The sequence below is a fragment of the Gossypium raimondii genome, chromosome 6 (assembly GCF_025698545.1).
Source record: "Gossypium raimondii isolate GPD5lz chromosome 6, ASM2569854v1, whole genome shotgun sequence".
In the NCBI taxonomy this organism is placed as follows: Eukaryota; Viridiplantae; Streptophyta; class Magnoliopsida; order Malvales; family Malvaceae; genus Gossypium; species Gossypium raimondii.
The window spans coordinates 58,783,438-58,849,340 of NC_068570.1; the positions used below are offsets into that span (position 1 = coordinate 58,783,438).

The 65,903-nt window shown below is 33.2% G+C and overlaps 8 protein-coding genes across 9 annotated transcripts in view; 3 read left to right on the forward strand and 5 right to left on the reverse strand.

Moving 5' to 3' along the window:
• LOC105773954 (protein ROOT HAIR DEFECTIVE 3) overlaps nt 1–5,678 on the reverse strand; it is an 8,526-nt gene extending 2,848 nt beyond the window's left edge. The window contains exons 1-16 of the mRNA XM_052632249.1: nt 5,503–5,678; nt 4,827–4,976; nt 4,395–4,461; nt 4,211–4,313; nt 3,427–3,497; nt 3,252–3,315; nt 3,093–3,158; nt 2,876–2,923; nt 2,729–2,791; nt 2,556–2,612; nt 2,029–2,187; nt 1,879–1,947; nt 1,661–1,752; nt 1,160–1,238; nt 909–1,074; nt 485–609 (exon numbers count right to left, since the gene is read on the reverse strand). Coding sequence (XP_052488209.1) covers nt 485–609; nt 909–1,074; nt 1,160–1,238; nt 1,661–1,752; nt 1,879–1,947; nt 2,029–2,187; nt 2,556–2,612; nt 2,729–2,791; nt 2,876–2,923; nt 3,093–3,158; nt 3,252–3,315; nt 3,427–3,497; nt 4,211–4,313; nt 4,395–4,461; nt 4,827–4,976; nt 5,503–5,506 — 1,383 coding nt within the window. The 5' untranslated portion in view covers nt 5,507–5,678. The remainder of the gene's footprint in view (nt 1–484; nt 610–908; nt 1,075–1,159; nt 1,239–1,660; nt 1,753–1,878; nt 1,948–2,028; nt 2,188–2,555; nt 2,613–2,728; nt 2,792–2,875; nt 2,924–3,092; nt 3,159–3,251; nt 3,316–3,426; nt 3,498–4,210; nt 4,314–4,394; nt 4,462–4,826; nt 4,977–5,502) is intronic.
• Nucleotides 5,679–14,713: 9,035 nt separating this feature from the next.
• Nucleotides 14,714–19,569, forward strand: LOC105774531 (uncharacterized). 2 transcript variants are annotated; one of them, XM_012597059.2, is made up of 10 exons: nt 14,714–15,187; nt 15,929–16,023; nt 16,340–16,407; nt 16,496–16,539; nt 16,735–16,812; nt 16,913–17,066; nt 17,874–18,026; nt 18,173–18,274; nt 18,877–18,942; nt 19,293–19,569. In XM_012597059.2, exons 1-10 carry the CDS (start codon nt 14,901–14,903, stop codon nt 19,293–19,295), a joined length of 1,050 nt encoding a protein of 349 aa, XP_012452513.1. In that variant the 5' UTR covers nt 14,714–14,900; the 3' UTR covers nt 19,296–19,569. The 2 variants fall into 2 exon arrangements, with proteins under 2 accessions (XP_012452513.1, XP_012452512.1); XM_012597058.2 differs by having other exon boundaries at nt 14,715–15,187; nt 19,286–19,569.
• Nucleotides 19,570–20,827: 1,258 nt separating this feature from the next.
• On the forward strand, nt 20,828–22,895 carry LOC105774108 (hypothetical protein). Its single transcript, XM_012596460.2, has 3 exons — nt 20,828–21,165; nt 21,462–21,555; nt 22,542–22,895. Exons 1-3 carry the CDS (start codon nt 20,898–20,900, stop codon nt 22,612–22,614), a joined length of 435 nt encoding a protein of 144 aa, XP_012451914.1. The 5' UTR covers nt 20,828–20,897; the 3' UTR covers nt 22,615–22,895.
• Nucleotides 22,896–23,264: 369 nt separating this feature from the next.
• LOC105774106 (mitochondrial carrier protein CoAc1) lies at nt 23,265–26,982 on the reverse strand. The gene is made up of 7 exons (XM_012596456.2): nt 26,624–26,982; nt 25,447–25,532; nt 25,105–25,312; nt 24,879–25,014; nt 24,607–24,791; nt 23,556–23,675; nt 23,265–23,473 (listed from the first exon to the last, which is right to left on the reverse strand). The coding sequence occupies exons 1-7, from the start codon at nt 26,801–26,803 to the stop codon at nt 23,402–23,404; spliced, it is 987 nt and encodes a 328-aa protein (XP_012451910.1). The 5' UTR covers nt 26,804–26,982; the 3' UTR covers nt 23,265–23,401.
• Nucleotides 26,983–27,253: 271 nt separating this feature from the next.
• LOC105774107 (coatomer subunit zeta-2) lies at nt 27,254–30,081 on the forward strand. The gene is made up of 6 exons (XM_012596458.2): nt 27,254–27,277; nt 28,175–28,334; nt 28,521–28,668; nt 28,747–28,824; nt 29,536–29,620; nt 30,022–30,081. Exons 1-6 carry the CDS (start codon nt 27,254–27,256, stop codon nt 30,079–30,081), a joined length of 555 nt encoding a protein of 184 aa, XP_012451912.1.
• A 1,274-nt stretch (nt 30,082–31,355) lies between these two features.
• LOC105774698 (boron transporter 4) lies at nt 31,356–35,473 on the reverse strand. The gene is made up of 13 exons (XM_012597259.2): nt 35,329–35,473; nt 35,155–35,237; nt 34,884–35,076; nt 34,673–34,811; nt 34,433–34,598; nt 34,173–34,339; nt 33,913–34,086; nt 33,729–33,824; nt 33,528–33,644; nt 32,614–32,933; nt 32,226–32,508; nt 32,005–32,142; nt 31,356–31,605 (listed from the first exon to the last, which is right to left on the reverse strand). Exons 1-13 carry the CDS (start codon nt 35,430–35,432, stop codon nt 31,573–31,575), a joined length of 2,013 nt encoding a protein of 670 aa, XP_012452713.1. The 5' UTR covers nt 35,433–35,473; the 3' UTR covers nt 31,356–31,572.
• A 10,196-nt stretch (nt 35,474–45,669) lies between these two features.
• On the reverse strand, nt 45,670–46,459 carry LOC105772163 (shikimate O-hydroxycinnamoyltransferase). The gene has a single exon (XM_012593475.2). It carries the CDS (start codon nt 46,312–46,314, stop codon nt 45,670–45,672), a length of 645 nt encoding a protein of 214 aa, XP_012448929.1. The 5' UTR covers nt 46,315–46,459.
• Nucleotides 46,460–54,630: 8,171 nt separating this feature from the next.
• Nucleotides 54,631–55,690, reverse strand: LOC105772999 (shikimate O-hydroxycinnamoyltransferase). The gene is made up of 3 exons (XM_012594556.2): nt 55,511–55,690; nt 54,967–55,379; nt 54,631–54,888 (listed from the first exon to the last, which is right to left on the reverse strand). Exons 2-3 carry the CDS (start codon nt 55,375–55,377, stop codon nt 54,631–54,633), a joined length of 669 nt encoding a protein of 222 aa, XP_012450010.2. The 5' UTR covers nt 55,378–55,379; nt 55,511–55,690.
• Between the last annotated feature and the right edge of the window lie 10,213 nt (nt 55,691–65,903).

Here is a 65,903-nt window from a genome sequence, read left to right on the forward strand (position 1 = left end):
AACAATCACATCAATGCCAACTTTGATAATTCATGGTCTTCAAAAGAATTACACAAGAAATTCCGGGCCTTTCTTATTCAGACCTAGATGGTAGATTGGATGCTCATATATTAAAGTTCCAATAACCCAACTGCTTAACATGATACCTTAGTTAATTTAGCTCAATTATTTCCAAGTAATTTACTTTGTATGCAACAATTCGAAATGTGAAATTTTCAAAAATTATGAACAAAATGAAGTTTAAACAGATTAACTGTTTTAACATGAAACAATTTGAAATTTTTAGAAAAAAGGTCATAACACCATAGCATCAACTTCAGTTTAACTTGCCTCCTGGCAAACCAACCCAAACAACTACAGAATGATACAAAAACTCCCACTTTAAAATTTTGTTAGGTTACAATAGGAAAACTGTTCATAATTATGACGACACATCACTTTAATACATAAATGGTCACAAGGGCAAACGGATAAGTTTCCGTACCTCGTATGATGAAGTAAGCTCTGCAAGCTTAGCAGCTTGGACAGAAGCAACATGTGCATCAATATCACGACGTAGCTTTTCCCTGACTTTAGAGGAATCCCAATTTGCTAGCTCAACAAAAGCATCTGAAAAATGATGTCAAACTCCATAAAGAAGTCACTTTACCTTAACAAGTGAAAAAAAGGCATCACTGCCTCAACTTTAGCACCACACCTATTAACAGGTGAACCCTGATTTGAAGCTTTTTCTCATAGTAAGAGTTTAAGACTCGCTATTCTTAATCCTTCTATGACTTCTTTACTGCCTGATAAACCTTTTTAATTAATATTTTTTGTTCATTTTGTAGCTCTTGAACTTGTGCTCTGTAGTTTCTTTTATAATTAGATTTATGGTAATGAGAATGATTTATAAAGGTCAACCATACCTTGATATCCCTCATCAAACAGAGCCATGTAAGATTCAGTGCAGTTACGAGCAGCCACAGAAAACTTCTCCCCTCCATTCAAAGCCTTCTCAAATGCTTCCTTAAATTTTTCAAGAGTTCCAGACCTTAAATGTCCTAGGATGGCTTGGTGGGCTGGTTGCGCAAGCTAAATCAGAAGAAAAAAGGAAAATGAGCTGACACAATTTAAATAACAACAAAAATTGGAGAAGAATAGAATTGAGTGCCATTACTTGGAGCAGTTTTTCTTCAAGCTGTTTTCGCTTTAAGGATCTCACTCCTTCATCAAAAAATGTGGCTTCTGAATCATACCTAAAATCAGATCAAAAAGAACAAATAAATCAATGTCACTGATGTAGTTGTAAAACCACAGATAATAATCACAGAAAAGCCAACAAGCTTGAATTTGATCATCGGAACTGACTCTTTTTTGGCCAAGCTATGCCTTTAGATAATTTTCATCCACCCATTCACTGAAGCAATATGCCATTAGCATCGTCATGACTTACAAGTCATGAAGTTGCCAATCAGTTATGATGCCATTCTTATTTATCCTTTAGTATCAGAGTTCTATACTGTCACTTTGATAGAATAAATCACTTATAAAGTTTCTTTAATGTTCAAATGGTTTTTGCCTAAGTCAGTGTAGCTCTTCAAAATGCTTTATAGATGCTAGCCTATTTGTAACTTGACACTGAAACAATTATCTCGAGATTTCATTAAAGTAGTCTTACTTAGTTAGAGAAGTGTGGAGAAGTGAATTCAGCTTCTTCCCAAAGCCAGAAACAAGATCAGACCTTGAGGCTTCTTCTAACTGACACCAACTCTGTTATATGAAATAATAGCTTGGTTTCAGTTTCTAAAAAAATAGCCAGCTCTCAAACAAATGTGGATCTGTGAGTGGCTGCACGCATATATTTATGAATAGAGACAAAATCACATGTCCACATACCTCACATTCAGTGAAAGAACTGTACTTTTCATTGGCAATTTCTTCGCAACGTACAGTAGCCACCATGACCTACAGGCAAATAAAACATGGATAACAGAAAAATCAACAAGATTTACAAAGTTACAGTCAAAATAATGTCCAAAAGGTTACTTTATGGGCTGGAAGGTCAAGGTCCTTATTCTCCTTAATGACTTTCCAGATCTCTTGTGCACTAAAAGAGAACCCTGAAGCAGGTACCACTCCCCTCCTATCTCCAGCAAGTCCCCCCGGCGCAATGGAGTGGAAGAACCGTTGTCTCAAATTAGAAACCTTCAGTAGTAATAATAGAATCAGATAAACTGCCATTTTCATGCCAATTAATCAAAAGTTTCAGCACCATCATCCACGATACAGACAAATTTATAAACTTTTTAAGTAGAGATCTTTTATTTTAACAATCTCCAGAAGAAGTAAACTGCACCTTACCACCAAGACAAGAGAGACAAAAAGAAATGCAACAAGATGACTGAGAAAAAAGATTAAGTCATCAAACAATCAGTAAGGTGACCTCCACAAATCTAGATGTTAAACTTCTTTCTTTCCATTTAAACAAAGTTCTAAACAGAAAATAGTGTGAAAGTCCCATTTGCATGCTATGCTGAATGTCCTTATGGGTGACTTAAACACAGACCGTGTACCTGCTCTTTAAATAGCTCTTCCTTTTCTTCATAACTAGAAAGTGCAACAACCTCAACCTGGCCAATATCAACAATTGCATCAACCATTGGAAACAATACTCATCAGAAAAGATGCCAAAGAGATGTTAACATTTAGAATATGCTGCTTGAAATAACAACCAAATTTATCATACATGGAAAAATTCACTTAATGGAGTTTCCTTATGTGCTTCGGGCTTAGGAACTGAGTCCCATATCTGCATGTCAGAAAACACCGGTCAGAAGAAAGCATAATTGAAGTTAATGAAAAAAGAAAGGAAGCATAAGCACCACATCTGTACCTTCTGAATGTCTTCTCTCAGAACAGGTTCTAAATTTTCCAGTGGTGTCTGTAAAGAAGGAATGCTTGAGTAACTATAAACTCGCTTGAATTTAGAAATCCTTAGTGAGATATAAGGACAATATAAATTTCAGATGCTAAGAAACCTTAAGGGAAAAGATGGGAAAAAAATAGCTCTCAAAACACAAAATACTCCATAATAGAAGAAAGGTACCCACCCTTGTTTTATCACGGATGACAAACATCAATGTTGTTTTGCGGGGACTAAACAATCTCATCATTACCTGCAACCCGTTGCAACAAAATTATAAAAAGAAGAAAAAGAACCACTTGAAATTCAGGGCAATGCTTAGAAAGGAAGCAAGGTCGTAAAATACCTGGAATACAGTCTTAAGAAGAGGCTTGTTTGCAGCTTGCTCACGTCCTATATCATGACACCACCTAAATGAAAGTTTCTCAAGAATATTACTTGCACTTGCACTTGCACTTGCACATACTACTGATGGAAATTAACTTAAATGAATCAAGCACCATGTAGGTGTCAAACCTTACATGTTTATGAGTACTATATCAGAAACCGCCAGTGCAAAAAGTGCACTTTGTTTCTCAAATGCTGTGTCATCCTGGAATAAGGCAAAACAATAAACAAATAAATAAGTCATATGAAAAAAATCTCTTTTTCTCACAGTTTTTCATAAAGCAAATGAAAATCAAATAAAGCTCAACAAACAAAACTAGATACGAATAATCCGCTTCTTCATCTTTTATGATCTGAATTCTAACTATTGGTTCAGTTCAGCTTGATCCGTCACTCTAGATTTCACGTTATTAAGGCAGTGAGACCTCTTCTAAGACATTCGAAAATCAGTAAGGGTTCTTTTAACTAAAAATCCCAGTGTAATTATGTGATCATGATCAGTTCTTCAGTTTCACGTACAATCTACTAAGCCATATCCCTGGCAATCTGATATTTAATAAATACCACGTTTTGTCCAACTTTTGTAACAGAAAAGTATGTAACATTCATAATTAAAAGCTTAAAATAAAAAATTAAATAATGACTGACCTTTAATTTGATTTTACTCTCCAGTAAAACAAAAAATCCATTCAAGATTATAACTATTCTTACAACAATGAAATCATTAGCATCACCAAGTCATTGGAAACTTCTAAGAATTATTTAGAGGATGTACTCGAAAAAAACTACCATCAAAGCAAGGGGAAAGGAAGGCAAACAACAGAGTGAACAAAACGAACTTTTTGGTATAAAAAACAATGTAGTTTCAATTTTTGGTCGCTATATGTCAATAAATAGAACACAAGTTAGCAATAGCACCTCCCCACGTTCTCTTCCATCAGTACCCTCCAAATCCATTACTACAGTGCAAGGCTCTATACCATTACATTTTGCCATCCATATACCTTTCGTGGTTTGAGACCTAACAGGAAGCATATCCCATTAGTTGTTTGAGCCAATTGAAACAAATGCAATGTGTCATTATTACAGAAAAATAAGTTACCTTCCCTTAAATGCATCCATTTCTCTGAAATTGGTATGAAACAAATGATTTAACAGTGTGCTTTTACCTGTCAAGATTATTTAAAACAAAGTGAAACTTTAAATGGCATTAACATAACTTACATGGCTACCAAAAATTTATAAAAACACCAAAAGGGTAGAATCTCTCATGTGTGTAATTGAATCAAAAGATTAATACAACAAAGATGGATATAAAACTAACTACAGAAGTAATCCAACAATATCGTTAATAATTATTGTGACTGAACTTCCAATTAATCATATACTCAAATTTGTAATCCACAAACCTAATTCAATATACAACTAATAAATAAAGCTGCTTAGTGCTTAGTGCGAATGGGTTAATGTACACCTTAGGAACAAAGAAAAGCACAAGTATAAAGCAGGAAGTCATGAAGATATCAAATCATACCGCTGCTCTGTGGTCCCATGATGGAAACCACAGCATAGGACAGGCCACATTCATTAAGTTTGACTTCCTTGATTAACTGTTCGATTCCAGTAACATTGAATGAGCCATCTCCATCAATAAGTTGCGTTGAAGAACACTCCACACTCGTCGCTGAGAAACGAAACGTTCACAGCAAGTGTAAGTCAAAGAAGAAGAGAAAAGCTTCCATAACAAACAGCACTAACTGCCCGATTCCATGTTAATTTTAAACCTAATTTCTCCATATCAGTTTATCAACTAAATGATATTGGAAGAATGCTTATACATTACATTCATTGATTACGATAGAGAAATTCAGTGAACAAAAAGATCCGAGTTTCTCTTCTTCTTCTTTTTTTTCCTTTTCCTTTTCATTTCCTTAGCTTTCTCAGCATCCAAACATGCAATAAACATTAAATTCATCTCCGATAGCTCTTAAAAATGTAAAATTCAAATTCAAATCCAATTTTCATTTTTCCACTTGAAAAAAACTCGATCCTCCCCCTCCTTAAAACCGTCGTTTCATGCTTTAATGCTCTCCTTTGCGTTACATTAGAAACCACAAAAATCAATGAACTAATGAAATGAAGAAACGGATCATTCAAAATTTGTTTTTTAAAAAAACCTAAAAATTATGAGAAAAATGAGATAAGTTTACCCATTGAATCTTGTTTGAAATTGATAGCTCAAAAGCTGAAGCGATCGATTTCAATGAAAGACATCTAGAGAGAATTTTGATCGATATTAATGGATCAATTTGAAGCTCCTCTTTATCTTCCATTTTTCTGAATTTCCATTTTTGTTTTTCATTTTCCTTTAAAAGTGGGTTAACAGTTGACTGCTCCCGCCTCCTGTAATAGTATTATTATTTTTTGAGGCTAATTAAGCATTAATTAACGATTAAACTTAATTTGGATCCTAATAATCTTTGGACCTGTAATTTTCCTCCGGTTTTGTATAGTGACCAATCATGTAATTAGCGGCTAAAAAATATAAAATGGAAGTAGCAGAGTCTTCATAAATCCGACCAATTGGATTATAATTAGACATTTAAAAATTGGTAAAAGTATCATGGAGGCCCCTATGTTAGAAGTTAGATTGCATTTTGTCCCTTTTACTTAAAAAATAAGCAAATTAGTCCATATACGTTAAATCAAAAAGTCAATTGGTCATTTCAGTTAAAATTTTCATCAATTTTTATTGCTAAAAACTGGTGTGGTTGATGGAATAATCAGACAGTCATACATGGCATGCCATGTTTACATCATGTCGATGTACAATACTAGTTTTTAACAGTAAAAACGAATAGAATTTTTAATAGAATGATCAGTTTACACTTTGATATAGCATATAGGGACTAATTTACTCATTTTTGAGTAGAAGGAAAAAATATAATCTAACTTCTAATACAATGGCTCTATGATACTTTTACGATGTCAAAATCTGAATAAACTTTTCGGTTTAAAAATGATAGTTTTATATTAATATTTATAATTTGTTATAATTTAATTTAAATAAAATATACTTTTGATTATTTTATTTGAAAACATTATGTTCAAGATTTTATATGCGGTTTTAATTTTAAACTTGTTGATATAAAAAGGAAGTTGTGGTGGTTTATGATGGTACACTCGAGGGATGAAGGGTTATAAGGATGATTTATTTCCAATGTTCTTTAATAAACTATCTATACTTACTGACATCGCACCTAGAAATCAATCTCTTCTTACCATTTTAATCAATTAGGGGTAACCCATTTGAAATTATTTCTCTTACTAATAAACAACCTTCAAACTTTACGTCTAAAATTTAGCTTACAGGTAGCATTGAGATTAAGAGAGACCTAGTTCTAACCAACAAGCACGCACAAAGGGTCAATTTAAGTTAGATCACACGCCCACACAACATAGAATGCATATATGCGTCATACCCACCTATAATGCTTGCCACAAATATTAGAGTCAATTAAACAATTACAGATTTAACAATTTTAATTAATTTTGAGCAAGTGAATACATGCCATAAATCCAACAAACTTGAATATTTGTAATTAAACCAAAAGGCATGAAAAATACTAAAAACCAAATAAAAGGTTAAGAACAATAGGATCTCATGAAGTTTGTAGGATCAAACTTCGAAATGACTATAAAACAGAGTTTAAAAATCCATAGAATAAGAAAAAACACAAAAGCAATAAGTTTGAAATAAGCCATAGATTCAAAAGATGAAAAGTTTTCTAACCCTCTCAAAATATCTTATTTATAAAGTTTATTTGACTTAAATAAGGGCTACAATACTTATTTAGACTTTAATTGTAACACTCCTAATCCGATCTGATGCCGGAACAAAGTTACGGAGCATTACCGGACTTACAATCAAACAAATAGACATTTCATTTTCATATCACAATCATTTTAGAAACCAATCAAATTCAATCATGTAGTCCCTAATATGAGCCCTTGAGACCCAAAATAGACATTAAAAACAATTTGGGACTAAACCGAGTACTCAAAGAATTTTTTGGAAAATATAGAAAATTTTCAAAGGTACAAGGGACACACGCCCATGTGGCTAGGCCGTGTGTCTCACACAGTCAAGAGACACGCCTATGTCTCAGGCCGTGTGGACATTCGAAATAGGGACACACGGCCGTGTCCCAGTCCATGTCCACACCCGTGTAACTCACTGACTTAGGTCACTCGGCCAAGCCACACTCCCGTGTGCTAAGCCGTGTGAGGGTACTGACTTGTGTTCTTTAAAAGTAACAGGGGACACACGACCGTGTCACCTAGTCATGTGTCATACACGGCTGAGACACATGCCCGTGTCTCTGCCCGTATGGATAAAAATAGGCTATTTTCCAAGCCATATTTCTCACCCAAATTGGTACCAACCTAAACACAACAATTTGTATATGACCAAGTCATAAATAGACATTCAAACCAACCAAAATCAAACTTAAAACATGCAATCACATACAACCATGATGTCCATAGGCACCTCAATTGACCATTTATAAACATGCCAACTAAGTATCCCAAACTTACTTAAATGGTCAAACACATATATGCATAATTGTGCCAAACTTAACATGTATGACACTTATCAATCTCAAATATTTGGTACCCAAAATACCAATTCATAAACTAGACATTCACATGACAACCATACACCATATAATATAAGGCCATTTACATATTTACATACAACAAAATATATACCCAAATACAAGCCAAATCGAAAGGCTAAAACACAACAAAACATGTGGGCTATCATTAGCCAAAATGACCTATACATGTCATTATAACCAAAATTATATAACCATAAGTACCAAAATAGCCGATAGATAGTGTGATAAGATCTTCGAGAACTTCTAACCTGAACAAGCTTTTAAACCACTATAAAACACGGAAAATGACACAGAGTAAACATTTAAGCTTAGTAAGTTCGTATAACTAAAAATATAACTTACCATTCAACCATAATTTAGGTAAGTAAATCAAGGCAAAACACAACTCAATTTGGCCCAAAAGCCTAACACATATTCATCAATCAAGTTAGCCATATATTCATATGTCATAGATAGACCATTTCCATGTAATTCACATACATACCTGTACTATTTCGTATCGAACCCATATAACCTCGTAATAGAACTGTGCACTTTGAACCACTTAGAATAATATCGGATACGCAGGAAATCTTGCACACTATGTGCCAACATGTGGCCGAAACCGCTACTATCTCATATCAATGCTTTCTCTCGAGCCATAAATGGGCTTGCTCACACAAGCTGTCAGTCAAGACGTAGCTACACGGTGCTACTCACACAAGCTGCCAAGTAACCACAACACATGGCAAAAATTTAGACATCGGTAGGACGTACGAGACTAGCACCCAAAACACGGTAACCCCTAATGACATGTCATTTGTATCCCATTTATTCCTAAGGTTCAACCGGGATCTGTAAGTCACTGAAACTTCATTGGAGATTTCCGTAGAGCCGCAATACCAATAATATGCCATAAACGCATTTAAATCAAATATAATTTAATGCTAATTAAATATACGAACTTACCTCAAACTCATACAGAGAAAAACGATCGTCTAACACTTTATCTTTTTCCCGATCTAAATCCGTACGTAGTTTTTCTTGATCTATATAATCAAATTTAAATAATTCAAACCTCATTCTATTCAATTCAATCCAAAAATTATATTTTGGAAAATTACCATTTTCCCCTATACTTTTGTTTTCTTTACAATTTAGTCCCTAGGCTCGTAAAATGAAATTCATGCAATTTCATCATTACCTAAGCCTAGCTGAATTTTATAAATGCTTATAGCAACCCATATATTTCACAATTTAACACTTTTACCATGAATATTTCACATTTTTCAATTTAACCCCTAATTGACAAATTTATCAAAAATCACTTAACAAAAGTTATTTATCTAGCAACAACTAATATTTTTCTACCATTAAACTTCAAAACCCTAACATATTCATCAATGACAGAACTCAAACAATTTAATAGTTTTTCAAATTAGTCCCCGGGCTAGCTAGGTTAAGCTACAACGATCTCGAAAACATAAAAAACATTAAAAACGGAACAAAATTGCACTTACATGCAAGGGAATAGCTTGACGAAACTTTTCTTCTCCAATGGTGAATTTTGGCTAACACAAGGAAAATGGGAGAAGATGATAGCTTTTAGGTTTTTCTTTTGTTTATTTTATCTTTAATTACCTAATTACCAAATTACCCTTACTTAACTTTAAAAATTTCACATTTGCCAAGCCATGCACATACACTATCACCTTTAATGGTCTAATTACCATATAAGGACCTCCACTTTAAAGTTCTATAGCTATTTAACACTTTTAGGTAATAGAATACAACTTTTGCACTTTATGCGATTTAGTCCTTTTTATCAATTTGAACATGTAAACGGTAAAATTTCTTAAATAAATTTTTACGCAATAATGCTATCATGTTGTAGATCATAAAATAATATTAAAATAAATTTTGTGACCTCAGATTTGTGGTATCAAAATCACTGTTCTGATTTTCACTAAAAACAGCTGTTACATTAATACTTAAACAAGAACAAAAATAGCCTTGAACTTGAAGTCAAAACGAAGAAGAAATTCCATTTCACGCAAGCTTGGTGCTGTGGCTTGACAACACGACATTGGGGCTTATAGGGTTGTCACACCAGGGCACACGGGGGCATCGCACTGGGGCAATGCATCTGGGTTGGGGCATGAGTGTCAACATACTAAGTTATTAGGGCACGAGGTTTTTTAAGCCGCAGCCCATTCGTCCTTCTTTGGCCCTCTTTGTAATTGCTTGGTCTTGCGCTTAATAATCTTTGATCTTGCACCCCAAGCTTGTATGCATTGAATTAAAGTCATAAAAATACTAAAATAGTTATTTATTACTAACTAATATAAAATCAAAGCAAAACTAAATAAAAATGCTAATGTATGTAAATGTAACATTAAATATGCAAATGAAGTTAAGACGTGATATTTTACTTGAAGATTAATAAAAAAAATAAAGCAATAAAGGCCTAAAATACATGAATTATGAACACTTATCAATGACCAGAATATGGATACTCAAAGAGGATTAGATCATGAGGGACAAGAGTAAGTTTAGAGTATTAGAGAAGAGAAAATGTCTTGGCCTTCTATCATGGTGTCCGTAGGCTTTAAAGGGAACATTCACAATGTGCCATGTGTTGCTTGTGTATCGATTTCGAACCCTCTTGAATTTAATAGACCTACTAATACCTTGTCGTTGTAGGTAGGAAAAGAATATATGTGGCGTATGAGTGACAAATATATACTCCATGTGAGGCACATGGTCCCAATATATGGGATCATGAGGCCTTGGGCTCACAAGACGATTCTTCTTGATTAATGGCATTGACTTGTGAGATCTCAAAGACACGAGACGAGCTTGCGAGGTATTGGTATAACAATATATATATATGAAAAAGTTTACCGTCATACCTTAATTCTTTATTTTTTTTAAAAATATTTATACTTAACACCCGTAAGTGACACATTTAAATACAAATATCGAAATATGACAGTTGAATATATATATATATATATTTTAAAATAAATTTTAATATTCAACATTAGTGGCAAATTTTAAAAAGTGATCGCCATTTGTCCCTATTGATGAAACACATGATTGAACAAGTTAATTAAACTAGTTGGATTGAGAACCAATTTGAAAAATCAAAGGAAAATTCAATGAGTTATAAAAACATATTGAAATTAGTTTAAAATTTTAATTTTAATTTTATAATTTTTTGCATTTATCCAAAATTTTAATTATATTTTAATATTTATAAAAAAATTTAAATTTAATTTAATTTTAAACCGATTAAACCAAAAATTCATCCTTCTTCTAAGTGTCCCACAGCCTGTAACCATTAATTACCACTAGTGTTAATCATGAGGTAATGCCTTGGTTTCTAAAACATACAAATTATCATTTAGTATAAAGTGAACAACTGGTATTATTGTTAAATAATTCCAAAATTTTAGCCATCATTATTTACCTTCCTTACTTAAATTATGAACACAAAATCAATTTATCTGATTGCATTCAAGTGCCTCCAGATTCTATAAATTTCATGGATACATTTTTAGAAAAAAAATTAGGTTAAAAGTGATAAATATATATAATGATAATTTCAGTCTTTAATATTTATTTATTTTGTCAATTCGGTCATATTTTTATCACTTTGATATTTAACCTTCAAATTTTAGTTAATTTATTTATTTTATTATGAAAAATTTGACTAAATTGTTAAACTTTAACAGTACTAATCGTCAACTTGCATGATAATTCATATGTACTTTATTATAAATATGAATATTTTATTTAATTTTTAAACTTTTAATTTTTTTATGAAATATCGTAGACTTCTAGATGAACTGCCATGTTAGTGATGTTAAAATTTTAGCAGTTCAATCAATTTTTTGTCCCCAAAAATAAAATACTACAATTTAAAGGTTAAATTTTAAAGTAATAAAAATAAGGCTAAAATAATAAAAAGAATAAACATTAGAGACTAAATTTTCATTATACCTAAAAAAGCTTTAGACTTGATTATTTTACTTAAATCAATAGGCAATTTTGTTTCATATTCTAATAAACCTTTAATATTTAATTAAATTTCAAATAAGCCCTGATCCTTAATTTAGATTTAAGTAAATCCTTCATCATAAATTAACCATTCCCTTGAAAAAATATATACTTAGGTAGAAATTAAAGATAAAAAGAATACATTTTTAGGTGTATAAAATATATAAAATTTATTTAAATAAAATACTAATTTTTTTTAGATTTACTCAAAATTTTACAATGTATTTATTTATAAATATGTTATATCCTTTCTTTATATTGCCTCGTCAAGTCATTGATAATAATACAGTCTTATACGTGACAAAGCTCGAGTCCCATATCCTCATCAGGAAGCAACATGCTTCGCTAAAACATCATGTAACAACCAAGTAGACCCACATAATCTGTAAAAAAAACATATTGCAAAACGTTCCTAACAACATTTGTCAATCCATCACTTCTAAACTTAGCAGGTGCCTCACCTAATTCTTTCAGGTTGACTCCAACAATACTTTAAGCTGACATACATCACCCTTACCATGTCATTTTTGGAATGGGAAATGAATGGTTGGGGCCTACACTCAACCATTTCCCTTTTATAGGTATCCCCGTAGCATCGAGGTAATGTAGAGGTCAGTCATATAGTGTATAATATGCATGAACTTAACTCCAAAACTCTCTTAAACCACTAGTTTAGTGGCTTTCCACACCATCCACAATGTCAAACTACCCATACTCTTAACAATTTTTCGCACCGTCCATGTTGAAGATCGCCCTCACTCTAATGGCTCTCCGCACTCTTCATGGTGGATCCATCTCGTTATACAATTAAATACCTTATATAAATTTTAGTGTCATGACAAAATGGGATCAAAATTTTGATTATTTATAAAAATATTTTTAAAGTGATCTCAATTTTTTGATTAATTCCACCAAACATCCTTAAACTATGGGCTAGATTTTAAATTGGTCCTTAGAGTTTGAAACACTATAATTGAGTCCTCAAAGTATTAACATTTTATCAACCAAGTCATTCTGTTAGCTTAATAGCTAGTTTAGAACATTTTTAGAATATCAGATCAAATTGTAAACATGTGTGTACCTACTATATAGACAACTTCGATAAGAAGTGTTAAATAAACAGATAATGTCATCGAAAATTAGGAGGACTACTTTTTTTGGCATGACAAATTTAAACTGTTCATGCGATAGATACACGTGTTTATAAATTGATTGATGTATTTTAGATATGTTTTATGCCAAATTTAAGTTGACTTTTAATACTTAAACTAACGTCAAGATTGATAAAAACACTTAATTAACGTGATATTGATACTTTAGAAATACAATAAAAACAAATTGAAGTTTAAAGATGAATTTAGAATTTAAATCACAATTCAAAGACTTTTGTAAGGTTAAATTTTGTAGAAGTTGTGAATTTAATCCATTCACTTTAATTTGATTATTTTAGTCCTTGTACTTTTCAAAATTTAAAATTTCAGTCCTCACCAAACTAAAACTGTTAAATTAATTAAGTAAAATTATGCTATTTTCAGAATCGATGTGCCAAACATATTATCATATATGTTATGCCATGTCAACTTATTATCTTCACATATTACTCACTAAACATCCAGTTAATGGTTAATAACTGTCATTTGCGTTAAGATTGAAATTTTAAAATTCAAAATGTATAGGGACTTTGAATTATTCGATTGGAGAATATGGACCAAATCTGCAATTGTACGCATAGTATATGACTAGTAATTGAATTTAATCAAACAAATTTAACCGTTATCATTTAAGTCAGGACTAAAATTTCAAAATCCAAAGGGACTAAAAGTGACCAATCCAAAAGTTTAAAACTAAAATTAATCAAATTAAAATATAAAGACTAAATCCATAAATTTCTTAAAGTATAGGGACTAATAACAAAATTTAATCCTCCTGTAAAGTTATTTAAAAAAAAAAACCTTGGTCCCAAATATAATTACAAAGTACCATGATGTCTTTTTTAGGACTCTCAAGGTAATGTCTAGTTGTAAAGTAACAGCGACAGCACTGTTCATTCTTTAAAGATGTTTATAAATCAAATCATATTCGAATTAAATTTTATTAATATATTTTATATTTATTTAAATATAATTCGACTTGAAATATGATTAATATTTTAGGTAAATTAAATCATATTTATAAATGATTAATTTAAATTTATTAGATATTAAATATTAAATGTTTTTATTTATTAAAATTTTAAATATATAAATATTTAATTTTATATAATATAATTTAAAAATATATACATAAAATTAAAATATTACATTACATCAGCTTTGAATGTTGAAGTCTAAGCCTATGTTTTTTGCCTAAACTCATTTTTAAAGGTATTGTGCTCTTATTTAAATCCTCCAATATTTTAGATAAAACTACGAGAATTCTTAAACAAATTTGCTTCATATATTTGAATTGAAGTGAGCAACCGAATATAGTATTGGTTTAAAAATGATATTAGACCGATTGAACTGATTTTATTATAACTTTTAATAGAACTGGTTAAACTGACGAACTAGTAATTTAATCAATTCGATTCTAAAAATATTGATAATATAATTAAAATCCCATTAAATCAAAAATTAAGATAAATTAAAACTCGAACCCGAAATCTCGAATATTCTTGTATTAACTTTCTTTCTTGGTCTTAAAATCCATCTTTTTCTCTGCCTTTCTCACAGTCACCCTTGAGACCCGTTCTATCCATCTTTCTCTCTTTTCTCTTTCACTTTATTTATTTATCCATATATTTATTTAATCCATCCCCCCATTTTTTTATTCAAATCTTTCTTATTTTTTTCCCCATTTAATATAATCTCTTAATTCAATCATTTTTTAATTAAGAACTGCTAAAGATGACGACTATGAAGAAGAACATGTTTCCTCCTGGTTTAGTTAACAATCTTCAAGACGTTCTTAGCAAAAAAGGAGCAAACAAAAATGAACAAAAACAACAAAAGGATGATGATTCAACTGAAACATCTACTTCTTCTTCATCAACTGCTGGTAATGAAAACGACAGCTCTAAGCCTGTCGTTTTGGTTACTAATGGTGAAGGGGTTGATTCACTTGGCCTTGTTTATCTCGTTCAAGCTTTGGTTGGTTTGGGACTCTACAATGTCAATGTCTGCGCACCTCATTCGTGGGTCACTTGAGATTTTCTCTGATTTTTCTTATCTCTTGTTTGTTTTCTCGGAATTTCTGCATTTCCTCGTCTGGGTCATCTCCAATTTTTGATTGCTTTTATGTTTTGTTTTTCGTTCATAATGAGTTCTCTTCTACTCCTTTGTTTTGTTTAATCATTAATTTCGATATGTTGTTTAAGATGATTGATTTTCTAATTAAATTGGCTACACTGCATTTGATAATTCACTCTGATTTACTTGTTTATTATTACTGATTTTCTCTGTTTTTTCTTATCTCTTGTTTGTTTCCTTGGAATTTCTGCATTTTCTCGTTGGGTCATCTCCAATATTTGATAGATTTTATGTTTTTTTTCATTGGCTATATTCTGCTCCTTTGGTTTTTTTTTAAATCATTAATTTGGACATGTTGTTTAAGATTACTGAATTTTCTAATTAAATTGGCTACATTGCATTTGATAATTTACTCTGATTTATTTGTTTATGATTACTGATTTTCTCTGTTTTCTTATCTCTTGTTTGTTTCCTCGGAATTTCTGCATTTTCTCGTTGGGTCATCTCCAATATTTGATATATTTTAATTTTTTTTTCATTGGCTATATTCTGCTCCTTTGGTTTGTTTTTTTTAAATCATTAATTTGGATATGTTGTTTTAAGATTATTGAATTTTCTAATTAAATTAGCTATACTGTGTTTGATAATTTGCTCTGATTTATAAGTTTATGAATGTATTGCTACAGGGACAAATCGGCTTCAGGTCATTCCTTGACTGTCCGAGAAACAATTACAGTTACTCAGGCCGAAATTGAAGGTGCCACCGCATACGAAGTCACAGGTTTGATCGTGTTTCGGATTTATGTTATTCGATTTTTTGATAAATTTTAAGCATGTTAGCTTTCATTAATACAAATGTGAAACTATGTCATTGTGATAAGCCAAATTTAGTGTCTTAGAACCACTATTTATATGATGAAATTTGGCTTTACCAATGAATTTTCCGGACTGTTTCCGGTACCCTTTTTTCGAAAATGATTGATACGAAGCTTGTTAAAATCGATATTGATTTGAGACTTCGAATTAACTTTGATAGTAATTGGTTTTGATGATGGTTATCGATGAAAATTGGCTTTAAGTTTGAGTTATCTGCTCAGGGACTACCGTAGATTGTGTCTCCTTAGCATTATCCGGGGCACTGTTCTCATGGACAAAGCCTCTGCTGGTTAGGCTCTCATCCTGTTATCGATGAATTGGAAAATAGCTTTGTTTTCAAAGCATTTATCAACTTCTATGTTTGATGTAATTTCCAGGTAATTAGCGGAATTAACCGAGGATCAAGCTGTGGTCATCACATGTAAGTCTTTGAAAACGCTTGCATGATAAATACTAATTGAATTTCGCTTTGATTTTAACCGGCGAGACTACCACCCTCCCGTAATAGAGCTCCACACGGCTTTACACACATGTTCTCGTTGTTTTATCCAATTAGTTTACCAATCAATAATCTTTTGTTTGTTTGCCAAGTAATTTGTAACTTGTAATATTCCAGGTTTCACTCTGGTGTCATTGCCGGAGCTAGGGAAGCATTAATTAGTGGTGTACCATCTTTGTCAATATCATTGAACTGGTGACTTACGAACCTGTTTATGTGGATTTAGTTTTGACTGTTTTCGTTTCACTTCTTTCATAATTGAGTGTTAGTTTTAATGTTGGGTAACGGACTGCAGGAAGAGGGAAGAAAGCCAAGAAAGTGATTTTAAGGATGCGGTTGCAGTTTCTTTACCTTTGATAAATGCAGCCCTCAGAGATATTGAAAAGGGTGTTTTCCCTAAAAGTTGCTTTCTAAGTATAGAAATTCCTACTTCTCCGAAGGCAAACAAGGTTCGTATTTCTTATTTTATACATAAATAGAATATGATATTTGTACGTTTATCGTGTTTAAAATGTGTATAATAGCAGTTTTTGTCTTTAAATTTTCGTATCTAATGATGAATATCCGGGAACAATTGCTTCCTTGGCATACCGTCCTCAAATCTTTGTTTCTAATTGACGAGAAAGTGTGGTTATTATACAAGGAAATTTCAGACTTTCAGGTCATGGTCCTCATCGATGAATTAGAAGCAATGTTGTTTGAATTGGACCAGACCGGCTGGTCAGACTGGTTGGATTGGGAACTGGCCGGGGTATCAGTTAGTGGCTTTGAACCATTTAGACCAGGAACCGGTATAGACAGGTTGAACCGGGTTTTCTAAATTTTTTTTGAATTTTTAATAACTTTTTAGTCGGATTGGTGACTTGACCGGTTCGACTACTGATTCGGTTTAAAAAACATTGATTAGAAGCTTTCTTGATTGGCTGAATTTGTTTTTGAAAATCAAATCCGACTTTGGAAAGGGAGCTTCATCGAACATGGGAAAGCTTTATATCACCCTGATACTGGGCTTCCTCATCATAGCTGCATGTTCTATAGAAAAGCACATTTGGACAGTCCAAGATCCAAACATGATATATGCGGTGTCCAATTACACTTTTACGTGTAGGCGATGATACAAAATCCTCCTAGAATGCTTGAAGTTTTAAATCCGCCGTTATTACATGCCAATATGTATTTCTACATTTCTTTCTTGTTGGTATGCGATTTTTTATGGTCCTGTTGTTTATATATTCTGGCTTATTCATATGCAACAGGGTTTTAAACTGACCAAGCAAAGTATGTGGAGATCTACACCATGTTGGCAAGCTGTTCCGGCTAATCGGAATCCTTCAGCTCCACATTTCATGGGTAACCAACAAAGCCTTGGACTCCAACTTGCACAACTTGGTCGAGATGCATCTGCTGCCGTAAGTTTTTACTTTTTATTCTTATTGAAAGGAATCGCTTTGTTTACTTCCCCATAGTCGACCCCACTTTTTCACGTTTTCTTTATATTGATCTTGTAAATCTTTTTAACTATTCACACTGTATAATGCATGTATGTTTTCCGTAGGGTGCTGCTCGGCGTGGAACCACACCAAGGAATAATGAGGAGGTAGAGTCCGTTGGGGCTGCTAAACCCGATACCAAAGCAAAAAAGTACTTTCGACTGGAGGTATGTTAAGTTCCAACTAAGAAATCTATAAGTTTTCACTTGTAGTTGTAAAGCCGAGAAGGGTAATGCTTTTTGTATTTTCCGGCTTTTGTAAGATGTTCGAACATTTTCTAGAACCAGAATGTCTTCCTTGAAATCTCTTAAAAACAAAAAACTGGTTATCTCATACAAGGTTGCATATCCTGATTTTGTTAATAGGTCTACGAATGGTTTTAGTCCCACTACTATACTAGAATTTGGATTTGATCCCTCTAATTTTATAACATCGTAAGTTACTATCATTAAAGTGACAACAACTTTAAACATTTAGCTGATATATAAATTTATTATGGTTGAATATAGTCGATTGGATTTTCATGTGACCTTGAATGTGTACTTGAATAACAGTAAAAAAATTCACTTCATCACTTTTAACTGCACGAACTAATGTTATCAATTTGGATCAACTAATAACATTATAAAAGTAGAGGGACTAAAACCATAATTAGACCATGTTTATTCTACTTTTCTCGTTGCTCGTTCATCGGTCCTTTTCCGTATCCATGAACGCATTTTTTGGTTATGAATAACTAGACGCGACGAGTAAACATATATATTTGCAGTTTTTGGATAAAGAGAGGGAAGCTACAGACGAGGAGTTGGATTTCAAGGCACTCGGCAATGGATTCGTAAGTTAAAAGCCTCATTCGTAAATTTTCCCCATGAAAAATTTAGTTTAAATCAATCCTTTCAAGAATTGGAGGTAAAAATATTATAGAGGCCTTTGTATTGGGAGTCAAATTGCATCTTTGCTTCCTGTACTAAAAAAAAGAGCAAAATTAGTCCTTACAGTTAAATTCAAGAGCAAGTATTAAAAATCTGGTATAACGTACAATAATTAATTTGCTTATATTTTAAGTGAAGGGAGCAAAATGCAATCTAACTTCTAATACAGGGGCTTCTATCTTACGTTTACTAGAATGGAATGATGCATTTTCATGAACTTAATATATGTATTTACAATATGGTTAGATTGCAGTGACGCCCGTGTCGGTTTCTCTGCAACTCGAGTCAGACATTCAAACGGCTGCATCGAGTTGGATCTCCGGCGTGCTTAGTGGCGGGGTGGAGGAATAGGCTTTGAGGGACCAAAGCTGAAATCTGAATCGTATTCATTTTTGTATACAAGTTGGGCTGGTTTTATTTTGTTATTAGCTTTTGATACAAGGAAAATAGTCTGGTCTGAAATTATATGACCTTTGTGCTTCCTTTAAATTATTATTATTATTATTATTATTATTATTATTATTATTATTTCTTCTGAATTTTTACCTATATGGTTGATTACTTATTGATATGTTTTTTATTTTCCATAGATTTTTTGGCACCCCAAAGAAAATGAAATGCATTTAACATACTAAGCTTAAATTTTATGATAGATTTTTATTGATGATTATCAATTGTTTGAACCGGATCGAATCAGATTGGTTGGTTGGATTAATTGGATTGGGAATTAATTAGGTGACCAGTCTAGAAAGTGGTTTTGAATTGGCTAAATTGGTACTAATCAATTGAATCAACTAAAAAACTGGTTGAATTGATTAAAAATCGATAGAATTGACGATTGAACTGAATAAATCAAGATTTTCTTCGGATTTTTAATTTTTTAAAAACCAGTAATCATTATTTTTATTTGCTTCAAAGTCAAAAGAATTCATATTTCTATTTGTGTATTCGATCTTTCACGTATGCAATATTGACCACATGGGTAATTTTTAAAATATATCACAAATTTATTTAACGAAAATGATTTGATGATGTTATTAACTGAACTTATGAAATCAAAATAAATTCAAGTATTAAATCATAATAATAGATGAAGTAAAATTTTCGTATTAAGTTTCAAAAGGAAAAAGATTATAAGTACTAAATTCTGTTTTTAGTCTTTATATTATGCATGAATTGTGAATTTAGTCTTAATATTTTAATTCAGTCAATTTCAGTCCTGACCCAAATGGTAGTAAAATCTATTTGGTTAAATTCGCTATTGGTCTTATACTATGCATAAATTTATAAATTTAGCCCACGTTCTCCGATTGGATCATTAATCTCTATACTTTTCAAAAATTGAAATTTAAATACAAACGTGAAATCTATTAACTATTTTTAAGTAATATAATTTACAACTTACGTATAATATTAAAAGCGGAGTTTAACGAAAATACAAATATTTAACTCATCGTAAGTAAAAGGCATTCATGAACCTGGCTTGGATTTATATTTTCAACCTCGGTTCTTCTAACTTGACCTAACCCATTTCATTGTTTTAAAAATAATATAAAATATTATTATATTTAAAATTAAATTTAAATTAAAAATATTTTTTAAAAAATAAAATGAGTCTTTTGAGCTGGGCTAGGTCTATCGAGTTTGGGCTTGAATTTTTAAAAAAAATATAGATATTGACTGGACTCGATCCATGGACAGGGTGATCCTAAATTAAAAACCGATTAATTGGGTTTGAGCGTTAACGGGTTGGCCCATTAACAAACTCGCCTTCTTCTTTTTCCATTCAGTCTTTAGTAACTAGGGTTTTAGCAAAAAAAAAAAGAAAAACCGTTCTTCAACAGAGAAAAAAGAAAAAATGGCGACTAAATCCCTAATTAGAAACGGAGCTATGCTGATGAATCGAGTGTTAGTGAAACAAGCTCTCAACCCGAACCCGATCACTAACAATCGAGTCTTGAATCAAGGCATTCAAATCACTCCTCAGCTGTTCCCATCTCTCTCGAAGCCAAAACTTGAAATTCCCCATTTGCCTCGAAACGACGTCGATTCTCTCTCTGAAGTCTCCTCTACGGGGTTTCTTTATCCATTTGGTCTCCCTTCTCTTCGTTTCTTCCTTCCCGACGGTACTCACTTATCTCTTTGTTTGATTGATTTCAACAATGGGTTTTAATTTTTCTTTATAAAATTTTACTTCTTTTTTTTAGTATTAAGCTGATTTTTTAGTTGATGTTGGATTCAAGAAGATGTTATTTCCATTAATTGTTTTAGAATGGAACATCTGCATCAAGGTTTTCTTGAAAATTCCATTAAAGTTTGAATGTCATTTTTTTTTGATAATTTGTTAACTGATTTAATTTTGATTCCTTTTTTGTGGTTTTTTTTCCTTGTGTTGCTGTATGCATTTCTTATTGTTGTTTAGGAGATTCATCAAGTGAGCCAATGCTATTATTCCCCAAAAGAACATATCAGCCTAGTACCATCAGGCGCAAGAGAAATCATGGATTTTTTGCCCGGTAATGTTTCGCTTCCTCTTTTAACGTGGATCATTAACTTTTTTGGCATGTCAAAATTCGTAGTATCTATATAGTAGTTGATGATTTCATTTGAACTATAGTTTGATTCGTAAAAGCTGAACAATGTATACACGAATTATTAAATTTTGGCATTCCGAAATTCATAGTATTGGTATAGTAGTTGATGATTTCATTTGAACTATAGTTTGGTTCGTAAAACCTCGATCATGGATATTTTGCTTGGTAACTTTTCCTCCTATTAAGGCAAACTACAATATTGGTTTAGTAGTAGATGATTTGGTTTCAACTGTAGTTTGATTCGTAAAACCTGAATCATGGATACACGAATCATTAAATTTTGGCATGTTGAAATTCATAGTATTGGTATAGTAGTTGATGATTTCATTTGAACTATATTTTGGTACGTAAAACCTCAATCATGGATATTTTTCTCGGTAACTATTCCTCCTATTACACAAATTACAGTATTGGTTTAGTAGTTGGTGATTTGGTTTGAACTGTAGTTTGATTCGTAAAACCTGAATCATGGATACATGAATTACTAAATTTTGGCATTTCGAAATTTATAGCATTGGTATAGTAGTTGATGATTTCATTTGAACTATAGTTTGGTTCGTAAAACCTGAATCATGGTTATTTTGCTTGGTAACTTTTCTCCTATTAACTCAAATTACAGTATAGGTATAGTAGTTGATGATTTCGTTTACTTATAGTTTGGTTCATAAAACCTGAATCATGGATAGTTACTCAGTAACATTTCCTCTTATTAACACAAATTACAGTATTGGTTGAACTATAGTATGATTCGGAAAACCTGAATTGGCTTGATCATTAGCTTTTTTTAAGAGTTAAGACTAGGTTCATTGTTGGTTAAGCTAGTTAAAAAAAGCTATTTTTTTTGGTTTTGTTTTCTAATTTCATTCTAGTGTTTAGATTTGTATAATTACTATTTCGTGCTTGTACAGCAAGGCAACGAAGGGCGGTAGAAGAGTCATTGCTCGAAGAATAGCAAAGGGTCGTTCAAGAATTACCGCTTAGAATCTGGATTTTCAGTGATGCGTTCATCAGAATCGAAATCCGGAAGCTGCCTTAAATAGGGTACAACTAAGCAAAATTCGTATCACCTTTTTTGCTTAATTCAGTAGGCTCTGCCTATCCTAATGACACTCTTTGGAGGAATTTTTTTTCTTTCTTCAGATAGATTTATGTTCACTTTTAGATTTCTTTTTGATACATAAAACTTGCAAGAAGTAATTGCTATGCAGAAAGTTATGAAAAACGGTTCTCGTTCGTAATTTATGATGAAGTAGATTTCGTTCGATCGTTTCTTTCTTTGGATAGATGTATGTTGACTTTTAGATTGTCTTTTTGCTTCATAAACACTTGGTTCGAGTCCAATCCAAGATGTCCGAAGATTTTTGTTAGGGAGTGACAAATAACCTTGGATGAAGTTTTATGATGAGCATTGAATAATATTCCATCATTGTAAAACTTATAATAATGTATAGATTTTGATATTTTATTAGAAACTTTCCATTTCCATTGTGTATTTTCCCACCCTATGTTACTAATCATGTCTGATATCTGTTTTGGACATGGGTATGAGTTCGATTTGGATGCCTTTTGAGGATAAACTTGTGACATGATCGAGGTCATAATGGGGGTTTAACCTAACTAGTTCATGAATCGCCTTTAAAAGGTAACATTTAAGAAGCCGGTGAGTTTTGAAATTTTCATCATTCATAGAAACCTTTACGGTTCATGCAGCTGTCTTTAAAAGATGATATTTACAAGATCCGGGTTTAACATCATGGATCGAAAACTGCTAGCGCGGAAAATGTAGCTGTCGGTCAATGACATCGAAAGCTGTTAGACCAATGGCTATTGATGGTACAGCCTGCAACAGAGTTTAAAAAATAACCCTTAAGATTATGATATCAAAGAACTTAACAAAGGGGTCATTAATATATTGAAATTACCTTTATATAATTAATGCATAAACCTGCATACAATTGTCTCCATCCTTGATTATGGGTGATGGATTTAAAGGCTTCAATGGAGTTTTTGTACCTCGTACCATTCTGGTTCAGAATGTCTACCTGTAAAATAAAACAGCTTTTTGAATTTAAAGTTCGAAGATGAAGCTAGTTCAAACATGTGTGTCCAGTTTATCATCCGAGATTTTGCTTGATTATGGGTGATCGAGGTTGATACTATACCAACCTTCACTGGACTGCAACAAAGATATTAGCAACAGAGGTGGTTACTGTCGGGTGTGATTTTGCTTGGCCTATGGCAGTCAAAAGCTTTCAATATTGCTCAAATCCGTTCACAATTGTAAAATACTAACTCAAGCATGTTAAGGCACACTTGACATGTTATAGTTGCATATTTAATTTTTGTATGATAACTTATATAATATATAAAAGACTAAATGTTCAAATCGGGGTTGCTCTTATTAGTGTAAAACAAGGACCAAAATCTTTTGAAAGTGTTTGAATATCGACCAAATGTTTTCGAACTGTTTAAATAAAGGCTTCTCAAATGTTATAAACTAATTTTTTATTATTTACATTTCTTTTCAAGTACTATGTAAATCAATTATTACGTGTTTTTATTATTAACATGTCAGCGTTTACTTAATTTTTACTATAAACTAGGTCAAAGTGCATGAAAATCCTTATTTTAGCACTTTTGTAAAAGTTAAATCCTTATATGACAATTTTAAAAGGTTTGATCTTGATCTAAGCAACTTTTAAAAGTTGGACTCTAATCTGAATATTTAGCCTATAAAAATAAAATAATATATTACAAAATCTGAAAACAGATAAGGTCAAGTTAAGCTTTAAAAGTTAAAATGTCAAGTTCAACTTATATTTTAAATGAGTTCAATATTTTTACCCAATATCATTTTTAAATTTAATACTTTGTCCAAACTCTTTCAAATATCGAGCAAAACTTTGGAATTGAACAAATAATCTGACCCTTAAATAGTTCTAATCAACAACAAATATCCAACACGAAATTTACCTGCATTTGTCTCCTAACAACATCCAATGGGTACATTACAGTTTGTCCAATTAAGGCAGCCAATGCTCCACATGAAAGATTCAATGCAACGGAGCTTTGATTTTCTTTGGGAACCCATCTTTTAAGCTCCTCGTAACCATAAAACTTTATCACATTGTAAGGAAGGATTCCCCCTAGTGTTGGACCTGATCTTTAAAACTCAAAATGACTTATTGATTCAAGTTTTCAATAAGATGTTTTGCTCAAACATGTTTGAAATTTTAATAACTTACCTACACCTCGATAGAATCCGAGCATTCCACCTTGATTATAGATGGTCTTGAAGACGTTTGTTACCCCTCGTTGTGCGGTATGACCTGAATGGATACATTTTCGATAGTCACCGCTACTTTGATGTCGATCCACCACCTTAAAACGGAGAACTAGAGAATCAGGGATGTTGATTGAGAGGTTGATTGATATTTAGAGCAATGAGCCTCCGTTCAGTGAAGTAAATACCTGATATGCATACTTGGTTCGAGCCAAATCCAAGGGATAAGTGCATAGAAATGCTGTTGCACTGGCTGCGGAGCTGGCTAAGATGTCCAACAATGGCCCTCTTTCGACACGAGGCCATTTATATTGTAGGAAACTTTGATATTGTTCGTATGTCACGTACTGGAATATCGAATGAGGTAACGTTCGGATGATACTAACACCATTTGCTCTGCAAATAAAAAGATGTGTATCATGAACATACCTATGTATGTATGTATGTAACACCATTTGCTTTGCAAAGAAATGGACATATACCATGTATGTATGTATGTATGATTAATAAAGATTCATTGGTGAACTTACTTGTATAGCCCCCTAAGACCTTCATTCTTCATTAGCTTCTTCATTGATCCATACATCCCAATTGAATGAAACCCTTCTGCCCTTGTCTATCAGTTCCAATCAATAATAAAACTAGGTGTTATGATACTTATTATTACTGACCCACAACCCGAATGGGCCTGGGTCAGATCCTACACGGTTCGCAAATTGATCTCGCAAATCGAGCTCGCATGTTGAGCTCTTGATGTGGGTTTGCACATTATTCCATAAACGAACCCTCGTCGTATAAACACGTGTTAAGCCTAGAGTAGGGTACGTGTAACATGCATGGAACCTACCTATGATGTCACCTCTATGAACAATAATCATATCATATAAATACAGTTCCACTCACCTAAAGGATACATAGAAACACTCAACACTAGGCTTCACATAACTTCTTATAATAATCAAATTATTAGAATCTATATTACTCAAACCTCTTCATTTCCCCTAAAATATTTATGAAATATAATTGAACACCGTAATCCGTACGCATTTCAAATTCAGGTAACATAGATAAAAATAAACTAAACCATAACAACGGTATATCATTCAATCTAGATAGATGGTAAACTTTGACAATCGCTTCAAACTCGAGTAACATAAATAAATATCAATCACGTCATGACAATTATATGTCATTCTATCATGGATAGATTACCACTAAACCTTGACATAAACACGAGTATGGGTGAAACCAAACACTGACACTCACTTCGAATTCATGCAATATAGACAAGAATCTAATTACATCATGAAAACAATATTTTCATTCAATCTACATAGATGGGTAAACTAATGACATAAACACGGATATTAGTGATACTGAACACTGACACTCACTTCGAGTTCAGGTAACATAGGTAAGAATCAATTAAATCTTGACATAAATACGAGTGAGTAACACCAACACTTACTCCGAGTCCAGGTAACATAAATAAGAGTCAATTACACCATAATAAATATGGGGTGAATCAAAACATGAGTAAACATAAACACAAACACTTACTCTGAGTTTAAGAAACATACAACGATCTACCAATATTTAATCCAAATAAATGGGTAAACCTCGACATAAACACGAATAGTACTAGCTAATCGAAACATGTAATCTATGAAATAACATACAAATATCAAATTTTTTTAAAAAAATTACCTGCATAAGTATCTTGATTCTCTCTAATGGTGCAACACTAGTTTTAGAAACAGTGGTTGAAGCACCAGTAGTGATCAATTCCATGACATAATAAGCTAAAAATGGAACAATTTGAACATGTTCATTTTCATATCGATCATCATCAATGGAAGATCCAATATCAAAACTTTCTTTGCCCATTCTGAACCCAAAAATAAAAAATAAAAAATAAAAAATAAAAAAATAAAAAAATGTTTTATAACCAGTTATAGATATTACTATCTGATATGTTTTGTCTCAATAACTAACATGTTAGGTTTCCTTTCTGGAAAAAAAAACATGTTAGGGTTTTTTTCATTGAAAGGAACATGTTAGGTTTTTAAAACATAGAAATTTGTAAGATTAAAAATGAAATGAAATGGAAGACTTAATTATATATATATTTTAAAAAGTTGAATTATTCTTTTATTTATTCTCCTTCGTTATAGCTAAAAACTTTGACCAAAATTTCAGATAAACATGCAACTCTATTTTAGTCATCGTTTTATTTATTTATATTTATTTTTATATTGAAATGCCTAATTTTCCCTTCAAATTAACTAAAAGGAAAACTGAAACCCCAAATAGTTGCAATTTTCTCACCATCCAAACATGTCTGGCTTCTTTTTATCTGGGGTAAGTTTATCAATAACTCAGGTTTCTTTATTAGTGCATTCAGTTTTTCCTTTTTTTCCCTTTTGGTTGTGCTTTTCCTTATTGAGTACTCATAGTTAGAACATGAGTGTCAAATACGAGGATGCTTTTTTTATATTTATAGAAATTGGATATGGATATTTAAAAAAAAAATCTCAAACCAACATAGATTTTGAGTTATATAAATGATAAGGTTTGAATCTTAAACTTAAAATAATTGTATGAATCGAATAGACAAAACCTTGGGTTTATATTTAGCTTAATTTTAAGTAAATCGAATGGTGAATTTGAGAAAATCGTGATGTCTATATATTGTTAACATATGCTTCTTGTCTAACGTACATTCATTAGACCCCAGCAATTGTGACAAAACCCGTCAAACATAAGCTTAAGGCATGTTAAATTCAACCACTTTGATAAATTGCAATCGCATATCAAGTCACATAACTAACTTAACAAAATATCCACGGTGAATGATAAGCTCACCAATTAAAAGAGGACGCATGACTTATAAGTGTTCTCTTAAATACTCTCCCAAACCACTAGAGAGGGATACCAATCTATCTACTATCATGTCTCTCTCTTGTTTAAACTTCTTCCAAACTTGAACTCAAGCGATAAACCCATTGTTTGAAGTGAGTTCATCCATGCCTGACACCAGAGTTCGATCCATAGGTTCGCCTGTGTGGTAGTATAGTGTGTATGAATGTATGAATTTGAACCTTCATTGTATATAAAAAGAAAATCTTCCCTGACTCTCTACAACCTTTTCTCCCTTAACTCAATCACTTGTAGCTCTCGACCTATCGAATGAATCGAGTATATATATATATATATATATATAATCGTATGTAATGCTTATTTGATTTAATTTTATAGAATTCATGCCCAGCAGTGAAGAACATTTTAATTCTGGATTCAGAAGGGAAACGTGTAGCAGTAAAGTATTACTCAGATGAATGGCCAACAAATAGTGCTAAGTTAGCCTTTGAAAAATCTCTCTTTGGTAGAACACTCAAATCAAATGCTCGTACTGAAGGTAATCATATTACACAGATTCGGGTGTTAGTATTGTGTGTATATATATATATATATATATATATATATATATATATAACTCGAGCATGCTAATTTTCTTTTCAAAGTTTTTTCATGTATTTAGAGAAATTCGAAAGATTATATACTCGTACTCCGAACTAACATCCGAGCCCGAATAAGAATGCAGCTGAGATCACAATCTTTGATAGCAACATTGTAATCTATAAGTTCGTCCAAGACCTACATTTCTTCATAACTGGAGGTGATGATGAAAATGAACTTCTTCTTGCCACTGTGCTTCAGGGACTATTTGATGCCATTGCTCTTCGTTTGAGGTTCATTTATTTGGTTTTTATGTATGTATGTATGCATGCCTGCATGCATGCTTAACTTCAATTGTTTCCCCAATGTAGGAACACAATTGATAAAAGGGAAGCACTTGAGAACTTAGATGTCATCTTCTTATGCATTGATGAAGTTGTGGATCAAGGGTACGCATTTACATACCTTTCTTCATTAACTCGTGTTTTTCTATATTATGTTAAAAAGTATCATACTCAGAGGCGAAGACAAAAGGGGCAGGCAATGGCTTTAGCCCTAACATGATAAAATTTATGCAATTACTAATTAATATAGTGATAAATTTATACATTGATCTCTAAAATTTATTTTCGTTTTTGGCCCTTATATAATATTCTAACTTCGCCCTTAAACATACTTATGGGTATGCATATGATACAAATTTGAATCAAATATTTAATCGATAATTCTTCTCCTATTCAAAACCATGATCCCTTTGGAAGAAAGAAAAGATAGTATATACAAAGGGCCTTAGCCTCCTTTTTATTTATAAAATATTCGATTTAAGCCTTATTTAAATAAAATTTTACTTTCACCCCTATACTTTTAAATTTTCATTTTACCTCTAAAACCGAATTTCTGACTTTTCCCTTGAGTATCTACCTTATAAAAGTGTGTAATAACTTAAGATATCGTCCATACCAACTTGTATAAAGGTTTACACTAATTTCCTCGTGTGTTCAGAGTTCGAATCTCGATATCTACAACTCCTCTTTGTCTTTTACAAACAATTTCTTTTTCATTGAAGATCTGAATAAGAAGAGTTCTTTTTTATTTTTGGCATAAAATGAAGAAAATAATGTACTTCCCCCCCCCCCCCCCCCCTTTTGCTGTGGAACCAGGATGATACTTGAAACAGATGCAAATGCTATTGCAGGAAAGGTGGCAATCCAAAACATGGACGCTTCAGCAACATTATCTGAACAGGTAACATTGTTTCGATTTTTTTTTCTCAGAAAATTCTTTAAATATATGAAAAATTTTAACATACTCTTGGTAGACATATACCCATATTCGATTCTCGTATAAAAATTCGAATAAAATAATTTTAGTGTTTAGGTACGGACACAAAAGTAAAAAAAAATTTAGGAGTCAAAAGATAATTTTACCATTATATTAATTTATAAATTTGTAAAAATTTAGGGAGGGGTCAAGGCTACTATCTATACTTGCTCCTGTTTAGGGGCAGTTAGCTAAGACCCAAACTTTTTAAAATTTCTTATGATGCCCTTAAACTTTTTGAAAATTTTAATTAGACTCCATAATTTAATGCCAAAATCCTTCACTAATTATATAGCTAATGTTTTTTTTTTTTGATAATATTGCAGACAATAAGTCAAGCATTGGCTTCAGCTCGTGAACATTTGACAAAAACCCTTCTAAAATGATTTATTTAAATATATTTTTTAAATATCCAATTAATCAAAAATAAATGAAAGACATTGTAATTTTACTTAATTTTTTGTTTAATCTTAATTTACAGTGTCAATTGTTTTGGAGCATAGCCTGCTGGAATGGGAAATTTTATATATTCGTGTTATTTGGATTCAAATTAATTGGGATTTAATTTATTTGGAGTTGAATAAAAGAATTAAAAAGTATATTATTTAAAAAAATATTTTATTTCATGTCTACATGATTGGGAAAAAAATCAATGTTAGTATTTTAATTATATAATAACCGTATTAATTATTTGGATTAACTCAAGGTGTAGTTAAGGGAAGGCAAAGATTTTGGCCCTTTAATTAAATGGATTAATATCAAATTCAGTCCCTCCCATCTAAACAATTTCAAAAAAAATTACCTTTCTTCCCCGAACTTTTAAAATTTTAAATATATATTTAAATATTGGTGAAAGTATCACTTAGGTTCCTTCATTTTAAATGAGAGTATGTCGGTATAAACCTATACTGACGATACATATTTAGCAAATTTGTAATGCGTATAGAACAAAATGTACTTCTGAATTTAAAAAATATCGAATAATTTTATGGCAAATTAATGTAAGAATCAACTTCGAAAAACAAACCAAGTATATCTTTCTCCATACCCTACCTCAAATGTCATCATCAAATAGATACAAGGTTTGAGAGGTTTGCATGGCTTATGCTAGGGGACTCTTTTTTGCCTTTTTATATAGTGACGAAAATTTATTATTACAGGATCTTTTGTTCTCAATTATTTTTTTAAATAATTTTATTTTCTCAACGACATCATTGTCGATCGAAAATCTCTCTGGCCTCGGAATGAATCGTGTTTGCATGTATAATATTAGCCTCTACAGGTTCTTCTGTAGCTAGTACTACAAGTAAAATGCTTTTTAGTGACGAAATTTTTGTTGGATTTCAGTTTTGTCGAAAAAATTATTATTTAATTAGCAGCTGACTGTTATGGACCGAATTTATATCGAAAATGATCATTCCCCAATTGATTTTGTTTTTGGTGTTTTTAAGTTAAGGTTTTTAGTATTGGATTAATGGTTTGATCGGTCAAGTTATCTATTTGTCGGGTTGATAGATTTGTATAATTCAATTAAATAAATTATTAAAAAAATATATAAATATATAAATAAAAAACAATTTAATATGATACTTACCTGTTCACAAGTCAATCACTCTGATGCTTCTACTAGTTCGAACAACCATGGTTTTTTTTTTCCAACTAAAAAAACAACGAAATAGATTTACGTGTTCAACGTGGAAACAAAACATATTACATGCATGGTTTTGTGGTTTGCATGGAAATAGATTTGCATTTTACACATCTGGAGGTAAAGTGGAATTTTTCAGATTCAACCATGGAGGAAATAAAAAGAAAGAAAGGAAAACATCTGAGAAGCGTATATGATGTTCATGTTTTTCAACTCTGATCTCTCAATCTCATTCTTCCTCAACAATTTCCTTTGAGAAAACCTGCAAAATATAAATATAAAAAATAATGTTATACAAAATTCATTAACAAGATAATCATGCATGAAAAAGCTAGTTATGTTATTCATATACGGGTATAGTTAGATTTTTCTAAATTGATTCATGCATGTAAGGGATACTTCAAGATCATATCCCTGTGTCAAACACGAATGTCAAATATAGGTAATTAAAAAAGAAAAGAAAAGTTAAAGAGTCATATAATGAAAAGATTATCATGCATGAAAAAGCTATGTCAATCCAAAATATGCAAATGACGCACTAATGGTTAGATTTTTTTTCGAGTTTTTTCATGTATTTGGAATATTTTTGAAATTCATATAATTGTACTTATATGTCAAGCATGAATGCCATACACGGGTATGGAAAACCGGAGCATCCTACCTGGCCCTTCCGCTCCTCACCGAAGCTAACATTTCGGAGCTTTATCTCTCCTCTACTTGTTGTCAACTCATCTAATAACTCAGCATCAAACCTTTCAACTGCATCAGCCTCATTCTCAGGACAAGATATATCCATTTCCTAACAAAAAAAACTCAACATTTTTAGCTGTTTTTGTTAGTTTTTTATGGCTCCACAAATAGAAAATGACCAATAGCAAATACCCTTGAAGAGAAGCTGAGGGATGTTCTTGGGACGGAACCAGTAAGTTCCTCGTATTCGGCTGCATCGAGTTCACAGAGATAACTTGGGAGAATGAGCTTTGGGAGAATGTATTGCCTTATGATGATGAGAAGGAAGAAGGGCAATGGAAACAAGATTCCAGCTATAGGAATCCATGTTACACCAAAGCACATGAGGAGATATACGAACTGGAAGAGCGTAAATATCGCGATAAATCGGTAAGGTACCGACTCCACGAATGAAGCATGAACATGTTCCAACACCCTGCAAATTTGGATCATTGATGCAGAAGAGGAATTAGCATCATTGCCTAGTAATTTGTTTATTGTGAACAATCAAGGAACTAGAAGCAAAGAGAATGCTGCATACTTGTATCGCCCGCTAGGTGCGATGAAGAGAAGTAACATCCTTTCCCAGAACTGATTCCCGGGAAGACTATCGATGGCCATGTATGCGAAATATCCCCAAAGAACCGATGTAGGTATCAACTTGATTGCAGGCATAGCAAATACTGATGCAGCAACTAGGAGTGACTGCAAAAGATTGCTCACTCTCTGTTCGTTAACTCGAACCGGCAAGTAGGCATCGATATGCTTTTCGGGATCAAATGTTTCCTTTTTGATTTCTCCTTCATTTTCACCTTTCATAACCACCTTCTTCAAGTCTTCTAACTCTTTAGCAACTGCAGTCTGTAATTGGAATAGTTAAGGTCAGATGCAGGCATTGTCTAAGACTTATCTGTATGTATTCGGAGAATACGGACTGGCAATTCGGAGTTGCAGCAAAACAACGAGCTGTGGACTGTTGGAACAATGGCAGCAGCAAAAAGAAAGAGAACAAGACAGAGAACAAAGGAGGAAGAAACAAAAACAATTTACTTGCTCACAAACGTGCAGCAAGGGAGCTAATGGCTGATAGCTCATTCAGCTCATTCATTCAACTAGAAAAAACATACATTTATAGTCAAATACATCACCAAATAGTCAACTAACCCCACTAATCAGCATTGGGACTATTAAAACATTGCTTGTACACATAAACAAGCCACCTAAACTAGTCATTCAACACCTAATGCATCAAGTTGTCATCAACTTGTCCATTTTAAACTAGATTAATTAGAATGAAACTAAAGAGAAACCTTGCTGTTACAGCAAGCATATGTGCTGCAGCATGTCATCAAGCTGCATGCACTTCAACCACAAAATGTAACAGCAGCATGGTTGGCCAATTTCCAATATGGACTAAATGCCATTTGCAATGTTTCAAGATAAAGGATCACTTACTTCTGGACTCTTGTCCAATTCGATGAAGACCGCTTGCATCTTGCCGTATATTTCGGAGTTACTAGCTTTCTGCTTTACGCTTTCTTTTGCAGTCTCCACCATTTTTCGTCGTATGATCTGCATTTCATACATGAAAAATTATGCATGTAACCAGGGCAATTATGTTTGATAGGAAACTTTGCTTTAGAATGTATGTACCACCTGCCCTTTGAGAACTGCAAGGCTCTTAGTATGCATAGGAGACTGCGGTAGGACTCCATTCGATGGAGGGAGGCCGATTAGTCCGCAAAGTAAAGTCTGCAAGCATGTTCCAGCGGTAAAACGTAAGTATACGATAAGATTGTTTATAATTCGGGTGGTGGTACCGTTCAAGCATAAGGTTTACCATGAATCCGAGCAGCAAGATGTCATAATGATATGCAGACGGATTCTTGAGATTGAATTCCTTTTGTTGTGCCAGTTGCGATGCAACGCTGTGGTCAAAAAAGTAAAGTCCCGCAATCATGACAGCTGGAATAAATGCAGCAAATATATACAATGGAGGAATCCTTCCCATATCCTGCAATTTGATTAGTTATAACATTGTCAACCTTGAAACTTGTAGCCTTTTCTTGCAAGACATAAACGATAACTGAGTCCGGTTACCTTAATTACGGTCCAATGTTGTAATGATGCAGATTCCCATGCCAGAGGACTAAAAAGCCTTCTTGGAACCCCAGATGGAACTTTGCTTGGTACACTAAATGACATCGCTGTCCACACTACAACCATTAAAGGTACCCCATAATCTGCAATGAAGCTTCTAAACCACCCTGTGCAACATTCAGCAAACATTTATGGGAGCTTATTTCGTATACTAAATCTGAAAATAGTCAAATGCTATGAATATTGTTTGCTTGACAAACCTGTGCCATACCACCATGACCTCGCCCTTCGACTTTTCAAGGCGGTATGTAGAAGGCCAAGTGAGAATATGATACCCAACAAACCATTTGTGTAAAGCCATTGAAATTGATACTTCCCTAACTTTGCATCTTGATGTTCGGGAACTCGAAATTCACTCACAACTCCCTGGAATCGAATCATCAGTAGGTGTTTAGAACTTTATATAGTAGATGATTTATTTTCTTTTGATCAGATTTTACCTTGATAGCCTCTTGAATAAACAGAACACTGATCAACATGCCGAAGAGCTCACCTGCAATCCTTGTGAAACGATTAATTACCGTGCAAGCATTGAATACTGCGAGCAGAAACAACAAGAGAGCAGTCCAAACACAAACCCTGCAAAACATTTATCAACTTAGAAGATCAAGGACTTCCCAAAACTTCCGCAAAACCGGAGACTCAATTTACCATCCGGCCCAAGCCAAGTATAGTTCCTGCCCCAAGTCATCTCTTCCTTTTGCAAAGTTATACAAATATGTATACATAATAACAGTTGGCTCTGCAATTCCAAGAATCAAAAGTGGTTGGCCACCGAATATCGAGTGTAGAATACCGCAAAGGGCAGTCGATGCCAACGTTTCAACCGTGCTTAGGGTCCCATCTACACCCAAATCCATGTGAAACATAACCTTTTAACTTCACCATTGAATACTGTTTCATGAATGGAACAGTGACAAACCTGTGTCTCGGCTCAGTTGCTCGCCGAAGGCGATAACGGGGAGAGCAGAAGCAAAGAAGATATAGGTAGTTGGGGCTAATATCCTGCAAAAAAAAAAGAGAGTAAATTTTTGAATAATACCAAAATTTACTTTCATGTTAGACATTTTATCAAATACATAGAGATTTATTATACCCCAGTCCTGAACGAAGACCAATAATCCAATCTTGTTTATAGCAACATGTTCTTCCTTTAACATCATTTGCAATACCCTTAAAAGGGGCTCTCAAGTTTTCCATTTCTGGTGGAAAAGATTTGGAAACTGAAATAGAAAATATGAACCAGTTTGATTGTCATTATATTGAAGAGTCGTATTTTTTATTATGAAATTCTAACAATTCAACACACACAAACTTTGACTTGGAAAAAGAAAAAAACAGGGCAAGATTTTTCTGAAGAAAACTTTGATTTTACTTTCATCATTATTTTCCTGTCAACCAATCATAACATTTGAGCCTAACATGTTTGGTTTCACTTTCATATCCCAGCCACCCCTCATATGATAAACTACATTATAAACATAAAAACTTATACATATACATATACATATACATATACATATACATATACATATACATATATGCATTACATGCATATATATATATAACAAATGATTCAAAACATGCAGATTGGTTTATAGACAAAGATTTGGGAAAAAAAAAACAGGGTTTTTACCAGAAACCAAATAACAATAATAATATATTGAGGGACAACGGCAAAAAAAATGAAGAAAACAAAGGCAACCCAAGAACAAGAGTTTCCCTACATGTCTTTATAAAACAGTAGCCAGTCTCTGGATGTTAGACTGGGGTTCTAAGTTCAAACTGTTAGTGACAAACTAATGCTGAGAAGAGAAAGCAATAGCCAATGAGATTGGCCAAAAAATTGTAGGGAAATTTCTTGATGTTGCTTATTCACCTAAACCCAACCTCCGTACGTTTTTCTTTTTCAATAGGTTTAAATTATTATTTTTATTTAAAAATCAAATCGGATGAACCGGTTGAATAAGTTAATCGATGTAAGACTTAATTTTCTAATAGGTGACATCAAGAGCAGGTAGAGGTCTTGATTTAAAAATGGTAAAATCATAGAATAAATTTCTTTTAAATTTGTGAGGTTATAAGATAATAAAATTATATTTTGGTCCCTATAAAAATTTATGTTTCAATTTTGGCTCTTTTTTTTAAAAAATTCTAGTTTTATCTATGTTGTTTTAATTTTTCAAATAAGTTAAACGATTGACTACGAAATATGTTTCATTCTCGTGAGCGAGAACCAAACTCTCAACCAGATCATTAAGAGACAAGATGAGATACCGGTATAACACACCTCATTGTCGATTCAATTTATTCTCTACATCAAAAAAACTAAAATAAAGGATAAATTCTTTTTTCATTTACAATTGAACCTTAAACAAAATATTTCATTTACAAAATTATAAAAATATTAATTTTATTAACAAAATATATATATCTTTTTTTATTTCTCAATGTATCTATCGGAACAAGCCCAGTAACTAATCCTCCGCATTCTGTAGTCTAGCCTTCACCTTTCATGGGTCTAGTCTTTTGACTTTTTACATTATTTGATTCATATAATCACTTATAATATTATTAAAGGCTGTACGAATAAACCAAAAACATAATTTAATTATATATCTTCTCACTTTCAAAGTCATTATTAAGATTAATATTAGATTTTGATGTTTTTTTTGATTTCTCAAAGTATTTACTTGAGTAAATCCAGAAATTAATCATTCGCATTCTGTAGACCTATTAAAGGGTAGATGCTGGTCGCGAGTTTTAAAACTGCTCCATATCCAGATCGAGGATTGAATCCTCAACTACTAATTAAGATAGGAAATACCCCTACCATCTCACCAGCTTTTAATTTTTTTGACCTATAATTTTAGAGTGTTAATTAATCCAAAAGCACATGGAGACGAGAATCTAAGCTATTAATATTTTAATTTTCATAAAAAAAATAAATGTATTTTGTTTTGAACGGAAAATTTTGAAAGCATAAATAATAATCAATTTATTTAAATATTATGATCATACTTTGATGTCAACGAAAGCTTTGTTTATTTCTTGTTGGTTGAGTTTTGAGTTTGGAAGTGTATGCCCCTACATGTTCTTTATTTTTAATTAAATTATCTTTCAAATGGATTTGGAGCTTTCTGGTCAACACTTTTATTCTTGCATGAGTCATCTGAAAACCCAAGATTTCCACCAATCCTATCTTGAATCTTTCCAACATCGGAATCTTTAGACACCAACGCCCAGATAACAACTTCAAAATCATTCGGTGTGGTGCTGAACTTGTTGTTGAGTTTGGTCAAGAGAGTTGTCTTGCCAACGCCCCCCAAGCCATAGAGGCCAATGATCCCCGCATCTTTATCCATGATGCAGCTCCATACCTTTTGGATTGTGGATTCTAGAGCAACTGGCTGCTCTACAGGTCTAACTACCACTGAAGCTGCGGGCTGATTCTCCGCTACTTTCTCAAAAACTCCTTTACTCTTATGATCACTTATTTCTTGAAGCATTTCGGCCACCTTTTTACCAAACTTGTAGCTAGACAAGTAATTCATGGAAGCACAGCCGCCGAGACACAAGTTATTCATTTGTTGAGGGCCGTCTGCAATCAACTCTTCCGCCTCTGTTATCATAGTTTCTGCTTTTGAAAGCCATAGCTGTACTTGCTCAAATGGCTTCAATAGTCGTTGTTCTGCAAGATCAACCTGCCTTAGCAGGTCGTTCCTTGTGCCTTCAGTTCTTGAAGAGCAGCAGATAAAGTTGGAAGGGTTTGCTGAAGCTTGCACACGTAATTAGCATGTCCAGCAATGGAATCCAAGCCACGAAGGATGAAATTCTCTAAACCAATTTGGACTGAGCAGCATTAATTGCCCATGATTCTGGTGAAGGAAACTGAATGAGATGTGGATGCAAAGTGAATTGTTTGTGAATGAGTCAAAAATAAAGTTAGGTAACGTGGAAAAGTCAAAGAAGACGGGGTTTGAACAGATTGAGGTGGAAGGCGATTGTGGCACAGTTATGAAGAGGATGCACATGAAATAAAGCTAAAGAAGATGGGGTTTCAACCATTAGAGCTTTGATTATGAATAGTGAAGATAAAGCAAGCAGATTCACAGAGTCTATTATGGTTTGGGTTAATTGGTCTGTTATGGTGACGTATGTGCTTACCTTATATCAATTAATATGAAATATAACCATAAATGTGAACCATCTTTTGAACCATTAAGATACCATTCTCTTTCTTTCATTATTAATTATATCAATATTTTTAGTAAGATTTATCGCATTTTAAGTGAAAATTTCAATTTTGTTGTCACAGTTATTACTTGAATGAATTTTGTAACATGTAAATTCTGCCCAGTCCACTAAATAAAAATAATATAATAAACAAAACCTAATAAATAAAAGTCTAATAAACAATTCAGTCCATTTATAAAATATCAGATCCAAATTACATCAAGCTCAAACGGCCTAAATTAACAAAAAAAACTCTAATAGGCCATCCAACAACTTAAACTATTTTCAGAAAAAAAGAAAAAAAAAACCCCTAGTGCCGCAGTCACTCCTAGCCTCTGTCACCATCAACCGCTCCTCAACCACCACCTGCAAAGAACAGCAAAGAACACGCAAGAAACAGTGAAAAAATAGTAAAAAAAATATATAAAAATTATATGAAATGGCTATGAAAGCCATTGAACAAATTTGTAGGAGGTGTTTTTTAAAAAAGAAATAAAAAAAAAGCAATCAAAGTAATAAAATCAATAGAATAGCAAAATCCGAAGGTGATTTATTTTTCTTTTATTTATTTATTTAATTTTCAAGTCTTTTTATATATATGTAAAACATAAAATAAAAAGGGAAGGGTCTGGAACACTCACTGGGTGCTTCGGGCTCTGCCATTGTGGGTAGACGAGGTCATCACCTTCGATGGTAGGTGGTTCTGACGAGGAAATTTTTAAACTAAAAAACCAAAAGGTTTTTTTGAGATTTTTGGCGATTTGGTGGGTTTTTGGAAAAATTGATCCTAGATTCGGGCTCAAGGAGCCGAAATGACCAAAAAGGGGTTTTTTATACTTTTCCGACCATCGTGGACAGTGAGCCGTCGCCATGACCGTGGCGATCACACAAGAGAGCACGCACGGCTCCCTTCTTGGGACCTAGGGTTATTTCAGAGAAAAGGGAAAGAAGAGATGATTTTTTTTAAGGTAGAGAGGAAATGAATTTTTTTTTCTAAAATTTTTGGTTTTATAGGCCTTCAAACTGACGCCGTTTTGGGAGTGACCTCAGACGCCCAAAACGATGTTTCATGGCCGACCCGAAGTCCTACCCGAGCCGATCCTAGGATCCACGTGTTTTTTGAGGGGGCCTATTTGCGCATTTGGTTCTTCCGCTTTTATAGCCTGTTTCAATGTAGTCCTATTTCTTTTTTTAATTTATACTCGTTTAATTTTAAGTTCTTTTATTTTGGTCTTTCTGAGAAACGGTGCACATAAAAAAATGGGTATTTTCCCATTTGGTCACTCCTCTTTTTCGCGTGTTACAATTTAGTTCTTTATTTTTATTTTTATCCCGATTTTCCCCTAAAATTCTACTTAAGTTTTGATTTAGTCCTTCTTACATTTATGCACTTATTTTATCATAATTTAGACTCTTAATTTCTGTTCAATGTTGATTTAATCCTTATTTATTTAATTTCAACCTGTCTAGATTTTTTATATTATTTTATGTATTATTTTATTTATTTATTTATTATTTCCTTTACTTTTTTAAATATTTAAAATTGATTTGTTTTCGTATTTCTTTTTATTGTGCATTTTTAATTTTAATTTTTTCTTTTGCCTTTATTATCGTTATTATTTCATTATTTATTTATTTATGTATTACCCTTTTTATACTTTCAAAATTAGATTATTTACGTTTTTACTTGCACATTTATTGTTCTTGTTCTTGTTATTAATATTAATAATAATATTATTATACTTTCATATTTTATCATGCGTATTATTATCATGCCATTATTACTACAAATTGATGTTGCATTGTCATTTACTAGGACATTTTTATTTTTCGTAAACCATCATTCTATTTTTTATATACTTCAATTTGATTTTATTATGGCTACAATCATGTCACGAACCGTGTTCAAATATATTTACCCGTTTCTATACTTTGGCCGAATAAGCTAAATACACATTACTTTAAGTATTACATTCGTCTTTGCACGAGGTACAAAAAAGGAAAATTTTTCAAATCAAGGTTATGTTCATTATTTTGGAATTAAAAAAGTCGTATTCTTAACTTACGGAATATGACTTCCTTCTAAAACCGAGATAATCAAATATTTACTTTAAAATAAATAAAAAAACGAAATTTAAGTGATGATCAAATGAGGTTCATTCTTGTTCTTGAGGATCTAAGGCATTGTGTCTTAACTTACGGGACATGATCCTTTCTTCTCGATTAACTTGAAATAAGCCATTTTCGTGAAAATTAATCTAGTTAAGTAATGTCTTAATAAGGGATCGTATTTTAAATTCTCTTAAAATTTTTAATTTTCGACACTAAAGACATCAAGTAATCAACTAAGTACAAATTTTGGGCGTCACGAAGGTGCTAATCCTTTCTCGTGTATAACCGACTCCCGAACCCATTTCATGAATTTTATCTGTACCCATAGTACATTCAAATGTTGGAAACCTTTCAATTCATCTATAAGCTTGTCATTACCCCCATTCAAAATATTGATAATCTCTATTTGTCGGCAACCACATTCTGAATATTTGCAACTTGGAAAAACTAGAGATCAAATGTTGTGGGATTTTAATGACATTGTTCATACACCTCAAGTCCAACGCTTTTAGTTTTGTCAGCGATTTCAACTCTATTGGCAACTCTGATATAGCAGTCAATGTTAGATCAAGACATTTTAGCGAAATCAATTCCCGTAGGCAGCGCTCGTAATCCCAAGTTTCCTGACAAATCCAAAACAATTAGTTGAGGTATAAATTAGAAGAAACCATCACTGGTCACTTCCAACCAATTTTTGTAAAGAAACAATGTTCGAAGATTAGGGCTTTTGGGTGTTTCGTTGAGAACTTCAATCTTATTTTCCATCACTGACATTCATTTTACACTTTTCCATGCCTTAATATTTGGTTCTTCTTGCTTTTACAAAAAAAAAAAAAAAAAACTATTCCCAATTGCTTCGAACTCACGTGTAATCCATAAATCCATGTCACGGATGCACAGATAACTTCATACCTGGAAAACCTTTTTCACAACGATTATCAAAGGACTCATTAAGAAAAGAAGTGGATATGCCTTTGATAAATTCAGCTTCTCCAACACCTTCAACTGGAACAGAAGGAGAAATCAAATTTAACCATTAATATTTTAATAAGGAGTTGAAATGATCTTTTTAATAGAAATGCTAACTAAAATGTTAAAAAAAAAAAAAGAAGACAAAGGCAACCCAAGAATAGACCTGTCCATGGGCCTCAGGTTTTCCTTAAGAGGTCCTCAAATTTGGGCTAAGGGCAAGTTGAGCCTTAAGTTTATTGGGTCTTATCGGATTTTGAAACAAGTGGGGGCCAGTTGCCTATTAGTTGGAGTTGTCTTTGAAGTTAGACAGCATACACGATGTGTTTCACGCCTCTATGCTAAGACGGTATCAGTCTGATCCATCTCATATTGTTTTAGTTGATGAGATTGAGGTGCGGCTGGATTTGACTTTTGAAGAGGAACCAGTGCAGATTCTGGATTGAGAAGTTAAAGTCTTGAGAAGGAAGAACATTCTTTTGGTTAAGGTTCTGTGGTGGAATCAAGGTATTAAGCACACCACTTGCGAGCCAGAGGACTCGGTTCGACAACAATATCCGCATCTGTTTGAGTTAGATAAATTTCGAGGCCAAAATTTTTTGAAGGAAGGAAGAGTTGTAACGCCCAAAATTTTTGTTTTTGAATTGTTAAATTTTGTCAAGTAAATTGATTTGAGTTCAATGGATAAGTGTTTTGTTTATGTTCCTAAGGTCCTGTGTTCAAATCTCTTCTCTTTAATTTTTGTTATTTTTATTCCAACTCTTGACTTAGAACATCTAACAAATCTTTAAATTTTGGGTAATTGTTGGCATGAAGGAGCTTCTTGGTTTAGTGGTAAGGCTTTAGCTTACCTAGAGGTCTTATGTTTGAATCTTGTGCATTCTTTTATGCTATTCCCTTGTTTATTCTTTCTTCTTCTGTGTTATTCTTATTTTTCTTCCTTCTTCTCTACTGTTGAAATGGGTTGTGCTAACGTCCATTTCTAGAGTTCATTGTTTGCCCGTAAGTGGTAAGAGGGAATAGGATTTGTAATCATAACTCCTTTCGGTGATATGTGTTATCCGCTCACTTTTTGAGAATGTTATTTTTCGGTTTGTCGTAACAATGGACGCCTAATCATTCCTAATGTATGATTTTGTTAGGTGAGAATCAAGCCGCACATTTTCCGCTATCGGGTTGAGTATCGACAGTCTTCTCTTCAAAGGGTAAGTTATCAAATGCCCATATTAGGGGTTGGTTTGTGATAATTTAGTTTACAAGGATTGGATGTCTTGTGATTTTTAGGCTGAATGCTTTAGAAAGCAAGGGTCGATTCTCGTTTTTATCACTAATCCGTAAGTTGGGTGTCGTTCTAGGTACTAGATTTGCTGTTGTTGTGTTGGCGTCTAAAAACAATTAGGTGTGTTCCTCAATCTTGAAAAATCTGTGAATGACATAAAGCCAAAAACCAACTGTCAATGCCACACGACCATGTGCCAGCTCGTGTGGGCCTATTTTTAGTTAGGGTCGTGTTTTGAAGTGTGTTTTGAGTGCATACTATAGGGTTTTCTAAGTGATATTCATGTTTTTAGTATATGAATATGTGGTTATGTCTTTGTATGAGTATTTTCTGAAAGCATGTTAATTGTAGTAATTTTGTATCTGGTCTGAAAATTCTGAGTATATCATTAGCATGTTTCTGATATGTAAGCATGTTTGATCTATATGCATCTGAATATCTAGTTATGCTAATTACTACACGTGCATTACGGTGAGATAATTATGTGACAGAAAAAGTGTTGACAGTTTAATGATCTGCCTTATCTGGTGTTTTTACTATATACATCTGTTATGGCACTTAAACTACATTTTTGGTGGCTTGACCACCCATATCTGATTTTGGCGGGTTACTGTATTATTTCTGACATCTTTGACTGCACATTTTTGTATAGTAACATATGCTCACTTATTAGTGTGTGGGGTTGGATGGGTATTTATTACCATATATGGTGTGTTGGGATGGATGGAGATGGTATGTAGCGGATGGGGGTAGAATATGTATCTGTTATGTATTAGGGGTTGCATCGCATGATATCCCATACCATTTGTATCTGATCTGATTATCATGTTGCATCGCATAGTATGTCATGGTGTGTATTCTGTACGATTTTTGGTTTCTATGTAATTTTGCTATCTATTCTGTTTGTATGGGCTAAGTTACACATTGAGCTTTGTAAGCCCACCCCATTTTTCTGACTTCTCAAGTAATCAACAAACTTAGGATTGGGCGGCGCGCAAGAACTCGAATTAATTTCCTGGTTAATAAAATAAAACTATTTATGTTTTAATTTAATTTTGAACTTTTGGAATTGTAAATTTGTTTTTGGACTTTACTTTACGGTTTGGTTTATTTACGTCAGATTTTGGTGTTTTTATCATTAAACTACAAAAGCACATGATTTATCAAATTAGAATCTTGGTTTTCAAAACTAAAACTCCGGAATCTCCGCTGCAAAGATTAAGCAATCAATTAAGTGATTTTTGTGAAATAAATAATTTTAACGAGCATTTTCTTAAAAACTTGTAAGAGATTTGCCAAAATTAATATTGCCGAAACACATGTTTTTTAAATTCAAAATTTGGGTTTAATTCGAGTTTATGTAATTTCTCAAGACTCGACCATAGCGCTTAAGTCGAGTTTATGTAATTTTTTAAATTCAAAGTAGAGGAACAATATACTTGAAATTTAGGTTTACAGAATGTGATGAATGGTCTAAGTTCAAGAGTTTTAGAATTCTCTCCATTTTTGAATGATGGTCCCAGAGAAACATCTCTCAAGATTGGTGCTTGATGCATAGGTAACTTGATACCTTGAAAACTTTTTTCACAATGATTATCAAAGGAGTCATCAACAAAATGATCAGTGGATATGCCTTCGATAAATCCAGCTTCTCCACACCTTCAACTGGAATGAGAAATCAACAGCTGACTTGAATAAGCTAAGGCAAACAAATGAAAAGTTCATCCACAATGTAAATCTACTGTGAGGTCATGTCCCCCTCTCATAAAATATTTTTCATATTCATCAAACCACCTACAAAATTTAGTAAATGAGCTTTAATTTTTGTCCAAACTCATTTTTCGGATCTATTATTTTGCTTAACACTTTTCGAAAAGCCTTCAAGCTTGGGTGAGTAATCTGACCCATGATCAGGTCTACTAAACTCTTAGTCAAAACTTAATAATGTGCCACAAGGCACAATTTAATTGGTCAGCATGCGATGTTAGCAAAAAAAAAATTAACAGTGTTAGGGCTAAATACCACTTTTTATAAATGGAATTAAAATTCAGGTACCAAATTTGATATTTTATAAGTAGAGGTACCACATTGGAACAAACTCTAAAGTACAGGGGTCATTCATTCATTATCCTTTTTTTTTTCTGTTAACGCCTCCTGATAGTTTCATTGGAGTAGATTTTTGTGAATATTTTTATAATTTTTAAATTATTTGTTGACGTAGCTTATAAGATAAATAGTATTATGTCAAAATAAAGTTGAACTATTACACGGATTGTCACACCCAATGGCAAAACTAGGGGGCTGGCAGGGGCCTGACCCCCTTAAAATGGAATTTTTATTATTATTTAGATCTCTTTATAATTTATACAATTTTAAATTGGTAATAGTAAAATTACACTTTGACCCCGCAAAAAATGATAAAAATTTGATTTAATTCTTTAAAATTTATAAAGATATAGGATATTAAAGTGGTAAAATTACATTTTGGCCTCCCAAAATGATAAAAATTTGATATAATTCTTTAAAATTTATAAAGATATAGTCTATTAAAATAGTAAAATTATTTTTTACTATCATATAGAAATATACAATTTATTTCTGCCCCTCCCAAAAAAATTTATGAGTTCGCCCTTATCTCCAACTTCATTAAAAAGTTAATATTTTAACTAACATTTTCATTTAAAAACACACATTGACTCTTTTTTAAAATTAATACCCAAATATAAATTAAAGAATAAGAATCAAATTAACAAAAGATATAAATATTAAGGATTAAATTTGTTATTATCCCTTTATTTTTTAACTACATGGAACTCGTCTCCATCACCATGGGATCATTTCTCAAAACTCATAAAGGAGTTTCTCAAAACATGACATGTGAGAAATCCCCAAGCGAGTTGCCACTAACAAGCTCCCATCATTAATGGGAGTTGGTAATATTAAAACCTTGCCTTCATGACTGACATCTGCTGGCCCCGTATGAATGGGGCGACCCCATCCAAAATCTGCTTCATACATAGGCAACCACAACCAAGAGTTTACAGCGAGGTTTGGGCATCGGAAAGTGTGCGGCCCTCTAACCAAAGTGCTTAAATCAGACACTGTTTCAATGTAATCAAGAGCTGACCTCAAATATTCATCATTAATCTTCTTTAACCCTTCATGGATCCTCTTAATAGTATCAAGAAAGGATTCAGTGTTGAGATCACCAGCTTGAGTAACGAGTGCATTTATAAAGATAGCATTACCGAAGTAGCCTGGTGGGAGAGGAGGATTCAATTTAGATCGAGCATCAACTGGAAAGTACATCTTGGTAGGTTGGTCATCTGAGAGACCCCTTGCTTTACTTACGCAGCGCCATATATGTGCAGCCAAGATGTTGTAACTACTATACTTTGTACCACTACTGTTTGCAGCAGCTTTGGCTTTCAGGGCATTCAATTGATCAACTGTAAGCTTAAATGTGGAGACAGTGATACGAGTCATAAAGGCCCAATCCAAGTTCAAGAACGTGATGGGCTCAAATTGCCACAAGGCCCAATAACAAGATCAAAGGCCCGACAAATGCGATCCAAACTAAATGGGACCATTCAAGAGCTTGTTAGCAAGGCCTTAGATGCATACACGAGAGAACAAGAAAATCAAGATTCACTTTCTTGTTTTCAAGAAAATCAAGAAACCGAATCTTGGCCCAATTTTTTTGTTCAAGAGATTTCAAGAATCAAGAAAATCAAGATTTCAAATCTTGGAAATCTTGGTCCAAGAAACCAAATCTTGCACCAAAACGCATTGGATCTCCATTACGACGCCAACGACCCAATTTTGGTAGGAGATGGATCACGAGCCCAAATTCTTGAAGGCGAGGTCCAATAACCAAAATTTAGCCCAATCAAGAAATTTCTTCATACTTAGTTGAAAAATCAGGCCAAAATGTCAAAGGGCCCAATTTGTAAACATCTTACTTGTTTAATTTAATTTTTTAATCTTTAGGAGCATTACATGTAAAATTCGCCCAAAACAACCCATATAAGTGCATGGCGAATTTACCTTGTTATTTTATTAATTAGGTTTAATTTTTATTAGTTACTTGTGAGATTAGGATTTGTTGGAGGCCTATATAAGCATTGGCCAGCCACCCTTTGTAAAAATCATCTTATTATTATTTTTCTATCAAATTTGATTTGTTGAGTGCAGAATTTTCTTTGGGGTTTTCTCCAAGAATTCTCTCTTGAGTTTTCTTTAGAAGTTGTTTTAACAATCTTTTGATTGTGGGAGCCATCTTCAACCTTCTTCTTGCCATCGATATTCTTTGGAGGGAGATTAGAGCCGTTTGAAGGAATTTGTGAATTCTTTCGAATTCAAGGGTTCTTAGGACTTTTCTTTAATTCCTTCTGTTCAATTTATTTTCTTTATTATTGCTTGTGCCGATTCTTCTTCTAATTTTCTTTGCTGTTTTTGTTTGTGTTTCAGCCTTGATTAAACTCCAAGAACTCTTCGTTTAATCGATCCCTTTATTGGCAACAACTATTCGATCCAAAAATCCCCAAAATTTAGGGTTCTTGCCATTCTTTTTATTTCTTCTTGTTGGGTGAAATTAGGTCTTTGGAATTTGGGCATTCTTGGCGATTCAAGTTATTGATGATTAGCACTCTTTCTTTACTTCCAAATTCGTTCAATTTCATTAATTTCTTTCTTTTCTTTTGTCGCCCAAATCCTAATTTTCTATTAAAGATCGATTGATTTAATTCGTTCTGTCGTTTAGTGTTCTTGAACAGATTCGCTTGTGGAGAATTGATCTTGGAGTTCGATTTTGTCTTCTTGAACTACGAAAACATCTATTCATTCGTTCTTTGTGTCTTGCTGTTCATTTAATTGAATTTGGGGATTTAATTCGGATCGATTAGTTTAATCTTGTTCTTTGTTTTAATTTCAGATCTGTTCGTTTAGAGCTTTCGAGGAGTTTCTCGTGACTTGGCAACTCGATCTTGGTCCGCGCATACCCCCGTATCATTTGGTATCAGATTTTGGGCGTTTTGGGTGTTCTTGGTTGATTTCTAAACTGATCTCTATTTTTAAAGCACAAACAGCAGTTTTACCCAGAAAAATTGTTCAAAAAAAATTCATTTGGGTGGGTAAACGTTGTCCGATTGATCTGAAATTTTACATACATATTTGTGGCACTGTGATTGAATATAAAAAAATTATTCCCGCAAAAAAATCAGTCAAAAAGTCAAAAATCAAAAATACGAAATTCAATAAAAATTAAAAAAGATCCAGCGGGTTGAATTTGGTGCCCAAAATTTCCAGATCAAAAATTCAATATTTAAGGACATTCCAGATTTAATTTCGTGATTTTTAGAGATCGGGAACACCTCGAACGAAGTTGTCAAGTTACTCCGCAGTTTTTCGGGTTTTCTGGTTTTAGCAATTTTTATTGATTCTTAGCTGTAGGTTTTCATTTGTTTGCTTTTTATTCTTCTGTTACGTTATCTAACACCTTATTGTTTCTTGTGTTAGTAGGATTTACACGTGTGCACAACTTCTTCCTCGGTGCAACACGAATCAATTGGTGTCTCGTCAGTTTTTTGGCATCCTAGTGCAAATTAGGATTCTTTGGTAGTTTGGTTCATACTCTCTAATTGGTTGATATAAACTCGATAAAGAACTCACAAGATTGAATTCTACCCCATTGAGAATTTGAATTTTCTTTTTGAGTGACTAACGGTGAGGTTTGCTAACTTTTATTTTTGAGTGTTGAGTGTTTATTTTTGCAGCTTTTTTGGGAAGATGTCTAAAGATGACCATAATGATACACTTATGGAAGTCCAACAACAGTTAGAAGGACACGCTGCTGCAATCACACAAATAAATGCTACCCTTCAAGCATTGAATACTACTTTGAATGAGGTACGAATGAATCAAGAACTTGATGTCGAGATCCAATCAGGGAAGATAGGAATAATCAGCCCCATAGGCGCGGCCCTCGACGTGTCCCTAGATTGAATGATGATTTTCATGATCGTGGACAACCTTCTTTGGCAAAACCGAAATTCACAATTCCCCAATTTCGTGGTAAGAATGATCCTGACGCTTATTGTGAATGGGAATCTAAGATTGAACTCATGTTTCGGTATTATAAATGTCCGGATGATGAAAAGGTAGCGTTAGCAACATTGGAATTTTCTGATTATGCATTAAGTTGGTGGACTCAACTTGGGGTAAACCGCCATCGGAATTATGAAGGTGAGATTTCGACATGGGATGAGTTGAAACAGATTATGCGTAAAAGGTTTATTCCACCTCACTACTATAGAGAAATTAAAACAAAGTTGAGAAGACTTATCCAAGGTAGTAGGACGGTGGATGAATATTTTAAAGAGATGGAGATGCTCATTCAGAGAGCTAATGTGGAGGAAGATGAAGAAACAACTATGGTTCGATTCATTGATGGTTTGAACAGGCCGATAGCTAATACATTAAGGCTACAAACTTACATTGATTTGGAAGAAGCAGTTCACAAAGCCATTGAGATCGAGCAACAATTAAAGGAACAAAGGTTTGGGTCCTTCTCTACTTCACAATATTATCGAGGTAACAATTCCAATTCTGATTTTAAGAGTTCAAAACTACCTTTTGTTACTAACAAGTCTTCTTTGAGTAATGGAAGTAAACAATCGATTGGAAGAAAGGGCTCTGCTAAAACGCAAACACCTTCTAAGCACCCAATTTAGGTGATTCGAAAAGCGAAGAGGACTCGTGAGATTGAATGCTTTAAGTGCAAAGGGCGTGGTCATTATAGTAGAGAATGCCCTAACACGAGATTACTTCTTCTAAAAGATAACGGTGAGTACACGTCCGACTCTGATAATACAGATCCAGATATGCCAGAACTTGTGGATGACAGTGATAATGGCGACGAGTTGGTCGAACCACCAAAGGAAGGGGACTTTGCTAACTTTCAATGCCTTGTAGTTCGTCGAACCCTTAACATTCAGATGAAAGATGATGATAGCCAAAGGGCCAATATTTTCCATTCTCGGTGTTTTATTAAAGGTAACTTATGTTCACTCATTATTGATAGTGGTAGTTGCTCAAATGTGGTGAGTAGCTATTTGGTTGATTCTTTAAAGTTACCTTGCACCAAACACCCTAAGCCATATCACCTTCAGTGGCTTAATGAATGTTCAAAGTTAAAGTTACGAAAGCATCCTTGGTCACTTTTAAACTCGGCAATTATGAGGATGAAGTATGGTGTGATGTAGTCCCAATGCATGCGCACACTTGCTCCTTGGACGACCTTGGCAATTTGATCGTGATGTTACACACCAAGGTAAACTTAATCGGTACTCCTTGTATTTAAAGGTAAGAAATTCACTTTTGCTCCTTTAAATCCTCTTGATGTATATAAAGATCAATTGAGGATGATAAAATTTTGTGAGGGGTAAGGAGAAAGAGCAAGTTCGGAAGACAGAGAGAAAAGAGGCTAATAGTAGTGGAAAAGTCAAAATTTAAAAGCCCAAAGGTGAGTGAACCTCTAGTGGTAAAATGAGCGGAAAAATCTTTTGGCAACAAAAAAGATGTGAAGAGAGCCCTACTTAATAAAATGACCTTGTATCCTTGTGAGGTTTAGGCAAAATTATTTATCTTTATCTAACATTAACGAAAATCGCCTAGTATGTTTCAATCTCTTTTGCGGGATTATGAGGATGTTTTAGTGAGGCCCTAAAGGTTTACCACCTTTACGAGGATAGAACATCAAATTGACTTAGTACCGGAGCTTCGATTCCTAATCGACCAGCCTATAGATGCAATCCCAGGAGACAAAGGAATTGCAAAGGCAAGTTGAAGAGTTACTAGACAAAGGGTACATTCGTGAAAGCCTAAGCCCTTGTGTTGTTCTCGTCCTATTGGTACCAAAGAAAGATGGTACGTGTCGAATGTGTGTTGATTGCCACCAATCAACAAAATAACGATAAAGTATCGACACCCAATTCCTAGACTTGATGATATGCTTGATGAATTACATGGTTCGATTATATTTACTAAAATTGATTTAAAAGCGGTTATCATCAAATTCGAATGAGGAAGGGATGAATGGAAACTGACCTTTAAAACAAAATTTGGATTGTATGAATGGTTAGTTATGCCTTTCGGCCTTACTAATGCACCTAGCACATTTATGAGATTAATGAATCATGTTTTAAGGCTTCACTTGGGTAAATTTGTAGTGGTTTATTTTGATGATATTTTAATTTACTCAAAGACTTTAGATGATCATGTTTTCCATGTTCGAACTGTTTTGGATATTCTACTAATGAAAGATTATTTGCCAACCTTGATAAATGCACATTCTGTTGTGATAAACTAATATTCTTAGGTTTCATAGTTAGTGCTCAAGGTATTCATGTCGACGAGGACAAAGTCAAGGCAATTAAGGAGTGGCCGACTCTAAATCAGAATCGAGGTGAGATATTTCCATGGTTTAGCTAGTTTTATAGACGATTTGTGAAAGATTTCTCTACTATTGCTGCCCCATTGACAGAGGTTATAAAGAAATCGTGGGTTTCAAATGGGTGAAACCCAAGAAAAGGCCTTTCAAACTCTAAAAGCTAAGTTATGTTCGCTCCTTTGCTTAAATTACGATTTTGCTAAAACTTTTGAACTTGAGTGTGATGCTTGAGAATTGGAATCGGCGCCGTTTTAATGCAAGATAAGCAACCTATTGCTTATTTTAGTGAGAAATTGAAGCAGTACGCTTAAATTACTCGACTTATGACAAAGAACTATTGGCATTAGTTCGTGCACTTCAAGTATGGCAACATTATTTGTCGCCTAATGAGTTTGTCATACATACGATCATGAGTCTCTTAAATGGTTAAAGGGACAAGGTAAGTTGAGTAAAAGACATGCCCGATGGGTAGAATTCATTGAAACATTTCCTTATGTGATACAATATAAAAGCAGTAAAGATAATGTAGTTGCAGATGCTTTGTCTCGACGATATGCTTTAATGACTACATTGAATGCTAAAGTCTTAGGGTTTGAACACATTAAAGAATTATATGATGTCGATATCGATTTCGCCATATCTATAAGAATTGTGGACATACTACTTTTGAAAAATTTTATCTTGTAGATGGCTTTCTTTTTCGTATGAGCAGTTATGCATACCAAAGTGTTCCATGAGAGACTTATTGATTCATGAAGCCCACAGTGGAGGTTTAATGGGACATTTTGGAGTGGCCAAGACACTAGATATCTTGCACGAACACTTTCATTGGCCACATATGAAGAAGGATGTGGAAAAGGTATGTTCCAAGTGCATTACATGCAAACAAGCAAAATCTAAGGTAATGCCTCATGGCCTTTACACTCCTCTACCGATTCCTACTTCACCTTGGGTAGATTTATCCATGGATTTTATTTTAGGTTTGCCTCGAACAAAAAAGGAACAGATAGTATATTTGTTGTTGTTGATGTGTTTTCAAAGATGTCACATTTTATTCCTTGTCACAAAAGCAGATGATGCTACACATGTGGCGACTTATTCTTTAAAGAAGTGGTAAGACTTCATGGCATCCCTAAAACAATTGTTTCGATAGAGATGTCAAATTCCTTAGCCACTTTTGGAAGGTATTGTGGGGTAAGCTTGGTACTAAATTGCTTTATTCTACTACATGTCACCCCCAAACCGATGGTCAAACCAAGTAGTTAATCGAATCTTAGGGACTCTATTACGAGCTATGGTGGGAAAGAACATTAGAAATTGGGAAGAATGCCTACCATTCGTTGAATTTGCATATAATAGATCTATTCATTCTACAACCGGTTATTCCCATTTGAACTTGTTTATGGTTTTAACCCACTAACAAGATTTTTGATCTTGCGCCATTACCTCTTGAACATGTTACAATTTAGATGGCTAATGAAAGTCGAGTTGGTGAAATCCTTACATGAGAAGGCTAGACAATGAATAGCCAAAACAAATGACGCCAACACCAACAAAGCAAACAAAGGCTAAACGGGTTGTACTAGAACCGGAGATTGGGTTTGGGTCCATTTGAGGAAAGAACGATTTCCTACAAAAGGAAGACTAAGTTGGACCCAAGGGCGATGGGCCTTTCCAAGTACTCGAGCGGATCAACGATAATGCCTATAAAATTGATCTACCGGTGAGTACAATGTAAGTTCTACTTTTAATGTAGTGACTTGTCCCCATTTGATTTTTCGATTCGAGGACTAATCTTTTTGAGGAAGGGGAATGATACGAGTCATAAAGGCCCAATCCAAGTTCAAGAACGTGATGGGCTCAAATTGCCACAAGGCCCAATAACAAGATCAAAGGCCGACAAATGCGATCCAAACTAAATGGGACCATTCAAGAGCTTGTTAGCAAGGCCTTAGATGCATACACGAGAGAACAAGAAAATCAAGATTCACTTTCTTGTTTTCAAGAAAATCAAGAAACCGAATCTTGGCCCAATTTTGCTGCTCAAGAGATTTCAAGAATCAAGAAAATCAAGATTTCAAATCTTGGAAATCTTGGTCCAAGAAACCAAATCTTGCAGACCAAAACGCATTGGATCTCCATTACGAGGCCAACGACCCAATTTTGGTAGGAGATGGATCACGAGCCCAAATTCTTGAAGGCGAGGTCCAATAACCAAAATTTAGCCCAATCAAGAAATTTCTTCATACTTAGTTGAAAAATCAGGCCAAAATGTCAAAGGGCCCAATTTGTAAACATCTTACTTGTTTAATTTAATTTTTTTAATCTTTAGGAGCATTACATGTAAAATTCGCCCAAAACAACCCATATAAGTGCATGGCGAATTTACCTTGTTATTTTATTAATTAGGTTTAATTTTTATTAGTTACTTGTGAGATTAGGATTTGTTGGAGGCCTATATAAGCATTGGCCACCACCCTTTGTAAAAATCATCTTATTATTATTTTTCTATCAAATTTGATTTGTTGAGTGCAGAATTTTCTTTGGGGTTTTCTCCAAGAATTCTCTCTTGAGTTTTCTTTAGAAGTTGTTTTAACAATCTTTTGATTGTGGGAGCCATCTTCAACCTTCTTCTTGCCATCGATATTCTTTGGAGGGAGATTAGAGCCGTTTGAAGGAATTTGTGAATTCTTTCGGAATTCAAGGGTTCTTAGGACTTTTCTTTAATTCCTTCTTTGTTCAATTTATTTTCTTTATTATTGCTTGTGCCGATTCTTCTTCTAATTTTCTTTCTTTGTTTTTGTTTGTGTTTGACCTTGATTAAACTCCAAGAACTCTTCGCTTAATCGATCCCTTTATTGGCAAAGAACTATTCGATCCAAAAATCCCCAAAATTTAGGGTTCTTGCCATTCTTTTTATTTCTTCTTGTTGGGTGAAATTAGGTCTTGGAATTTGGGCATTCTTGGCGATTCAAGTTATTGATGATTAGCACTCTTTCTTTACTTCCAAATTCGTTCAATTTCATTAATTTCTTTCTTTTCTTTTGTCGCCCAAATCCCTAATTTTCTATTAAAGATCCGATTGATTTAATTCGTTCTTTTTAGTGTTCTTGAACAGATTGACTTGTGGAGAATTGATCTTGGAGTTCGATTTTGTCTTCTTGAACTACGAAAACATCTATTCATTCGTTCTTTGTGTCTTGCTGTTCATTTAATTGAATTTGGGGATTTAATTCCAGATCTGATTAGTTTAATCTTGTTCTTTGTTTTAATTTCAGATCTGTTCGTTTAGAGCTTTCGTAGGAGTTTCTCGTGACTTGGCAACTCGATCTTGGTCCGCGCGCCACCCCGTATCAGACAGTGGATGGCTTAAGATCAGATTCAGCAGCCTTCAGTGGAGGAGAAGGCTCATATTCAAGATGGTGGAATTTAGGCGTTGGTGGTACTCGACCACGAAGAAGAGTTCGATCAATGAATGGTGCAATGGCAGGCGAGACGCCTCGGACGGTGTCAGACCAACTATTGATGAAATGAATAGCCGATGTGCCATCTCCTAAAGTATGTTGAAGCCCAACTCCCAGACAAACACCACCGCATTTGAACTTTGTTACCTGCTAAATTATACATAATAAATATCAACTGCTAAATTCAGATGCGAAATGTTATATTAAGGGTTTCTTGGGGATTACCTGCACCACAAGAAGTGGATAAGAGGATATTCCACCAGAATAGTCGACTTTAGGAACTAGGTGAGAGTTGTGAGTAAAATCACCATTACCAATCAAATCTTCCAACACTGAACTAGTTTCAGCTTCAACGAATAGAACTCCTTCATCGTTGCATATTATCTCAAGTCTTCCATTTTCATCATACCCCAACCTTCCTGCAATAGGGTAAAATGGGACAAGAACCTTGCTCAAACCCTCTTTAACCCTTCCAGTATCGAAGAAATCAGAACAACCATTTGGCTTATAAAAGTATACAGTAGAGACGTGGTATCTTGAAATCAGTAGATCTAAATTGGAGTTCCATATACTTCCTTTGGGAGTGTGTTCTTCAGCTGGACGAACAATGGTAGACTCCTTTATACTGATCTCCATCTCTATATAAATGTCAAAAAAATGAGTAGTTCTCACTCACATCTTCAAATAAATGGGATGAGAAAACATGCATAAACTTCTACTTCTACTCAATGCTTGAAAGATAAAAGAGAAAGACTAGAATATTGATTACCTTAAATAGTGTAAACCAGTGCCGGAAGAACAACGTTGTGAAGGGGACGAAGGGAGACTTGATCAATTTATAGACCCACGAATTGCAATTTCTAGCCATCTATACTACTGCCGACATTTCTCCATTCTTGATTAATGGTTTTAAATCCCGATCTATATATAATTTAATTATGAAAGTATCTGAAAATTTTCTAAGTTCATATAGTGTTTAGAATTAAACATAATCCATCCTGACCCTCAAATAGGAGAATTAACACGATTCAGCACACTTGAACCCACCTCATCCTGCATTGGAAACAATATCAATGCGAACCGAGCGAAGACTCAATCAACTCGTTTTTTAAAATTTTATATATGAAATACTTAACATTCTTTTCATGTTTATATTATAGTAATATATATTACTATAGATTTAAATTTTTATGTTATAAATTACATAATATATAAAAATAACATAACATACTATAATATATTACAAAATTTAAAACAAGTGGGGTCAAGCTCGGGCCTTGAATTTTCAAGCTCGAACTTGATCCATATTTTAAATGAGCATAATATATTTGCTTAAACTATCTTAAATTTCAAGCGAGTCTTTGGGCACTTTTGGACATGGGCTGATAACCCGACCCTTGAATAGTTCTTTTGTTTCCTTTCTTTTTTTTAACAAGAGTTGTATAATATCCAAACATTAACAACAAAATAGTAATAATATACTTGCGAAATGACAGTAAAATAGTGACAAAACAACACCAAAACAGTGGAAACACCATTAAGTTTTTTTTGTTGTAAATTTGGGTTGAGCCCGGCCAAAAAAGAGCCCATTTTTTGGGCCTATATTTTTGCCTAAACCCTCACATTTTTTAGGTAGACCTTCAAGCCGGGCCATGATCAGATCTAATTTGTATAGCAATGCAACTTAAAGCCAACTTAGCAAAGTATTTGGAATTATTGAAGGAAAATTTGGGATCTCTCATTGAGATCTCAATAAGAGAAACTTGAGGTTAGCAAATATTAAGGGACCATTGGCAACTCATTGAAATCTAAAGAATGATAAAATTGAGGCCACAAAAAATGAAGGGACCATTTACAAACAACAAAGAGGATATGCTTGTAAATGATTATGTACCATCAATGGAAGCTGTATGTGATAAACTTGAAAAGCTAATTGTAAGGTTATTTTAATATAAATAAAGTTGTTGGACCATTTATGAGAAGACTTGTTTATGGCTGATGTTCTATGCTAGGTGTTCTACTCGTAGCTTCGAGGGTATTTACGTTTGGCATATACCTGCTTTGACTGAGATCTTTGGAGATGATTCCATATACTACAATTCGGTGGAGGAACTTTAGAACACTCTTGAGAAAATGCACCGGGTGCCATAGCTAATCGAGTAGCTTTAAAAGCATGTGTACAAGCTCGTAATGAGGGACGTGACGTTACTCACAAGGGTAATAAAATTATCCACGAGGCTAGCAAATGGAGTCTTGAACTAGCTGCTGCCAAGAACACATTGTTTATTTTAAAATTTAAATTCATTCTAATAAACAAAACCTAATACATAAAAGTCTAATAAACAATTCAGTCCATTTATAAAATGTCAGACCCAAATTACATCAAGCTTAAAAGGCCGAAATTAACAAAAAAAACTCTAATTGCCCAATGACCCAACAACTTAAACTATTTTCAGAAAAAAAGAAAAAAAAAACCCTAGTGCCACCGTCGCTCCTAGCCTCTGCCACCATCAACCGCTCCTCAACCGTCACCTGCAAAGAACAACAAAGAACACGCAAGAAACAATGACAAAAATAGTAAAAAATATATAAAAATTATATGAAATGGCTATGAAAGCCATTGAACAAATTTGTAGGAGGCGTTTTTTAAAAAGAAATAAAAAAAAAGCAATCAAAGTAATAAAATCAATAGAATAGCAAAATCCGAAGGTGATTTATTTTTCTTTTATTTATTTATTTATTTATTTTTCAAGTCTTTTTATATATATATATAAAACATAAAATAAAAAGGGAAGGGTCTGGAACACTCACTGGGCGCTTCGGGCTCTACCATTGTGGGTAGACGAGGTCACCACCACCGATGATAGGTGGTTCTGATGAGGAAATTTTTAAACTAAAAAACCAAAAGGTTTCTTCGAGATTTTTGACGATTTGGTGGGTTTTTGGAAAATTTGATCCTAGATTCGGGCTCAGGGAGCCGAAATGACCAAAAAGGGGTTTTTTATACTTTTTCGGCCACCGTGGACAGCGGAGCCATCGCCGCGACCGGCAGCAGTCACAGCAGAGCACGGCGGCTCCCTTTGCCGGACCTAGGGGTTATTTCAGAGAAAAGGGAAAGAAGAGATGATTTTTTTTTAAGGTAGAGAGGAAATGAATTTTTTTTTCTAAAATTTTTGGTTTTTATAGGCCTTCAAACCGACGCCGTTTTGGGAGTGACCTCAGACGCCCAAAACGATGTTTCATGGTCGACCCGAAGTCCGACCCGAGCCGATCCTAGGATCCACGTGTTTTTTGAGGGGGCCTATTTGCGCATTTGGTTCTTCCGCTTTTATAGCCTGTTTCAATCTAGTCCTATTTCTTTTTTTAATTTATACCATTTAATTTTAAGTTCTTTTATTTTGGTCTTTCTGAGAAACGGTGCACATAAAAAAATGGGTATTTTCCCATTTGGTCACTCCTCTTTTTCTCGTGTTACAATTTAGTTCTTTATTTTTATTTTTATCCCGATTTTCCCCTAAAATTCTACTTAAGTTTCGATTTAGTCCTTCTTACATTTATGCACTTATTTTATCATAATTTAGATTCTTAATTTCTTTTCAATGTTGATTTAATCCTTATTTATTTAATTTCAACCTGTCTAGATTTTTTATATTATTTTTATGTATTATTTTATTTATTTATTTATTATTTCCTTTACTTTTTTAAATATTTAAAATTGATTTGTTTTCGTATTTCTTTTTATTGTGCATTTTTTAATTTTAATTTTTTCTTTTGCCTTTATTATCGTTATTATTTCATTATTTATTTATTTATGTATTACCCTTTTTATACTTTCAAAATTAGATTATTTACGTTTTTACTTGCACATTTATTGTTCTTGTTCTTGTTATTAATATTAATAATAATATTATTATACTTTCATATTTTATCATGCGTATTATTATCATGCCATTATTACTACAAATTGATGTTGCATTGTCATTTACTAGCACGACATTTTTATTTTTCGTAAACCATCATTCTATTTTTTATATACTTCAATTTGATTTTATTATGGCTACAATCATGTCACGAATCGTGTTCAAATACATTTACCCGTTTCTATACTTTGGCCGAATAAGCTAAATACACATTAGTTTAAGTATTACATTCGTCTTTGCACGACGTACAAAAAAGGAAAATTTTTCAAATCAAGGTTGTCGAAACCATTTTTTTGAAAACAAAAATTTAGTTATCGACTTTAAAAAACAAAAATTGGAGTCGCAACCGATCCTTTATTGAGGTGTGATCTGCCCACCTTAAAAATTACTCTGGTCTACGAAATTTGAGAAAACGAGTTCGGGAGTCAGTTACGTACGAGGAAGGGTTAGTGGCGCTTTTTTATGCCTTTAGCGGCGCTTTTAAGCGCCACTAAAAGTATTAGCTTCGCTTTTACAAGCGCCACAAAAAGCGCCGCTATTGACAACGCCGCTAACTTTAGCGGCGTTTATGGGAAAAAACGCCGCTAAAGATCATGACCTTTAGCGGCGCTTTTATAACAAATGCCGCTAAAGAACATGACCTTTAGCGGCGCTTTTGCCACAAACGCCGCTAAAGATCTTGACCTTTAGCGGCGTTTTTATCACAAACGCCGCTAAAGATCGTGACCTTTAGCGGCGCTTTAGCCACAAACACCGCTAAAGATCGTGATCTTTAGCGGCGCTTTAGATACAAACGTCGCTAAAGATCGTGAGCTTTAGCGACGCTTCTAGCAAAAACGCCGCTAAAAACATAACCTTTAAAAAAATATTTTAATCAAATAATATTTATTTTTATGATAAATATTATATTATGTTTTATTTTTTAAATTTGAACTTTAAATATACTTGTTAAGGATAAATAAAAAAATTATTTAAATTAAATTTTCTATGAAAATCTTAACTTTAAAACTAAATATAAAAATTAATGAATTTAGCTTTAGAATTTAAAATAATAAATTAATAACACAATTAAAAATTAGAAAATTTAGATTCCTAGAGTCAAACCATAATGATTTTCTCGTAGAAGTAAGAAACTAAAAAGAAAAGAAAACTATGAATGAAGTAGATATCGTAAAAAGAAATCCATGCAGATGATTTTCTAGCAAAACATTTTTACATGATTAGTTCATAAAATCCACATCTTCATTACATAAGAGAAAGGACGTTACATATCTAAAAGAACATAAAAGCTTTGCACAAATAGGATGAAAAAGCTAGAAAGGAGGTACAAAATTGTACATCTTTATCAAGTAGGAAGAAGTTCGTGCAACAGATTCTGCATTTCTGTCATCCTTACAACACTTGAACACCATGCTAAGAACACCAAGCCCCTGACCGAAGCCGAAAGAAAAGTTTTATGAGAAATAAAGTCGTGAGGGAATGGATGCAAGGAGCCAGAGAAAAATTATGGTGAAAGATTGAAAGACCAAGCTTTATGAGTCACCAAATACCTTCCACTCCCACCACAACAATCTTGTGGTTTGGAAAATCATCCAAAGATCGACCTTGTGCTCTTAAGGTTCCTAACAATCCAGCAAGTGCAACTCCAGCAGCTTCCTAAGAGAATTAAGTAAGCACAACTTTCTAATATTTGTGGCATTCATAGTGATGTCTGCAGCAATCTAAGTTACACTAGAATCTAATTCTATCCATAAAAGTAGCAACTTGTCGGGCCAAGTGCTCACCAGACGTCATCATTAAACATGCAAAACCTTTCCGATAGCGTTTCAGAGTTTTAAAGGCCCACTTCATTTGAAAATCCTCAAACTAAATGGGGTAACCATAAAAAAAACATCATGGTATCAGCATAAAACAAAAGTCTCACTTCTGAAAGAGAGAAACCTATACAATACCCTCAGGCTAACGTGTTAAAATCGCTTCGATGAACTCATCAATAATTGATAAATATTCTTCCCCTTCTAACCTTGGTTGTCTTAGTCCTAAATCTGTCCAAACCCCCAAAGAGAAACATGTCAAAAGAAATCTCCACAATCGGTAAATAAAACAAAGTACCAACAAGCATTTCATATGTTCCATTCTATGAATAATAAAGTAAATAAGCACATATTTTACTCATAAAGTGGGTCTTCAATTAGCTTTAGATTGTTAGTACCAACATCTAGCATATCCGGGAGTATATGTCGAGATGATTGATTTAATAATTAAATTTCTAACACAAGACAAGAGAGTTGCCATCACAAGAAAATGTTGAAAATGTAAAATATGATAATAACATGGAGCAAACATTTTCAGCAAGATATAATCCACACACACACATTTTGCTCAGCCATAAAAATTATTTTAATATGATATATTATCATATATTTAGCTTTCCACTAAGTATGAAACCCTTATGGGGCCTTCTTTTATTTGCCCAAATTAAAATAGTCATACCAATGCAAAGTAAATCAGTTTAATTTGATTCCATCTCTATTTTATTTTATTTATATTTAATGATAAAGTATATACATTTTCATATAGGAATAACTTTTAATGGGTTTAACCTAATTCATGAACACTTTCAATTTAAAAATAAAATAAAAGAATAAAAGCAATAAAAGCGTGAAAGCAATAAAAAGATGACACAAAATATCATTAAAAGATAACATGAATATGATATAAAAATAAGAATATTTAACAATTATTAAATAAATAGTGAGAGATGAGAGGTAGTTGCACTCTCATCAAGCAGTGTATAACTCACTCATTTAAATGCACCACTTCCCACTATAATGGCTCGCAAACAAACATTCATTTCATGGGGTAACTCTTTCCTTACACAAGCTAATAGCTTGCCTTCATAAATTTGCTTCTTCTCTCTCACACTTGAATAGAATCTTTTGAACCTCTCAATTTATTAATTAGAGAAGAAAGATCTCTCATTTCTCCAACCAATCTTATGTTTCAGAACTTGTTTTTTTATTTATTTTGTTTATGTGTTTAGTTGACAAAAGCTGATTCCAAGGGAGTTTTTATGACTTTTTTTTCTTTTTTAATTTATAGATTTCTATTGACAGCTTCAACTATGCCTTGTCCTTAGGTGACACATTACTGAATCAAATTACTAATATATATTTATATATACAAAGGCAGCTTAGCTTATGCTATGTAGATTATTACATGGGCTATACAGGCAGGGTTGAGTGGTAGGAGCAAGGGCTTGAGAGGTATACATGCTTGTACAGAGAGTAGAGAAGTGACACATTTGGTCTATCTATTTTTTAGCTTTAATGATGAAAGTAATAGGAGGGCCTTTGACGGGGAAGAGCTACCTTCATCAAAGCTCTAATAGTTATTAGGAGTAACTGATCTTTGAATTTTGTTTCAACTGTTTGAACAAAAAAAAACCGGCTTCCTTCATGAATCGAGCCCCTTGTCTGCGTGTTTGTCATCATTTTGTCTTGATTAAAGAAAATATTTGAGCTACAAATCATAAGTTACATAGAGTAACTTGACACTGCCATCATAATAATCTAGCACAAGATAGTGTCAAAGGTCTTCAAGAATCCAAGTCCTCATAATTTACAGATCCCACAACTGTTCAGAGGGCCATTTTTTCAGGCGGGAGGGGGCAACAAGGAGCCTATTTCAGAATATCAGATTTATCATTCATGATTTGAATGATAATGTAATTTGAGGATTGGGTATAAACAAAAGTTGAAAACGATTAGAACTGAAAATGTAATTTTTGTTAATGAAGGCAATTAGGATTATGATTAAAAGTCGAAACTGAAAATGTTACTACTAAATAGTAGGTTAGAATAGATGACAACGAAATTCAAAATGCTTACAGTTGAAAGCTAGAACAGATTCCAACATAAAATATAATGTAAAAGCACATAAATATATGTGCATACACCACCAATTTAGGTGTCTAAATGTAATTGGAAAAAAAATCCCAAAAGGAGAAAGGATGATGCCCATTTTTAGTTTCAACAGAACCCAAAATTCAGAAAAAAGAAACTCAACTAAATGAGAAACATGTTGCCACGTTTCATTGGCAAATCTTAATTAAATCACAATACATGAAGTCAAAGGATAAACTCACACCTGAATATATGGGAAGTATATGTCTTTCACCACGTTGGAGCTTAGATATGTCTAAGTTTCTCACTACAGATTTAATATCACCACCGTGAAGAATCATACTATAAATACATGAACTGAGACAAATAAAACGCAAACAACTCACCTAGCTAAAATGATTCTTATGCACAAATAGAATGCATGATCTAACCTCAAAACAACAATATATGAAAATTAAAGGAACATACGTAAGAGTAAACCTTTGTAAAGCTCCCATGGGTGACTCCTTGATTTCTTCATCAAGAGGATCCCTAATGCCTCCATCAGTCTAATGTAAAAAGATTTTGATGACATAATGCAACAAACTTCGAGAAAATTTCATAACAAAAATAATTTCTATAAAACTTATTCTTTAGGGAAATTAATAATAAGACTATCTTACACTCCAACTACATTCAGAGCGAATTGCCAAGTAAAGCCTTTCGTGCAAGACGTAACTTGTAAACTTTCTTGGATTGTTTTGTCTTGGAAGAGACTTCAACACACTATATGAAGACAAGAAAATATATAACTACAAAAATCTATTAAGTCTCTAGGAAATGATTCTATCAAGATAAAAGCAGAGGAAAGGACATGTGGTTTGTCAAATAGGTCATACCTCCCTAGATTCATAGATGCAATAGGTCCTCCATATCCAAACATGCCAAAAAAGGGCTGCATTGTTATGAAAGCCAAAGTGAGAGCTTCTAACTAACATTAGAATCTTTGTGTGCAAACATAAAAGGCAAGCTTCAATTATGTTGAATCTCGCATGAGAAACTAATGTGTCTAACCAAAGAAATACATGAGTTTCATGATTTTGTACCACTAAGAATGGTGGCTTGCACCCTATTGCTCGTTGTTTATATAACCTGCTTAGCGAGGCACCCATCTTTCCCTGAATAGAATAAGTGGAATAAACTTGAATTCATTAGCAAAACTCAAAAGAAAAACTATAATTAAGAAACACAACCAAGAGAAGTCTATAGTGCATATTTCCTTCCAAAATATATCCCACTTAAGTTCAAACTTTGTACCATGAACAAACCGGTGTGGATGGATGAGAGAAAATCTAAAAGGTCGCTTGAAAAGTGTAGCGCTTGAATACATCAACCATAACTTAACTTCGCCTTACCGACTACTGTAAGAAAAGTAACCCAAAGTGCCAAACCAATAAGTCGTAAAAAAAAAACATAAATATAAAAGAAGAGAAAAGGACTTCATATAAACATACCACTTCACAATAGAGTTTTCATCATCATTGTCCATTCCAGTCCAAGGTCAAAATTGAGATTCCACTCTCAAGAACATCCACACTTCAAAAACATTAAAATAGCCATTAGCCATATAAAGTATGATGAAAACAATTTGTTTTTTATTATGAGAAAAAGCAACACATCATTAAAAACACTGGCATTGGGTATAAACAAAAGGGTGTTTTTTTGTTAAACGTTTGCGGCGAGGATAGCCATTGGAGAGCAGAAGAAGAAGGGGAAGTAGAGAAAACGATGAAGAAGGAGTTCAAAACATCGTCGTCTGGTACCGAGATGGAAAGCTGGGTTTCTTTGATAGGGTCAGGTGAAGAGGAAAGAGAGAAAGGGAGAGGGGAAAGGGTAATAGGAGAAAGGACTTGGTGAATAGAAAGGGAACGGGTAAGGCCATGGGAAGATTAGGGATTTCATGGGGGGAAAATTTGGGGTAAAATGGCGCCATTCTAAAATGATTTTTATTTTATAAAAACGCCGCTATTGTTTATTTTTTATCTGTTAAAAATTTATTTTATTTTGAACAAAATGACTATATTTTGTTCTACTAAAAATCTTTTATTTTATCTGTTAAATATTATTAGTTAAGTCATATAAAATATTTATTATTTTTTAAAATTAATTTTTTTATAAAAAAACTAAGTACTCTCAAAATAAATATCATAGATTTTAATAAGAAAAAAATTATTAAATGGTTGTAATTAATTATTAAGTTATAATTATCCAAGCAATTAACCTTTAACCTCTAACCCTTAATTCCTAACCTCTAACCTCTAACCTCTAACCCCTCTTTTACAATTATATAATAACTTAATTAATATATAAATTAAAAAATATTAATTAATCTAAACCTTAAACCATAACCTAACCCCGAATTTTTAAACCCTAAATCACTAACTCTTAACTTTTAACCCCTAACCTAAACCCCTAACCCCTAACTACTAACCCCTAAACCTTATCTAATATATAAATTCAAAAACATTAATTAATCTAAACTCGAATCCCTAACCCCTAACCCCTAAACCTTATTTCATAAAAGATTAAAACACACTAATTAATCTAAACCCTAAAGTCTAACTTGACATCGAATCCATAAACCTTAAATCCCTAACTCTTAATCTCTAACCCCTAACCCCTAATGCCTAAATCACAACCCTTAAACTAGAATCTCTAATCCCTAATCCCTAATTCCATAATCTATAAATGTTAAAATTGTAACTCCTAAACCGGCCTTAAATCCTAAATTAACCATATACCCTAAACCATATATATTAAACCCTAAACTATAATGATAATTAATTAAATATTTTAAAATTAATACTATCGTATTTTTTACAATTAAAATCAATCACCATCTACCTAAAAATTTTTAAAATTATTTTAAATAATAGTATTTTAATTTTTCCATTTTTAACAAATATTTTTCTATGTTTTTTTATTTCAAATTTATCCATTTAACAAATATTCAATTAAAAATAAATTAAATTTTAATTAATATAAATAAACAAATTAAATAGTAAATAACAGATAAAATATTTTTGCGGCGCTTTCTCAAAAACGCCGCTAAAGCTCTGAGCATTAGCGGCGCTTTTTCAAAAACGCCGCTAAAGATCTGAGCATTAGCGGCACTTTTTCAAAAACGGCGCTAAAGATCTGAGCATTAGTGGCGCTTTTTTAAAAACGCCGCTAAAGACCTGATAGGTCAAAAAAACGATGTCGTTGGGCTTAGGTTTTTTTGCGGCGTTTTTCCAAAAAACGCCGCTAATGCTTGATCTTTAGCGGCGTTTTGTGTAAAGCGCCGCTAATGCTTGAT

What these genes read in the sequence shown, in the direction of transcription:
- LOC105774531 (XM_012597058.2), top strand. Translation starts at nt 14,901, where the DNA reads ATGACGACTATGAAGAAGAACATGTTTCCTCCTGGTTTAGTTAACAAT. An exon ending in CACCGCATACGAAGTCACAG is followed by an intron (nt 16,024 to 16,339) that starts GTTTGATCGTGT and finishes TTATCTGCTCAG; the next exon opens with GGACTACCGTAGATTGTGTC. An exon ending in AGGCACTCGGCAATGGATTC is followed by an intron (nt 18,943 to 19,285) that starts GTAAGTTAAAAG and finishes CAATATGGTTAG; the next exon opens with ATTGCAGTGACGCCCGTGTC.
- LOC105774108 (XM_012596460.2), top strand. Translation starts at nt 20,898, where the DNA reads ATGGCGACTAAATCCCTAATTAGAAACGGAGCTATGCTGATGAATCGA. An exon ending in TCGTTTCTTCCTTCCCGACG is followed by an intron (nt 21,166 to 21,461) that starts GTACTCACTTAT and finishes ATTGTTGTTTAG; the next exon opens with GAGATTCATCAAGTGAGCCA. An exon ending in AATCATGGATTTTTTGCCCG is followed by an intron (nt 21,556 to 22,541) that starts GTAATGTTTCGC and finishes GTGCTTGTACAG; the next exon opens with CAAGGCAACGAAGGGCGGTA.
- LOC105774106 (XM_012596456.2), bottom strand. Translation starts at nt 26,803, where the DNA reads ATGGGCAAAGAAAGTTTTGATATTGGATCTTCCATTGATGATGATCGA. An exon ending in GAACCAAGTATGCATATCAG is followed by an intron (nt 25,015 to 25,104) that starts GTATTTACTTCA and finishes CTCCGTTTTAAG; the next exon opens with GTGGTGGATCGACATCAAAG. An exon ending in TATGCATTAATTATATAAAG is followed by an intron (nt 23,474 to 23,555) that starts GTAATTTCAATA and finishes ACTCTGTTGCAG; the next exon opens with GCTGTACCATCAATAGCCAT.
- LOC105774107 (XM_012596458.2), top strand. Translation starts at nt 27,254, where the DNA reads ATGTCTGGCTTCTTTTTATCTGGG. An exon ending in CTGGCTTCTTTTTATCTGGG is followed by an intron (nt 27,278 to 28,174) that starts GTAAGTTTATCA and finishes TTAATTTTATAG; the next exon opens with AATTCATGCCCAGCAGTGAA. An exon ending in GATGAAGTTGTGGATCAAGG is followed by an intron (nt 28,825 to 29,535) that starts GTACGCATTTAC and finishes CTGTGGAACCAG; the next exon opens with GATGATACTTGAAACAGATG.
- LOC105774698 (XM_012597259.2), bottom strand. Translation starts at nt 35,432, where the DNA reads ATGGAAAACTTGAGAGCCCCTTTTAAGGGTATTGCAAATGATGTTAAA. An exon ending in GTCATGGTGGTATGGCACAG is followed by an intron (nt 34,340 to 34,432) that starts GTTTGTCAAGCA and finishes AATGTTGCACAG; the next exon opens with GGTGGTTTAGAAGCTTCATT. An exon ending in GCACCTAGCGGGCGATACAA is followed by an intron (nt 32,509 to 32,613) that starts GTATGCAGCATT and finishes CCAAATTTGCAG; the next exon opens with GGTGTTGGAACATGTTCATG.
- LOC105772163 (XM_012593475.2), bottom strand. Translation starts at nt 46,314, where the DNA reads ATGACTCGTATCACTGTCTCCACATTTAAGCTTACAGTTGATCAATTG.
- LOC105772999 (XM_012594556.2), bottom strand. Translation starts at nt 55,377, where the DNA reads ATGGAGATCAGTATAAAGGAGTCTACCATTGTTCGTCCAGCTGAAGAA. An exon ending in ATCCACTTCTTGTGGTGCAG is followed by an intron (nt 54,889 to 54,966) that starts GTAATCCCCAAG and finishes ATAATTTAGCAG; the next exon opens with GTAACAAAGTTCAAATGCGG.